Source organism: Pongo pygmaeus, chromosome X, assembly GCF_028885625.2.
Source record: "Pongo pygmaeus isolate AG05252 chromosome X, NHGRI_mPonPyg2-v2.0_pri, whole genome shotgun sequence".
NCBI classification, from domain to species: domain Eukaryota; kingdom Metazoa; phylum Chordata; class Mammalia; order Primates; family Hominidae; genus Pongo; species Pongo pygmaeus.
Genome location: NC_072396.2, coordinates 106203710 through 106264657, shown reverse-complemented (window position 1 = coordinate 106264657; position 60948 = coordinate 106203710). Strand labels below are relative to the sequence as shown.

Sequence of the window (60948 nt, the reverse complement as noted above, 5' to 3'; positions counted from 1 at the left end):
AGTTATTATTTTGACAAGTCTTGGAAGCTTACTTAGTCATGTGAACCAAACTTTCATTGTGGAGGTGTCCAAACTCTTTTCAATGACATTATCCATTCACAGTTAAATGAAGCAAGAGAATACCAGGAGGCACTCAAGTAGATCACCTGGTTTCATATGTATTCCTTTCTTACTCATTTTACTAAAGCAGCCCTACCCCTCCTACAGATCATAGTCAATTACTCCTGCCACATGTGGATTCCCCTTCTTGCGTGGCGGTTCCTGGATATCAGTAGTCCAATGCTTGTTCAAACCACTGCTGTGATCCTTGTGGGCCACTATGATGGGGAGTAGGCACACTCCTGCTTTCACCTCTTATTCCTAATCCCATTCTTCCAATTAGATCTAAAGCCTAACATATAGGTCTGTGATTTAATGTATATACTGCATCCTGGAGAACGGCACCCAATTTTTTCAGGGTTTACTTTTATTGGTGCTTTATCTTTGCCTTCAGAAGTGTTTTGTGAGGTCAGCTCCTTCTGGATGGTGCAGTATTTGATAATGATAAGTGGATCCTCTTGTTCTGGACCCATTTGTGCCCCTTCTTTACTATGAAGTGATTACCCTGTTCAGATGCTCTGTTGTGTGGGATTCCAAGACTATGGCTCAAGAACCCCCAAATCCCTCAGATGCTTAGTGAGGCTGTGCAGGCAGAAAAGGCAAATGCATACCCAGAATAGGTATATAGTTCTGTGAGCATGAACCACTGACTGTTCCAGGATAAAAAGCATCCAATATAGTCAATTCACTGCTAAGTGGTCTTTATAAATAGTGTCGTATTTGAGATAGAGCCTTGGTCGCTGTTGCTGCAGGTTGGATATTCATACAGGGAAGCAGCTAAATTGCCTTGGTACACAGGAGTCTGTGATATTGGGCCCATATATTACCTCCATTTCTTCTGCCATGGCTAGTTCTTTGAGATGCCTATTGGACCAGTCCTGAGAAGGCCAGAATGAATGCTGGTTAATGTCAATGGTCAAAGTCGCTTTGTCTACTTAGTTCTTCAGTTACTCTTTCACAATTGATGCTTTCATGTGAACAATAAAATAGGATTGATACAAAAATCTTCCTATATCGTGTCACTTCCAATATGTCTATCCACATGCCTCTACTCTAGACTTCCCTTTCTCTGATCTTTTCCTTTCAAGCTCCTGACCAGCTCACCAGACCTTTGGCTACTGTCCAATAATGCATATATATTACCACCTTGGACCACTTCTTTTTCCACAAAAAGTGTATAATCAGGTGCACTGCTTGCAGTCCTACCCACTTGGAAAATGTTTTCCCTCTCTGCTGCCTTTCAGGACCACCTCTAAATGTGGCTGTAATACAGTCACCACGTATTTTGACTTACGTTCACGTACCAAGCTGATCCTGTAAACCAAGCTTGAGCTTTCCTTCAACTGGTTATATGGGACCACATACTTTAATATGGCTATAGGTTCAAACCAAAGGAGAGGCACTGGTGCAACTGTGGTGGATAGCCTGGGGATCTGGGCTATCTGCTCATATACCTAACCTGTGTCCTCTGGTTTTCCTTGGACTTAACCTAGGATATTCTGTTTCCACCGTATTATGGGCTACTGCTGGATTCATCTTACTTTATGACTTAGAGGGTATAAAATGTGTTGCTTCAAAAACCCAAAGAGGCCTGCCAGATGCTGTGCTTCCTTCTTTGTGGGAGATGATACAAGATGCAGTAACTTGTCTAACACTGCAGGAGATATCCTGGCATTCTTACAACCACTGAACCTGTTATAATTTCTGTAAAGTAATGGGCTTATCTTCCACAATCTAGAGCCCATGTGTCTTACAAAGGCCTCTAGTGTAATAACCATATATTGCTCTTCCTGTCCAATCAGCATATCATGGATATAATGGGTCAATGTGAAGCCCTGTGGGAGTGTATATTTTGTTTGCCCTGAGGCAAAACTATAAATGAATATGTTATCTCCATGTGAAAGTAAATGTTCTGATCCTTTTTTTAAGTAAATGCAAAAGAATACATTCACCACATCAAAAGCTACATACCACATACTTAGGCTTTGTTAATCTACTCTGGCAATGCTACCACATCCAGTACAGCAGCTTTTATCAAGGATACTCCATGGCTGGACTTGTGGTAGTATGCTGTTATTCTCCAGGATCCAATTACGTTCTGCAAAAGCAAGACTGGCAAAGCAAGTGAAAATATGATAGAGACCACAGCTCCTGTATCTATTATGTCTTTAACAGTGACAGTAATTTCTTTCTCCACCTTGAGAATGCTATATTATTTGTGATTTATTGCCTTGCCCAGAAGTAAGGGCATCACCATAAGTTTCCACTTAACCTTTCCCACTATGAGATTTCACGTCCCACAGGACAATAATTCAATACAGTAGTTATTCCAAATGCCAAGTACATAAATCCTAATTATACAATCAGGATGTGAGGGAAAAGAATATAGAAGCTGTAGATCCACAGTGAGCCAGACTTTACACAGAAATTTGTTTGTTACCTGGCCTCTGTAAACTCCCACTATAATAGTCAGGCCATCATGATGCCTTGGGTCTCTAGGTATCAATGTCAAACTCAGGCACTGTGTTCAATAGTTGTTGAAATGTCTGGGTATTCTTATTCCCCTTGTATACAGTCATCTAATGAATGGCTATAATTCCCTTTGTGGAAGGACTGAAAGAATTATAGTAACGCAAACTTACTGAGATGCTACAAGGTTCTTTTTTCTAGAGATCTGGCTCCTCCTTTAATAAATGTGTTCTGGATCTAAAAATTAGCTTGGATTCAGCAACTGAACAAGGGTCATGACTTCTTATTGAGGAAACCTCTCTCAGCCTCCTAGTCTTACACTCTTGTCTTTTTCGGCTTGTATATGTTGAGCAACACCCATGTTGGCTGACCATCAAGGGCTGGTGATAGCTGTGAAACACTATCCTTGGCTGGGTTTTCTGGTGTTCCATAATATAGTCATTCTAGGCTGCCCTGGAACTTTGTATTTCTTCCTCTATGGGATGCCAGGGTACTTCAGTCATTTCTACTTCACTCAGCAGGGGCCATTGCTTTCTCCAGGCTTTGAAGAACCACACTAGCAGCAAGTTTACTTCACTTCCTAGGGTCCTTGCTAGAGTGTTAAATCCCATGTTCCCAGAAAGTGCTTTCAACTCAATTATTATTGCTTATCCAGTATATTCTGGTTACCTCGATCAAGTATCATTAAAACCTGATATCAAGGCTATTTCCCTGGCTCCTACCAGTACATGCTATGTAATTCTTACATACAGCAACTTCAATATATAATCTCATTCCTTCCTTATCAGGCTCAGAATGAACTTGGCTGCATCATGCTGTCATTTAGCCCTAATTAATTGTCTGGTAACCTTTACAAGGAAGTAAGGGCAGTTTCTGACAGTGGCACTTGTTGCATTGCTGGGTGAGGCCTCTGTAACATGAGGAAAGTGTTTATTCTTATGAGACAATCACGGACCATCTCTGCAACTTCTGAGGGCTCAGAGTAATCTGTGGAACCAACATTCTCAGGACCATCTATCCAGAATGTCCACACCTGCTATGGTTTGGATATTTTGTCCCCTTCAAATCTCAGGTTGAAATGTTATCTCCAAAGTTGGAGTTGGGGTCTGGTGGGAGATGTTTGAATCATGGGGGTGAATCTCTCATGAATGGCTTTGTGCCATCCTTGTGATAATTAGTGAATTCTCCTTCTATGAGTTAACATAAGATCTAGTTGTTTAAAAGAGCCTGGAACTCCCTCCTCTGTCTCTTCCTCCCACTTTCATTGTGTGATATGCCTGCTTGCCCTTCACCTTCCACTATGATTGTAAGCTTCCTGAGGCCCTCACCAGAAGCAGATGCCAGCACCCTGCTTCCTGTACAGTCTTCAGAATTGTGAGCCAAAGTAAACATCTTTTTTAACAAATTACTCAGTTTCAGGTGTTCCTTTACGGCAACATAAATGGCCTAATACAGAAAATTGGTACTGTGGAGTAGAGCATTGCTATAAAGTGTGGAAGTCACCTTGGAAATATGTCACAGGCAGGGGTTGGAAGAGTTTGGAGGGCTTAGAAGAAGACAGGAAGATGAGGGAAAGTTTGGAACTTCTTAGAGACTAGTTAATTGGTTGTGACCAAAATGTTGATAGAAATATGGACAGTGAAGGCCAGGATGATAAGGTCTGAGATGAACATGAGGAAGTTATTGAGTACTGGAGCAAAGATCACCCTTGTTACATGGTAGCAAAAACTTGGCTGCATTGTGCTTATGCCATGGGGATTGGTGGAAGGTTGAACTTAAGAGTGATGACTTAGGGTATCTGGTGGAAGAAATTTCTAAGCAGCAAAGTGTTCAAGATGTGGCATGGCTGCTTCTAACAGCCTGTGATTTTATTCCAGAGCAAATAAATGACTTAAATTTGGAACTTATATTTAAAACGAATGCAGAGTGTAAAAATTTGGAAAATTTGCAGCCTGGATATGTGGTAGAGAAGGAAAGAGTATACTCAGGAGAGGAATCCAAGCAGGCTGCTATGGAGCAACCACTTGCTAGATAGATTTACATGACTAAAAGGGAGCCAGGTGCTAATACTGGGGAAAAGGGCTAAAAGCCATTTCAGAAGTTTTTGGGACAGTCCCTCCCATCACAAACCTAGAGGCCTAGGATGAAAGAATGGTCTCAGGGGCCGAGCCCAGTGCCCAACTGCCCCACACAGCCTCAGGACACTGCTCCCTGCATCCAGGACCCTCTGGCTCCAGCCTTGGCTCAAAGCCTCCAGGTACAGCTCAGTCCATTGCTCCAGAGGGCAAAAGTCATAAGCCTTGGTGATTCCTATGTGGTGTTTACCATACAGGTGCATAGAATGTGAGAGTGAAGGAGCCTTTGGAGCTTCTACCTAGATTTCAGAGGATGTATAGGAAAGCCTGGGTGCCCAGGCAGAAGTCTGCTGCAGCAGTGGAGCCCCTGCAGAGAGACTCTACTAGGGCAATGCAGAGGGGAAATGTGGGATTGGAGCTCCCACACAAAGTCTCCACCTAGGAACTGCCTACAGGAGCTTTAGGAAGGGGGTTGCCACCCTCCATACCTGAGAATGATAGAGCCACTGGCAGCATGCCTGTTGAGCCTAGAAAAGCCATAGGCACTCAACTTCAAACCATGAGAACAGCCATGGAGGCTACACCGTGCAAAGCCAGGGGAAGGGTTGCACAAGCCCTTGGGAGCCCACCCCTTGCACCAGTGTGCCCAGGATGTAGGACATGGAATCAAGGAATATTTTTGGAAATCTGAGGTTAAATGTCCCCTGCTGGGTTTCAGACTTACATGGGACCTGTTACTCCTTTCTTTTGGCCAATTTCTCCCTTTGGGAGTGGGAATGTCTACTCAATACCTGTACCACCATTGTACCTTGGGAATAAATAACTTGTATTGATTTCACAGGCTCATAGGCTAAAGGAACTTGCCTTGAGTTTCAGATGAGAATTTGGACTTTGTACTTTGAGTTAATGCTAGAATGAACTAAGACATTTAGGGACTACTGGAGAGGAGTGATTGTATTTTGCAATGTGAAAAGGATATGGTATTTGTGGGGCCAGGGGTGAAATGATTTGGATGTTTTCTCCCCTCCAAATCTCATGTTGAAATGTGATCCCAGTGTTAGAAGTTGGGCCTGGTGGGAGATGTTTGAATAATGGGGGTGGATCGCTCATGAATGACTTTGTGCCATTCTTGCAGTAATGTGTGAGTTTTCAGTCTATTAATTAATGCAAGATTTAGTTTTTTAAAAGAGCCTGGAACTTCCTCCTCCTTCTCTTTCTCCTACTCTCATCATGTGATATGCCTGCTCCCCCTTTACCTTCCACTATGAATGTAAGCTTCCTGAGGCCCTTACAGAAGCAGATGCCAGCACCGTATTTCCTGTACAATCTGCAGAATTGTGAGCCAAAATAAACCTCTTTTCTTTATAAATTAACGAGTCTCAAGTATTCCTTTATAGCAATGCAAATGGACTAATACACCATCCCATGTTTCTGGATCCCAGATTTTTTCGACCTAGGTCATAACATGAATATAACATACCTGTCTTGACTCAGTATTTAAATATCTCTGAAGCTCTGAAACTGTCCCAAGTCTGCTGTTCAACTGTTTCTGCTTTTCCACTGCAGGAAGTACGAGCCTCTTTATAAGCTACCAGAAAGACTCTTAGATTTTAATACTTAGCTTTAGTTGCTTGGTGATGAGCCTCAGTTTTTTGTTTTTGTTTTGTTTTTGTTTGAGAGAGTCTTTCTGTGTCACCCAGGCTGGAGCGCAGTTGTGCAATCTTGGATCACAGCAACCACCACCTCCCAGGTTCAAGTGATTCTCCTGCCTCAGCCTCCCAAGTAGCTGGGACTACAGGTGCCTGCCACCACACCTGGCTTATTATTATTAGTATTATTTTGTATTTTTAGTAGAGACGGAGTTTCACTATGTTAGCCAGGCTGATCTTGAACTCCTGACCTCGTGATCTGCCCACCTCAGCTTCCCAAAGTGCTGGGATTACAGACGTGAGCCACTGCGCCCAGCCCAACCTTCAGTTTTTCATTATATCTCTTCAGAGTAGCAATAAAAATTATCCAACTATTAGCTAGCCTACTTGGCTGCCTGACAGGCATTATTTCTCTCTTATTTTTCAAATGCCTGAATGCTAGCAAGGGTGTTCTCCATCTAAAGGATATGTTTCCAGGTCAGGACTGGTGAAATTTTTAGCTATTTGATCACTATCTTGTGCCAGGAACTCTCTGTGTCCACATACCACTCAAGATATTGTTTTATTTGCCCAGTGGGTAGCGAGTGAGTCAGATCCCAAACTCCACTGTATCATAATTTTTCTTGGACATCTCCTGTCACCACTTATGTTAGCTCTTATCCTCTTAGAAGTAACAACCCAAATGGGAATAGATGAGCAAGAGTTTAATTGGGGACAACACCTGTGAAGGATAAAGGAGAAGGAGTCGGAGAAGGTGGAGAGAGTGTTCAGATGGTAATGCAGATCTGACATTGGTGAAGGAGAGCAGGGAAAGGAGGAAGATTTGACAGGAAGAGCCCTAGACTGTCACATAATCCTAAGGTTTCAGTTAGGCTGAAGGGGAGCTGTGGAGCCAAAGACTTCAATCAGAGAAGCCCTGTAACTTACAGAAATGCAACTGAAGTGCTAGTTATTGGCAAGGATCAGCCCATGGGATTCATGACCTCAGCATGAATGTGCTGGTGGATTCAGTGGGTCAGCAACTAGAACCATCAATCAACAATACTCCCCACAGCAGGAGATATAAGTGGTACATTTTCATGGCTGCCAGATTATCTTATAAATTTTTAACTGAGCTAAAAATTCCTGTTGTGGATTTTTTTATCACAACAGGAATCACAAATGGCTGCTCCACCATTTGTGATTACTTTAGTTTTTTCAGTTTATGTTAATTAATGATATAATAATATGGACTCAATTGCACTAAATATTTTTAAATGACCATTTAGTCTTCAACTGATTTTCAAATGCTTCAGAAAAAATAATAATGTATTCTTCTATATGAAGGAAGAATGAGAAAGCAAATGTAGCAAAACTCTGAGAACTGGGAAATGCAGTGAAGGGCATGTGGGGTTTTTCTCAAAAACATTCTATAAGTTTGAAATTATTTCATAACAATTTTTTTTAAAAAAGATCACTTACATAATGATGGGAGATTCTTTTTTCTTTGTTTCGTTTTGGTTTTTGCCTGTGACAGGGTTTCCCAACTCCATCTGCTATTAAAAATTATGTCAAAGGAGCTTCTTAAATGCAGGTTTTCACACCTGACTCCAATCTATTAAACTAGGCTCTTTAGAGAAAGAGCCTAAAAATCTTAACCCCAAGTGCTTCTTATGATGTGTCAAGTTTAGAAAACATTACCTGGTGACCCTGAGAAGTGTATTTAAATAAAAAATTAAACAAAAGAAAAAATAAAATACAATAATAGTTTAAAAATAAACCAGGTGATATGGTTTGGCTGTGTCCCCACCCAAATCTCATCTTGAATTGTAACTCCCACAGTTCCCATGTGGAACCCAGTGGGAGGCGATTGAATTACGGGGGTGGGTCTTTTCTGCGCTGTTCTCATCATAGGGAATGAGAATCATGAGATATGATGGTTTTAAAAATGAGAGTTCTCTGCACAAGCTCTCTCTTTGCCTGCCACCATCCGTGTAAGACGTGACTTGCTTCTCCTTGCCTTTCATCTTCCACAATGATTGCAAGGCCTCCCCAGCCCCATGAAAGTAAGTCCAATAAATCTCTTTCTTTGTAAATTGACCAGTTTCAGGTATGTCTTTATCAGCAGTGTGAAAATGATTAATACACCAGGCAATATTAAGCATTGGCAGACATGAAAAAGCAGGAATGCTCATACATTATAGATACCAAATTTGGACATTTTTCAGGATTGACTTCTATGACAATGAAAAATATCCACATGTATATAGAAACGACAGTTCTAGAAATTTCAAAATATGATATTAGTATGAAAATTTTATGTACACAGAAGTTCAATCAACATGAACACTACAAACAACCCAAACATCTATAAATATGAAAATGAATATGTGTGTACAATAGCAAAGACTTGGGACCAACCCAATCCCCATCAATGATAGACTGGATAAAGAAAATGTGGCACATATACACCATGGAATACTACGCAGCTATATAAAAGAATGAGTTCATGTCCTTTGCAGGGACATGGATGAAGCTGGAAACCATCATTCTCAGCAAACTAACACAGGAACAGAAAACCAAACACCACATGTTCTCACTCATAAGTGGGAGTTGAACAATGAGAACATATGGGCACAGAGAGGGGAACATCACACACTGGGGCCTGTCTGGGGGTGGAGGGCAAGGGGAGGGATAGAATTAGGAGAAATACCTAATGTAGATGATGAGTTGATGGGTGCAGCAAATCACTCCATGGCACATGCATACCTATGTAACAAACCTGCACATTCTGCGCATGTATCCCAGAACTTAAAGTATAATAATAATAATAATAATAGTAATAAGAAGAAGAAGAAGAAGAAGAAGAAAATGAATATGTGTGTATTATCTTTGTTTTAGAAGGGAGATATTTGGACTGATTTAGAGTAAAATGTGAATAGTATATTTCCTGTAGTGGGGATAAAACTGATATTATCCTTCTACCTTACCTGTGTTTTCTAATTTTGCTGAGGGCTTTTTCTGGTACCTTGGGAACTTGCTCAGCCCAGGTGTAGGACAACTTAAAAGTGCCAGAGATTTTAACATCCTCAGGGTGACATCCACCAATAGAGGGCCAAGTCTGTAGAAAAATACCCCAACTTCTCATCACTAGTTAGGATAATTCTGAGGAGCACTCTAAGTCATTTCTGAGACTTGGAGGGTCCCCAGCAGATTTGAGCCAATTGCCTTTTTGTCTTGTCAGGATCTGGTGCTATATTTTAAAATAACTTTTCCATTCTAAGATTATATTAAAAATAACATGCTAAGTTCTATTTTTAATGGTTTAATGTCTTTTATGCAAACATTTAGTGTCTATTTTTAAGTGTATGAGAATGATAAGGCACTTCATCGTTTTTGGAAATAGTCAATTATCCCAACACAATTTCTTCAATCTAACCTTTCCCCACTGATTCAAAATATTTCAATGCATTTACTAGCATTTTTTCCATATTTGGATTTGATAATCGAATTTCTTTTCTGGTTCATTTGTTCTAAATTTATTCTGGTACACTATTATCTTAACATTGTAATTTCACAATACTTTTTAAACTTTTAAGTTCAGGAATACATGTGCAGCTTTGTTATATAGGTAAACTGATCCTCTCCCTCCTCCCACCCTCCACCCTCCTGTAGGCCCCAGTGTTGTTCCCCTCTATGTGTCCATCACAATACATTTTCATCTGTCGGGGTAGCTTCCCCAAATTATTGTCCTGAATCGTCAGGGCTAGGTGTTATTGTAAATTGTGGTTACACTAACACAATTTAGAGGAGATCATCAGTTTGTCACAGGTTCTCAAGACATGAAAATCCACCAGCGAGGCTCTATTAGACTCAATGCATCATTTCATGGAAGGACATGAAGATAGAGATCCTTCACAAGAAAATCACTTCTTTCCTTCTTTTCTTCCTTTCTTTTCTTTTCTTTTTCCTTCCTTCCTTCCTTCCTTCCTTCTTTCTTTCTTGACAGAGTCTCACTCTATCGCCCAGGCTTGGTATGCAATGGCGCTACCTCGGCTCACTACAACCTCTGCCACCCAGGTTCAAGCAATTCTCCTGCCTCAGCCTCCCGAGTAGCTGGGATTACAGGCACCTGCCACCACGCCCAGCTACTTTTTGTATTTTTAGTAGAGACGGGGTTTCATCATCTTGGCCAGGCTGGTCTTGAACTACTGATCTCGTGATCCACCCACCTCGGCCTCCCAAAGTGCTAGGATTACAGGCGCGAGCCACCGCGCCTGGCCTTATTTCAAAGTCCTTAAAGGAGGCAGGGGAGTGCTTTCTGGAAGGTTTATATTTATAATATGATTCAGCAGGAGAAACAGATTGCCATGTTTTTACAACTCGAATCCTGTTTTTTCAACTGAAAATAACTGTATTGTCTAGTTATAAAAACAACAAAATGAATGCATGCTGATGAAAAATAAAAGGAACCCCCTTCCCAAATAAACAAACAAAAAGGAAAGTAGTTGAAGTGAAAAAAAAAATTGAATACCACTTCCTGCCTATTTTCCAGACTTCCTAGCCTCTCGCTCCCCACCCCTTCTCCGGGTTCCAATCTGGGACCAAGCCCTACAAGACTGTTAGGGCTTTACTTGCTGGACGTGAAGGGGAGAGAAGTGTGCGTTTAGGGATATAGAAGAGGAAGAAGCGATTTTTTAAAAGCTCCATCAGAAACCAGAGCAAGCCAAATACAAAATACTATGACCCGTTTGGTCATGGGGATCGCTAAATAAAAAAATAGAGGGGTGGGTAGTAGCCTGTGGTAGCGATGGAGAAAGCAGGAATGAAGAGAAAGGTGGCCCCGCCCACAGTCCCGCCCCCACCCTCCTGCCGCACTGCGGGTGTGAATGTTAATTGGAAATCTGAGCTCACAGTGACGTGGCCCTTAGGAGACCCAGAGCCAATGCGTGGATTAGTCCCTCCTCCTGGTTGCAATCTGGTAGTCGTCGCTGGCCGTGCGACGGCTCGCTGTTGCCCTGAAGGCAGGCGAGCCAGCTGCCCAGGAAAGGTGGAAAGTGGTAGAAGCTGACCCCTGAGCCCTGGCAGGTTGGTGGGCGCTGACCGGTGTGGGAGCGGCAGAGGGCAAAGACCAGAGCGGGTCTAGGACTGGATACACACCCTTTAAAGATACACACCCATTTAGTGTGAGAAATGGAGCGGTTGGGGAGAGGATCTCCCGAGGAGGCCGGATTGAGAATGGATACCATTTGAGATCTCCTAGGAGGCCGGCCATCGGGCAATGTCTGATGGAGTCCAGCGGGTGGAGGAGACTGAAAGGAAACAGCCTGCTTCCTGCAGGTCCGCGGGAGGGAGGTGCAGCCGGCAACCAAGGGGTGGGTAGGGCGGACCCTGCCAAGGTTTTAGGCCTGCCTTCTAGGTATCTTTTCTTCACCGTCTACCCATTTAGAGCTGGAAATGATAGGCTGCAGGGGCCGAGGAGAGGAATTGCTGCAGAGGAGGGGAACAGAGATTAGGTCTGGAAAGCAGGTCCCTATTGTGGCAGTTGAGCGGGCGAGCTTCTGACTGAGGGACAGAGGCGAGGAGCGAGAAACTGTTTTTGGTCTCAGCAGGTCGGTCGGTGTAAGCGTGGGCGCTACCTGTAGATCCTGGAGTGAGAATGACAAAGCGCAGAGACCGCAGCAGGTCCTAGTTTGCAGTGCCCACATACCTCTTCACTCATCGTCCATCTTGATGCATAAAATGGTGGGCATGGGAGTGGGGATTGAGTGGAGAGAGGGCCTGATGGATACCTAGATTGAAATTTTTTGTGAATAAACTACGTATTCATTCAGCAAGCTCTTCTAACTCCCCCGCCAGGCAAGTTGCCTGCATTCCAGAAAGGGTAACTAGATGACAGGTAGGAGGAAACAGTAGAGATGGGCGCCTAAAGAAGAGGTTAAAACGTTTTGGAAATAATCATCTTTGATGCCCATTTCTGGAAGGTGGGATAGCCTGTCACAGGGTGGGAAAAGAAGCCGTGAGACAGGATGGAGGAGAAACAGAAGGTGCTAATACTAGGAGAACCCTAAATCAACTCCCATTACCGGTCCTTTGATTAAAAGATCAGTCCTGGTAATTGTCGCATTTGTCTGCAGGTCTTTAAGTGCGTTTGTGCAGCCGATTTCAAGGCTAAGAGAGAAAGACTGCCTCTGATCCCTGAAGGTAGGAGGTTGCCTGGGGCCCTCTGGTGTAGGGGTATCAAGGATCAGAGCAGAATCTGGGTGACTCACAGCCCTTCCTGCCCGAGTTGAGTGCAGGAGAAACTTAGGAGAGTCTTCATAAAATGACAGCCCTGTGTCTGATGAGGGAAGAAGGGAGTAGAGGGGAGAGATCTGGGGCGCTCCTGGAGAGCTTATTAGGATCCCAGGGAGGTGAAGTCTGGTCTCTCTATGATTGTCCCCCTCCGCCAAGTCGTCCTGCATTTTGGCGGTAGGAGTGGCCTGGGGAAGGGATTTTCAGGGAAAATGATGGGCTTTGGGGCAGCGCTGGGTCTGGGGCGCCCCCTACAGGGTTCACAAAGTTTCTCAGTTGGGAAAACCTTTGCCAAACAGAACTCTGAATCCTATCAAGCATTCATTCCCTCTTCTTGCTTTTTATCTTCTAGGAAGAAAAAAAAAAAAAAAAAAAAAAACGGGAAAAAAACTCAACATGGAAAATGTCCCCAAGGAAAACAAAGTTGTGGAGAAGGCCCCAGTGCAGAATGAAGCCCCCGCTTTAGGAGGTGGTGAATACCAGGAGCTTGGAGGAAATGTTAGAGGAGTTTGGGCTCCACCTGCCCAGGGTTTTGGAGAGGATGTGCCCAATAGGCTTGTCGATAACATTGATATGATAGATGGAGATGGAGATGATATGGAACGGTTCATGGAGGAGATGAGAGAGCTAAGGAGGAAAATTAGGGAACTTCAGTTGAGGTACAGTCTGCGCATTCTTATAGGGGACCCCCCTCACCATGGTCATCATGATGAGTTTTGCCTTATGCCTTGAATCTTGAGGTTAATACTCATAAAATCCCTGCTTTCTAAATTCGCATTTTTCCTGGTGTACCTTTAATGTGAACCTTTTGGCATTCTTCTGCAATTTTCTGATTGGAGATTGCATTTTGACCTAGTCTGTGAGTTTTTCTGTCAGAAGAGGACTTTCATCAACTTTCATGGAAAGATGTTTATTGCACACTGTAAAGTTAATAAAGAAATTTAAAAGCAGTCTATAGATAGACTATTTCATTTAGATGTGTATGTATGCACACTATATATTATATATGAAATATATATGAAATATATATATGAAATATATATGAAATATATATATGAAATATATATGAAATATATATATGAAATATATATATGAAATATATATGAAATATATATATGAAATATATATGAAATATATATGAAATATATATATGAAATATATATGTGAAATATATATGAAATATATATGTGAAATATATATGTGAAATATATATGTGAAATATATATGTGAAATATATATGTGAAATATATATGTGAAATATATATATGAAATATATATATGTATATGAATGAATGAAAACCAGAATGTGCTTTTTCTATGTTGTATAGTTACTGGTACTTTTAAATTTCTTTATTTTTTTCTTAGTTATCTGCTTTTTCTCACTTTTCCAAAATGAATACATGTGTTTCCTATGTTTCAGGAAAAAAAAAAGTAAGAAGCAAGGAACTTACCAATCAACTTATATAGGAAATGGGGGCAATTAATAAACACTTGAAACACAGTTTAAAGACATATAAATCTTACATTACCTATGGATCTCTCATTTAGAAACATGTACCTGATAATTACAGATACGTTACATTATAAATGTCTTAGACGGCTGCTGTGGGAATCAAATGAGGTAATGACTGAGCTCTGTGTCCCGCTCTATTTATACATGCAAGGCTCCAGCCCTCCAGGTGCCCTTCATTTTTAGGGAAGATTCCAAGGAGAGTGCCTATCAGCAAGTCCAGTTGATTTCCAGGTGAGTACAGGTTCAAAATCCATTATCTGAAATGCTTGGGACTAGAAGTATTTCAGATTTCTGGGTTGTTTTTTTTTTTCAGTTTTTGAAGTATTTGCATGTACATAATGAGCTATCTTGAGGATGAAACCCAACTCTAAACATGAAATTTATTTAATTTTATATACACCTCAAACACATAGCCTGAAGGTAATTTTATACAATATTTTAAATAATTTTGCGTGTGAAGCAAAGTTTGTGTATATGAAGTCAGGTGTGGAATTTTCCATTTGTAGCATCATGTCATGTTCAAAAAGCCTTGGATTTTGGAGCACTTCGATTTTGGATTTTTGGATTAGGGATGCTCAACTGTAAATGCTTTTCTGTTCATCTGCTACTCTGGCTTTCTTTTCTGCATAATGCCATAACTATTAGGCACATCTTCCTCTTCTCTTGCGTTTTGCTTCCTCCACTGGCTTCTACCACTGCAGATGTACTGGACTCCTAAAGATGACAAAGACCCACCGATTTCTCTGGAACCTTCAGTAATCTGAATCCCCATTTTTCCTTTTCAAAAATGTATAGAGTGTCCCTCCCTGCTTTAGAGTTATACTTAAACCAGGCAGATACTTCACCAACACTGCTTATAAATGCAAACAGCCCTTTATGGTTTTCTCCCACTTCCTTCCTCATCCCCTTCTCCCAGACAAATTTGAGTGACACTCATGATAGTGTGTTCAGAATTGGACTATCTCTTCCATCCTCTGATGAATATAGCTTAGTCTCCTTGACTATCAATTTTCTGTGCAGACACTGCTACAGGTTTCATTCTGCACATACATAGGAGTTGTAGGGATAATTTTATGTTCCCAAGACTGTTCTGGTTCACACCACCCTGACCTCAGGAGTCCCCAGTAGTCTACACTAACTTACACGGATCCAGATACGTTTCCCTCTTCCTTTGCTTTGAGATTTGCTGTGCCAAATAAACCGTAATTACAGATTGATGGGAAATAATGGCAGGAACCGGGGATCTGGTAGGTGAATCCCAATTTTAAAACATTGTTCACAGTCATCACTGTTCCCCACTAAACTGTGCCCTTCTCACAGTAAATATTTTGTCTGATTTATACTGGTACCCTTAGTGTTTAGTACAGGGCCTGATAAGTTGTAGGGCACAACAGTTAATTATAGCTGAGTTGAATCCTGCAATCTGGACCCAGGGTTGCTTCTGATTATTTATGGGCAAGTGCTTCTTTTCCCTACAGACTGTAGCTTGCAATTAAAAAGGAACACAGCAGAAGAAACATTGTACGCCAATTTCCAAAAAAAATGCACTTATCATAACATTATATATGTCAGTGTTTATCAGCATGTGCTATATAGACCAGATGCATCAAAATTGCCTGAAAAACTGGCTAAAAATTCAGAAAAAAATGTGTTTCAGTCCATACTCACTGTACCCTAGTTAATCAGACATCTCTGGACTTACATAAATTAAAGTGGAGGCCCCAGCTTTAGTCAATCTCAGACACCCCTCTCCCCACCTTATATTTTATAGAAATGGGTGGTTGGTTGATTGGTAGATCTGAGACCTGTGAAAACACTACATAGAATTTAATTAATCTATATACATCAGGCATTATTTCCCCATCAGACGGTGCCCTTCTTAAAGAGACAACTACTTTTATTTTTTAATGCTATTGTCTTTAGTGCATACGTTCTCAATCCTTGCTTCAGATTTGAAATACCTGAGGATACTTTAAAGTGGAGCTCAGTACCCAATTCCAACCAGCTGAGTCAGACTCATTAAAAGTGAGACCAACAGATCCTTAGTGTGAAAGATCCCGTGGTGATTCTGATGTAGAGTAGAGTTGAGAAGTGAGTGAAAGTTGTGGCTAAAATATCTTTGGCTTATTTTCTCTGTACTATCCCTGATTGTGTTACCCTAAGCAGGTTAATTTGTTTATGTAGAATTTATATCTTGTGAAAGAAATACCCTAGGGGAGGAATTATACCCCCAAATCACAAAAACATCCTTTTAAGAAAATATTTGCCAGTGTTCGTCCAGCTTTGCTAGCCTATCAAATACTTCAGAATTCCACTTGGAGCTTGTTTAAAATACATAATTCTGGCACCATCCAAAATCCACTCTTTGGCAATGGTGCTCAGGTAGCTACATTGTTAACAATCTTTAGGTGATTCTGATGCACATTAGAGTTTGTGGACCACTTGTGCATACATTTTATCCAGATTATGTTAAAAAACAAACCAATAAAATAACTAAAATAAAATATAAATGTTTGCCCAAATTCAGGGAAAGGAGCAGCAAGGAGAAGATGTATATGGGCACAAAAAATAATTTAAAAAACTAAAATAAAAATTTTAAAACATTAAATCATAAAGGGAAAGATTGACATTCACCATGTAAAAAATATTAAATCTTCTGCAAAGTAAAGCAAGACTGTAAATAAAGTTCAAGGAACTTCAAGGAATTTCAGTTAGAAAGGAATATGTTCACTAAATCAGTTATACCATGGTGACTATAGTTAATAACATAATATTGTCTACTTGAAATTGCTAGGAGAGTAGACTTTAAGTGTTCTCACCACAAAAATTGATTAGTATGTGAGTTAATGCATGTGTTATATTGCTTAATTCAGTACTTCCACAATGTATAAATGTATCAAAACATCATTTTGTGCACCATAAATATATACAATTTTTACTTCTCAACTAAAAACGTAAATTAAAATAGAAGATGAGACGAAGAGCAAAGGCAGCCATCAGCAAGCCAAAAAGAAAGGCCTCAGGAGAAACCAAGCCTGCTGACACCATGATCTTGAACTTCCAGCCTCCAGAGCTGTGAAAAATAAACTTCTACTATTTAAACCACCCAGTCTGTGGCATTTTGTTATAGCAGTGCTAGTAGACTGATAGAAAATATAACACATATTGGTGGTTATCAAGGACTAGGGGAGACAGTAACGATCAAAAACTGCTTTGTGGGTGAGGGGTTTTACTTTGGGGTGATGGAAATGGTTTGGAACTAGATAGAGGTGGTAGTTGCACAACACTGTGAATGTGGTAAATGTCATTGCATTGTTCACTTTAAAATAGTTAAGTTTTTAGATATTTTTAATTGTGGAAAAATATACATAATATAAAGTTTACACCTTAGCCATTTGTAAATGTACAATTTATTGGTATTAAGTACATTCATTCTGTTTTAGAATCATCACCGGCATTCATCTCCAGAAATTTTGTGTCATTACAAACTGAAACCCTGTACTCATAAACAATAACTTCCTAGTCCCCATTTTCCTCTCCCTGTGTCCCCTGGTAACCACTGTTCTACTTTCTGTCTATATGAATTTGACTTTTCTAGGTATCTCATATAAATGGAATCATACAGTATGTGCCCTTTGATGTCCAGCTTCTTTCACCTAGTATAATGTTTTTAAGGTTCACTAATTTTTTAGCATGTAGCAGAATTTTATTCCTTTCTAAAGCTGACTAATATTCTTTTGTATGTACATATAACATATTGTTTATCTATTCATCTCTTGATGTACACTTGACTTACTTCCACCTTTAGCTACTGTTGATAATACTGCTAGGAACACGGGTGTATAAATACCTGTTCCAGAGCCTGCTTTCTATTATTTTTGGCATATACCCAGAAATGAAATATAGTGATTTTATGTTAATTTTTTGAAGAAAGGCCATAATGTTTTCCCTGGTGGCTGTATAATTTTACATTCCCACCAGCAGTGTGTGAGGGTTCTAATTTCTCCACACCCTACTTGCCTTAGTCCATTTTGTGTTGCTAAAACAGAATACCTGAGGATGGGTAATTTATAAAGAAAAGAGGTTTATTTAGCTCGTGGTTCTGTGGGCTGGGAAATATAAGAAGCATGGCACCCACATCTGCTCTTCCTCTATTGCAAGCCATGAATTAGATCAAAACATTGCAGAGAAGTTCAAAGGGAAAGCAGAGATGTGCAAAGAGATAAAACACAAGGGGTGTCCTGGCTTTACAACAACCCACTTTCCAGGGAACTAACCCATTCCAGTGATAACTAATCCAGTCTCATCAGAGTGTAAACTCACTAACTACCTCCAGAGCAGCACCAAGCCATTCATGAGTGATCCATCCCCATGATCCAGACATCTACCATTAGGCCTCATGTCCCAACACCACCACAATGGGGATGAAATATCAACATATATTTTGGTGGGAACAAACTTAGACCGTAGCACTCACCAACGCTTATTTTTTTTTGATAACAATGATCCTAATGGGCATGAAGTGGTATCTCACTGGGTTTCTGATTTACATTTCCTTAATGATTAGTGATGTTGGGCATCTTTTCATGTGCTTATTGGCCACTTGTATATCTTTGGAGAAATGTTGATTCAATTTATTTCCCCATTCTTAAATTGGGTTCTATGTGGTTTTTTGTTGTGGTCACTGACTTATGAAAGTTTTAAAATATGTTCTGGATTTTAATCCCTCTTCAGATATAGACCTGCAAATATTTCCTTTTGTCCTGTAAGTTGCATTTTCATTTTCTTGACACTGTCCTGTGATGCACAAAAGTGTTAAATATTGATCAATTTCTGTTTTTTGTTGCCTATACTTTGTGTGTCATATTGAAGAAGCAACAGCCAAGACCAATGTCATCAAGCTTTCTCCTATTTTTCTCTAAGGTTTTCATAGTTTTAGATTTTACATTAAGGTCTTTGATCAACTTTTAGTTAATTTTTATAAATGATATGAGATAATAGTACAACTTCATTCTTTTGCATGAGAATATCCAACTTTTCCAGTACCATTTGTGGAAAAGACTACCTTTTCTCCATTGAGCAGAAAACAACTGTAATGAAAAACTTGTTAGAGCAGCTCAATAATGGGTTTGAAGTGAACGAAGAAAGAATCAGTGAGCTTGAGGATAGGTAAATGAAGATTATGAGTATAAGGAACAAAAAAACAAAGAAAAATGGAGAAAAATATAGAGATATTAGAGAACCATGGTACACCATCAAGCATACAAGCATAGGCATGAAGGGAATTCCATAAAGAGGGGAAAAAGAAAAGTTTCAGGAAAATGTATTTGAAGAAATAATGACAAAATACTTTTTGAACTTGATGGAAAACATGAATCTACAGCTGACTTTTTATCAGAAATCATGGAGGCCAGAAGACAGTAAGATGACATTTTCAGAAAGTTGAAGGAAAAAGACTTAACTAACACTTCTTAGTCTGGAAACTCTCCTTAAAACTTCAAGGATAAATTAAGACACTCTCAAATAACAAACAGTGAGTAATTTTTAACCAGCAGCACTGTCCTACAATAAATACCAATGAGTCCTTCATGCTGAAATTAGAAAACACTAGATGGTAACATGAATCCACATGAAGAAATAAAGAACACTAGTAAGGTAACTAAATAGGTAAATATAAAAGACAGTGTGGTAGACAGAATAGTGGGTTTCCAAAAGTTATGCAGGTCCAAACCCCTGGAACCTGTGAATGTTACCTTTTATGCCAAAAAGAGACTTTGAAGATGTTATTATGTATCTTGAGATGTTATTAAGTGTCTTAATTGTCCTGAATTATCTAGGTGGGCCCTAAATGCAATCACAAGTGTTCTTATAAGGAGACACAGGGAAATTTGACACAAAGGAGAAAGAAAGGTATGTGATGATGGAAGCAGAGAGACATTTGAAGATATTATGCTGCTGGCTTTTAAGATGAATGAAGGGGACGTAAGCCAAGGAATACAAGAAATTCAGCTCCAGAAGTTGAAAAAAATAAGGCAGTGGATATCTGCTGACTCTGGTTAAAACCCCATGAAGGCATTTTAATTTCTTACTTCTAGCATTGTAAAAGAATAAGTTTTTCCTATTTTAAGCTACTAAGTTTGTGGTAATTGTTACAGCAACAATAGGAAATAAATACAAATAGTTATAAACGTATATTTGTCTGTAACTCATTTCCCTCTTATTAGATTAGAAAGAAAACTTGATGAAACAATAATTACAAAACAGATATAATGGCTAAGATGTAATTTCTATGACACTCTTCCTAAATCACAAAGGAGGAAAGAGGAAATGGAGATAAAGTTTTTCATCCCATTAAAATTAAGTCAGAATTGATACAAATTCACTTGTTTTAAATTAATATACTAATTTTAATCCCTAGGCCAACTACACTAAGAAAATTATTCAAAAAGTTTGTACAAGAAAAAGGAGAATTAAAATGGTAGGCCAAAAAATATCCTTTTAAAAGTAATTCAATAGTGGCGAAATAGAGGAACAAAAATACACAACAAATGGAAAACAAATAGCAAAACGGCAGATGTAAAATTACCTTATCATTATTGCATTAAATATAAGTTGATTAAACACTTCAGTCAAAAGGCAGAAAGTAGCAGAATGGGTAAAAAAAAAGCATGATCCAACTATACACTATCTAAAAGAGAATATATTTAAATAAGCAAATAAAATTAATGTGAAAGGACGGAAAATATATGCTATGCAAAGAATAACCAAAAGAGTCAGATGAAAAAGACATTAAGACAAAAAATGTTATTGTAGAATAAAAACGTGTTATATAACAAGTCCTATCCATCAGGACTACACAAAAATTATAAACATATATGAACATAAAACAGATTTCCAAAATACATAAAGCAAAAACTTACAGAATAGAAGGAAAAAATTAGAAGAAAATAAAGACAATTTAACAATAGTAATTGGAGACTTCAAAACCACACATTCAAAAATAAATGAAACAAATAAGAATATCAACAAGGAAAAAGAAGACTTAAACAAAACTACAAAACCAACTGGAATAACAGACTTGTATAGAACACTCCAAACAGCATAAGCATACACATTCTTGTCAAGCACCCATGGACCATTTTCCTGGAAAGACTACATAATAAACAATAAAATCCTATATACACTTAAAAGTATAGAAATTATAAAAATAATATTCCATGATCATAATGGAATTAAATTTGTAATCAACAACATAAAGAAATTCAAAAACCCTGCAAATATGTGGAAATTAAACAATATACTTCAATTCAACCTGAAATATCATGAGAGAAATTGGAAAATACTTTTAAAAACAACAAAAAAAACCAGAACACATCAAAAGTTATGGAATATAGTTAAGCAGCATTTAGATGGAAACGTGTAACTGTAAATGTTTACTTTGAAAAGATAAAAATCCCATATCAGTAAACTTTCATCTTAAAAAGCTACAGAAAGAAGAGCAACTTAAATCAAAGAAATCAGAAGGAAGGGAATAGTAACCACTAGAGTGGAAATAAATGAATTACAGAATAGAACATCAACGAAACTAAAAGTTTGTTCTTTGAAAATATATATAAAAACAACCTGACAAAACTTTAGCTACACTCACCAATAAAAAAATGAAGACTGAAACTATCAAAATCAGGAATAAAAAAGGCATCATCATTAGCAACTCTACAGATATATAAAAAAAGATTATAAGATAATACTATTAACAACGCATGACAATAAAATGAGACAAGGTAGATGAACAGGACGAATTCCAAAAAAGACACAACCTACCCAATTGACTTAAAAATAAATAGAAACACAAGTAACATCATTAAAAATGGTAGTGTATGGAACTCTGGAACTCCATAATGAGCAATTAGTGAGCTGGCAAAAACTGTCATCAGCTTTCTCAGAACTCTGGAATCCAGTCAAAAAATTATAACAATGAGAGGAAAATTTGGTGAAGAATAAAAGCTGCTAATTTGTTGTAAGAAAGAAATTTTCAATTGCCTATCTACCATTCTCTGTGCCCCAGATTGGCAGTGATCTGTTGATGATAGCCCACTATCCTGGTTTAGATAGCTAGTACCAGTGGTAGGAATTCGGACCGTATTCTCATAGACGTGTGGTATGGCTATCAGCCTGCCTGGCAGCACTTTCATCACTGAGGCTTCTTTCATCACACCAGACTGGGAGGACTCCCAGGGCTTGGGCTGCATTGGCTCTCCAGTTGGCTTTTGCCAGAAGCATTTAAAATCACAGTTATTGGCCAAAGAAGTCTGGAGCAAAGGACAACACTCAGAACAAGCAATGAACAGACCGAGAAGCCTGAGAAGGAAGAGTTTGGGAAACAAGATATGTGGAAGAACAAGCATTTAAAAAAACGTTTTATATATACTGGAAAATCAAGAAGGCCATGTGTATGCCAAGGGTGGGACACATACTCAGAAAAGACTAGAGAAAATGCAAGCATTCAACTTCATTGAATTTGAGCTTCAGGCTCTGCATAAGAAAAATGTAAAGCATTAAAAAAGTACTCCAACTCAGAGTTCATCTGCAAAGACTGGGAAAGTTTTTTTTTTTTTTTTTTTGAGATGGAGCCTCACTCTCTAGCCCAAGCTGGAGTACAGTGGCACGATATCGGCTCACTGCAACCTTCACCTCTGGGGCTCAAGTGATTCTCCTGTCTCAGCCTCCCAAGTAGCTGGGACTAGAGGCGTGTGCCACCACACCTGGTTAATTTTTTTGTATTTTTAGTAGAGACGGGGTTTCACCATGTTGCCCTGGGTGGTCTTGAACTCCTGAGCCCAGGTGATCCACCTGCCTCGGCCTCCCCAGCTGCTGGGATTACAGGTGTGAGCCACTGCACAAGGCCAGGAAAGTATTTTTTTATTTATTGTTTTTCTTTTGTTGGCTTTAGATACTTAGAGTAACGGCATTCAAACACCAGCTGATTAATAAGCTAATAAAACACAGACTTTAGTGGCTACACATGACAAAGAATACATAATTTGCTAAAATAGTTTAAAAAGTCACTAAATAAGTAAACAATAACCCACAAGAGAGTAACAACAAAACCCAAGGAAGAGGGAGAATCTAATTTCCAGAGTCAACATATTAGAATCAAAATATACAGATTTCAACAAAACTTTGTGAGGCATATAAGGAAATAATAAAACATAGCCCATACACAGGAAAGAAATAATTAGATACTATCATGAAGAAGCCCATGTATTAGAATAACTAGAAAATATTTTTAATCAACTGTCTTATATATGCTCGAAAAACTAAAGGAAATCATAAACAAAGGACTAAAGAAAAAGAGAAGAATGTCTCAGCAAATACACAATATCAGTAAAGATGTAAAAATACAAAGAGATGTAGAAATTATAAAATAAATAGAAATTCTGTATTTGAAAAGTACAATAACTAAAAGTCACTAGAGGGGTACAACAGTAGGTTTGAGCAGGCAAAAGAATCAGTGAACTTAAAATAGGTCAATTGAGATTATTCAGTCCGAGGAGCAGAAAAATAAAAGTAATGTGAAAAATGAACAGAGTACACTTATGCATGATGGGGGTTCAACAAGAAGAGAAATAGAATAGGGAAGAAAGAATTTTCAAAAGAAAAATGACTGCAAATTACTCAAACTTGAGGAAAGACACCAATCTATGTATCCAAGAAGTTCAATACACTCCAAACAGGATAATCTGAAAGAGATCCAAACAAAAACATGTTATAAACATCTTGTCAAAACCCAAATATATGACACTACACTGTAGTGAGAAGAATATTAGCAATTTTCTAGTTCTTTGGGTTCAGTGGTGGTTTCACAAATGTGAAAGAGAAAAACAATGGAAGGAAAGTAAACAGTTATTAGCAATTTTCTAGTTCTTTGGGTTTAGTGGTGGTTTCACAAATGTGAAAGAGAAAAACAATGGAATGAAAGTAAACAGTGGGGGGAAAGAGGGGAAAGCAGGGGAGGGAGCAGTGGTCAGTGAGAAGAGCATGTTGTGAACCAAGGGTTATGATGAATTTGTGGATCTACAGTTCATATTAAAAACGTTTGAATGCTTTCTTTCCTAGCTGTCTGACATTCTCTTTCTATGAAAACTGGTCAACTGTTCGAAGGTAACTTTCAAGTGTGGAGAAAGGCCAATGGAGATTATAAGAAGGAAGTTGGTAAATCAATCTGGGGTACATGGGCTTTTGAAATCAATTTGTGGTACAGGGTTTTTACGTACCGTGTCCCTCAGGGATACTCAGGCGGTGATGTCCAATAAACAGTTGGCAAAGCTGATATGAGACACGGAGAAGGGAACAGCCTGGAGATGTAGATCTGGGGGTCATCGGTGTTTACTGGAAATGAATGAGATCACACAGGGAGAGACAACTTGAGGACTGAGGAGAGAGGAGGCCCAGGACACAACCCCAGGAACACTGCCACTCAAGGTATTGAAAGCGGGCTGTGGAGTTCTGGGGCTAAGCGCTCTTGGCAAAGTCGGGTACCCTCTCTGATCAGCTGTCACACCTGGCGATAATGGGCATTAGAGAGAGATACCTTGCGAGGATGCTGTGAGCTGCGCCAGGTAAAGCACCTGGGATCAGAAAGCCACCCCTCCTCCTCTTCTTCTTGATGACCCCCATTCCTTTGTTACACACACCCTCTCCCACCTTCAGCAACCTCCCGGTCCCTCGGGGATGGATGGTGAGGTGGGCGGGAAGGGGGTGGTCGTGGCCTAGCTCCCGTGACGCGGTGCTCACGTGAGTGACCAGGCGCCTACGTGGGCACCAGCCCCCGCGCCCGCCCGCCCGCCCTGCGGTCCGGTCCAGGCGCCCGCGCAGAATCAGCTGTCTGAGCTGCCCAGGCGGCGGGGGAGCAGCAAGCGGGCTTCCGCGAGCCGGAGGAGGCACAGGCCTGTCCTGGGTACCCGCAGGTCAGTGTGAAGGCGTGCGATGCCGGCGGACCCTGGGACAGGGGTGGAGGGGGCTGGCAATAGGATTGGGGAGGGGGCGGAGAAGGGATCCGGTAGATTGGGGAGGCGGGGGATGCGGAGCGGGCCGGTGCGGGGGCAGGGGAGGGAGCACCCCGAAGAGAACCTGGCCCGCCTTCTCGACGCCCCTTGCACTGAGCCCTCCATCCATTTTAGTGCTGGAAATGGGGGGGTGGGGGTAGCGACCCTGCAGTGCGACTGTGAAACATAGACTTATTCTGGAAATAACCCCCTCTCACAATCCGCTCCCATGGAAACATCTGACCTCCGCAAAAACGGGGTGGCGCCGAGACAGGTTGCCTCCGGGAGAAGGGCACAAAGAGACAAACGCAGTTTGGAAAGCATCCTGGTTTGGTGCCCGAGGCCTGGAAAGAAATGGCGGCTGGGGTGCGGGGGAGGTAGGGGAGGAAAACATTGGGTGAGCAGGGCCTGGACTCAGAAAAGGAAACGGAGTTCCTGTGAGCCCGAGGAGCACGCAGCCCCTACCCCTGTCTCCTGTCTGTCCGCAGGTCTGCGCGTCTGTTGTTCCCAGCGCTCTTGGAGGCCTGCAAAGGAAGATCAACCTGTCCAGAATCCCCGCAGGTCTGTGAAAGCAGGGGGCTGCATGGACAGGGGCCCACAAGGGTTGAGAGTGTGGAGGGCCTGGCCAAGGCCAAATTGGGACCCCTGCACATACCCCCACCCACGTGAACACACACCTTACCAGGCTGAATCAGTTCAGAGAAGGTGGCAGGGTCTGCCAGGGTATGGCTGGCTCACGTGTGTGGGAGGAGTGGTGGGCTACGTGGTGGGCAAAAGGCCCTCTTGGAGGCCCGGCCAGCTTAGGGGAACCCTCACCAGGAGATGCAATTACTATCCAGACCTGCATTCCACCCCAGGCCCTCAGTCTCCCATGTCTCCTCTTTGTCTCCTCTTCCCTCCACTGTCATCCCCCAGGACAGGAAAAAGAGAAATCTCGACATGGAAAAACCCTACAATAAAAATGAAGGAAACCTGGAAAACGAGGGAAAGCCAGAAGATGAAATAGAGCCTGATGATGAAGGAAAGTCAGACGAGGAAGAAAAGCCAGACGCGGAGGGGAAGACAGAATGCGAGGGAAAGCGAAAGGATAAGGGAGAGCCAGGTGATGAGGGACAACTGGAAGATGAGGGAAGCCAGGAAAAGCAGGGCAGGTCCGAAGGTGAGGGCAAGCCACAAGGCGAGGGCAAGCCAGCCTCCCAGGCAAAGCCAGAGAGCCAGCCACGGGCCGCCGAAAAGCGCCCGGCTGGAGATTATGTGCCCCGGAAAGCAAAAAGAAAAACAGACAGGGGGACCGACGATTCCCCCAAGGACACTCAGGAGGACTTACAGGAAAGGCATCTGAGCAGTGAGGAGATGATGAGAGAATGTGGAGATGTGTCAAGGGCTCAGGAGGAGCTAAGGAAAAAACAGAAAATGGGTGGTTTTCATTGGATGCAAAGAGATGTACAGGATCCATTCGCCCCCAGGGGACAACGGGGTGTCAGGGGAGTGAGGGGTGGAGGTAGGGGCCAAAGAGGCTTACACGATATCCCATACCTTTAATGCCTTTGGCCTTCCATTCTGACTTCTCTGATGAGATTATTGTCAACCCTGCTTTCCCTGGTAGATATTTGCCAGGCCCAATGCTTTAACCTTAAGCTGATATTTTTGCTTTAGATGTCAATCTCGTTACCAGCAGCCTTTTGACCCAACTACAGCGCTCTATATTTTAGTAGAGAATTTTCACCCATGTGCATGGAAAAGATGTTCATGACACATTGTAAAAAATGAATAAATAAAGAACAGTTTGCAGAACCGCATATACAGTATCAGCCAATTTTTATAAAAATGTAAATGTTTGTATAATACATCTCTGCGCAAAGAAAACTCTGAAAGCATGTACACTAAAAAGCAGGCAATGGTTATTCCTGAAGGGTAGCCAAGAATAGGTCTCACCTGTATTCAAAAATGAGTCCTACCACCTCTTGTATGTACCTCCATGACATTCCTCTGCTGCTGTGCACATCCTTATGTCTTCCCTAGGTCTAGCCAGGTCAGTGGGCACTGTTGCTGGGTCCTCTATCATGTTCCTGGGTCCTCTAACATGAGTGCTGGGTCTGCATACTCAGACTCATACTAAAATATAATACTAAATATTTGTCATGCTAAAAAATGAATAAAAGCTGAAAACAATACATACTAAGAAATTGAACTGTTCAGTGAGCTTACGAAGGCAATAAAGACACTTAGAATTCCTGTTATCAGAACATAAGATGACAGGTAAAATTCATATTATCTCTGGGACTAAAAGCTAAAGGAATCAACCTGGAAATTCTAACAGATCTATTGCTGTAAGAGTCAATCTTGTCATTTGTAAAATAAGGATAATACTTGCCTCACAGGACTGCGTGGTGGATCAGATGAGATATTAAGTATGTGAGCTGTGTTGTGACCTGGTCCCCACCAGGCACTCAGGGGAGGAATGGCTCCTAAACTATTCCCATACAGTGGCAGGAAAGTCGATGGAATCAGACACACGGAGGAGGGATGAGGGAGTTCTCACCATGTCTAGGAGTATTTTCAGGCAGCTAAGAAGTAGACGCCACTCTCTCCTGGATACTGCCATATCTGCTGGGCACTATGCCCTTTTTCCTGGGTCCTGCACCCTTTACTGATAGAGGATTTATGGTGTCAAAGCCCTGTCATTTTCTCTGGAGTCACTGGTGAGCAATGTCCACCAACCCATGACCCCCGTAGAAGTGGATAAAGCCCTCTCTCCACTTTATAGTTACAGTAACCAGGTACACATGGATATCACCTTGGTGCTGCTTGGGCCTCTCATTAATATCTTCCAAATTCTTTTTTGCCAAAATGATCATTTATGTGTATTCCTTATTTGTTTGTTTTGCATACATAAATATTGTCCTCACAAAACTCAGATATTGCAGGCTAGGCCAGGAAAAAATACCTGCATGATAGTGGTTGTGCTGTTCTTGTGGGTTAATATCTTGTCTGCAGATGCTCTTTTCTCTGCTGAGTTCACTCTCAGGAAACTTGTCAGGTAACACTTTAGCAGGTCAGCACACCCATCAGTACATTTCAGTTTTAAATCCTTTGTAATGAACGTGTTGTGGTCCATGAACAAGCTGCATAGTCATCACCTGGGGAACTAATTAGAAATGCAGAATTTCAGGTCTTGCCTCAGACCTAATGAGTTAGCATCTTCATTTTAACAAGATCCCAAGAAGATTCCTATGCACATTGAAGTTTGAGAAACACCTAGAAAGAGCCCCTTCAGGCTCCCCACTGCCAACTTTACATAAAATATGTGCCTAAAAATATAAATATATGTGCTATATAAGACTCACATCACAGATTATTAAACAAGCCCATGTTTTTCAAAATGAAGTTGTCCTTCCCCCATGAAAAGTAGATCTTGAAATCAATTCAATGGGTCAAGATAGGTAATTTTTAAAAAATGAAATAGGATAGAATAGAATTGAATACAGCCAAACAGAAAATATCAAATAGCATTGTAACTACAGTGAATATTTTTTGCGAAATTTGTGTTTCAGTTATGTATGTATGTATGTATGTATGTATGTGTGTGCACCATGAGTTATGATGAAAATAAATTTCTGACTGTGGGCTGCAGCAAAAAAATTGAGAAAGACTGCACTGGATTCTGCATCTCAAAGCGTGGCATGTCCATTTTATATTTGTATTTCTAGTGCCCAACACAAGTAACTGACAAGTAGTAAGCACTTAATAAAAATGTAAATAATAATGACTGAGACTTCAAGTTTAGCCCGTGTCTACCTAAATAACTTTGGAGAAATAACTTAAATTGTCTAACAGGATTTACTTACATTCTCCAAAGTACTGAGGAGTAATGGGCCTTACAGGCTGTATAGGACCTTCTATATATAACAGAATATCAGCAGAGATATTAGTTCACTATATATAGTTCACAGTAAAAGCTTCACTTACTAAAGAACACGTATTCAGCAGCACCAAGGAGAGCTCCCGCACTGTAAGGGGTGAAACTTCTTAGCCCCTGGAAGACAGGCTCTGCAAAGTGAAACTAAACAACTGTGGAATCTGTGCTATAAAAAGACCCAGGGCTGGGTGAAGTGGCTCATGCCTGTAATCCCAGCACTTTCAGAGGCCGAGGCGGGTGAATCACCTGAGGTCAGGAGTCTGAGACCAGCTTGGCCAACATAGTGAAACCCCGTCTCTATTAAAAATACAAAAAAAAAAAAAAATAGCTGTGTGTGGTGGTGGGTGCCCATAATCCCAGCTACTTTGGAGGCTGAGGCAGGAGAATTGCTTGAACCCGGGAGGTGGAGGTTGCAGTGAGCTGAGATCGTGCCATTTAAAACAAAACAAAACAAAAACAAACAAACAAACAAACAAAAAACCCAGTGGAGGGTTCTGTATATGCCACAGGAGCACAGCCTCACAAAGGAACAGAAGAAATGCCATAGTGGGAAATCATGGGTGGTAAGCTGCCCTAGATGGGTAGCAGTTAAGCACATACCTGCAGATGATCTTACTATACTTAGCTTGAAGGAATTAAGATCTTAGATTTTAGAGACAATATGTATCATACTGATTTTGTTCTTGGACTCCATATGGTTTCCAGTTTTAAGTGGTATGCAGAGCAAGAAAAAGATCTACAGTAGTTCCAGACTGTAGTGCGAGCTTCTCTGACACTTCAGCCTCATGACCCTGCAGATCCAATTGTATTGTGTCCACGCTAGAAAGAGAGGTTCCATGGAGTTTTAGAAAGCCCCAGTAGTAGAATTAAAATATATGCCTCTAGGGTTTTTTAAGCAAAATCATTCCCTCTTTTCTTGGCAACTAGTCTACATTTGAGAATCTGCTCCTGGCTTGCTATCAAACCCAGTAGAGACTTAACACCTGACCATGAGGTATTAATTTTCCATACTAACAAGCTACTCTTAATGAATGTGTTGCTGTCTACTCTGTTGAATAATAAAGTTTTGTGTGGACATCAGCTTTCAACCATTAATTGCAAATGGCTTTACAAGATCAGACCTGAGTAAACAAAGAAGGCACAAGTAAATTTCATGTGCAGTTTGATCAGACTCATTGCCTCTCTCTCAACCAACATGTATCATATATGGCATCTTGGTGAATTCTTCATCCTTGTGACCAGTTAGAAAAAGAGATATGAAACAATGTATCTGTTCCTGGTTGTATCTTCCTGGTATATTGATAGTAGGTACAAGTGGATGGCTGCCTTATTATAGTCCCACTCAGGGATAACCCAGAATAGTAGAAAAAAGACATGCTGGGATTTGGGGTACGATTTTGAGTGAATCATATGATTGTCCATTTTGTATAGAACTCTTAATGGTTGGAGGTATGGATCTACCCTGCCTCATGAGCAATGACTAAAACCAGCAATCGGCTGGTCAGGGACTTGAAGAGAATTATTTGGACAATTAATGATGGGGACGATTTTAGAGGTCCTGGATGTCTTGAGGAAGATTCAAAATTTCAGCCAGACTGAGTTCTCATTGGAGGTTCTGGGGGGAAATATACATCCAAGTTCTTTCATGTTGTTTTCAGAATTTGCTTCCTTGCAGCTGTAGGACTGTGGTCCCAGTTTTTTTTTTTTTTTTTTTTTTTTTTTTTTTTTTTTTTCCTGGCTGTCAGGCAAGCCATTTTCAGCTCCTAGAGGCTATTTGCATTCCTTATGATGTGAACCCCTCCAATCTTCACTGTGTAACTGCACATTGATTCTTTCTAAAGCTCCTAACCTGTGACTTTTCTGTCTCTGACTCTAGACCCTTATCTAAAGGGATGATGTGATTAGGTTAGGCTCACCCAGATTGTCTCCCTATGTTATGATCAACTGATCTGGGAACCTAATTATATCTGTTCACAGCAACACATAGATTAGCATTGGATTGAGTAACTGGAAGAAGATATGTATAATACACTGTGGCCTGGTAACTTGTGGGAACCATCTTAGAATTCTGCCTACCATAGTCTGTCTTCAGGTACCCCAAATTTATTTCCCTATCAAATGTAAAAATACTGTCAACTTCTCCCAAGATTCGCCAAAATCTCATCCCATTACAGCATGAGCTCAAAAATAAACATGTCATCATCTAAATTATATAAACCAGATGTGGATGAGGATCTTGGGCATAATCCATTAAGTAAAGCTCCTGAAGACATTTCATCCCATCTGCGGATCTTTAAAACTGAGGAGACAAATTATTTGCCCATAAAATTCCCAACCTATGATGATGTGACAAGCACAGGATAACAGTTATAGACAAAAGCGGGTAAAATGGAAGATAAAAAGAGGTCACTGGCTCAGAAAAATTCTTTATTAGGTTTTAAGGCCTGGGAAAAATCCTTTGTGGCACTCAGCTTCACTCTCTGTGCTCTTGGATGTGTCCTCTGGACTGTCAGGTCTGTGCTCTGAGCTCTTGGTTCTGCGATCTGAGTAATTTTTCATTAGATGCAGCATGTGTTCTCAGCTGAGTAGTTTTATCAGACCATTTCTTATGAAGAGAATTTTGGGGATCTCACAACCTTCTCGCATGTTGTACTCCATCACTTTCATTTAGAGTTGGCAGTGTTTCTACTGATATAATTTTCTTTAAAATCTTGTGAGGTGAGTCTTACATAAATTACAGTAGGTTTTACTCCATTGAAGAAAATTCACATTGACAGATATTTTTGAAATCATCTTTCTCTATTTTTGTCTCTTGCTGAGGTAGCTGAGCGTGGCTGGTTTCAGCTCCTAAAGGCTACGTTCATTCCTTGCCACATGGTACCCTCCAGCTTTAAGGCAGCAGCAGCACATTGAATCCTTCTTATGCTTTGAATCTCTGATTTCTCTGCCTCTGACCTCTAGACTTGGCCCGTCTAGTTTGATTGAGAGCATATTTGAGTCATACTTTCAATCTCTTGAAAATGACCTTTGTGTGACTGAGTGCTCTGACTTTCTTATTTTTCTAAGGTTTCAGAGACAGACTGTAACAACTACATCCTCAGCTTTTTCTCTGTGTCATACTTTCAGAAGCAATCTCTTAATTTTGTGTATTTTTCCATTTGGGTAGGGTGGGTATTTCCCAGTCCTCAAGTTTTAGTTCCTTTTTGTTTAACAGCTATTCTATCAATATATCTTTCTCGTCACCTTTTGCTATAAGCAGCAGGAAGAAACCAGGCTACACTTCAAAACATTGCTTGGAAATCACCACAGCTAAATGTCCCAGTGCATCACTTGCAAGTTCGGCTTTCCACATATCTGTTGGAGACTATTTCTCTGATTTCCATGCCACTAAATATAAAGATGTTTTTCCTCCAATTTCTAGCAACTCGCTCCTCACATACTACTGGCCCCTCACCAGCAGAATCTTTAAGGTATATGTTTTTACTGACAGTTGGATAAACATCATCGTGTTCCTCAAAATTCTCCCAGCCTCCATCAACTGCCGGTTTCCCCAGCCACTCTCATATATTTAGGCATTCACTACTTTCAGTACCAAAATTTTTATTAATATTCTGTTACTGTGTGACACATCACTTCAAATGTAGCAGCTTAAAATAACACCTACTTATTATCTGACAGTTCTATAGGTCAGAACTTTGGAATTCACAGCTGAATTCCTTAATCAGTGTCTCACAAAGCTAAAATCAAGGTGTCAGCTAAACTGAGTTCGTATCTGGGGATCTTGACAAAAAATAATGTGTTACCAAGCTAAGTCCTCTTGGCAAAATTTAGTTTCTTGTATTGTAAACTAAAAATAAAATCTCAAGCCCCCCACCGACTGAACAGACCACTTCTTGGCCAAGGGGACTCCAGAGAAACCTTAAAAACTGAGTTCCTGGCTGTGAGAGGATGCTAGGTCAGACACGCCTCATTATACCCCCTCCCTTTTACAATTTAGACAAAACAACTGACCATCATTAATGTAAAAATATATATCATTAATGCTAATAGAATGGACTCTTTGTGGCAATAAGATACAAAATTATAAACAGGACCTAAGGCCATGGCAGGTAAGGGTTAAGTCATTCATGTCTGGACTTAAAGAATAAACTATGTTTTAACGGCTACAAGATTTTTCTTTTTGTCTAACAGCTACACAAACACTGGCCTTCAGATAAGCAATATTAAAACAATTGTAGCTCACTACCAGACACAGAGTAACTGACTCCCTGTTCCACAAGCCATAACTACAGCTTTGATTGGACAAGAGACTGATTTCAGTAACTTTCTCAGTGGTCTCCTGATAAGAAGACCACTGACCATGGACTGGTTCTAGGCCAGTTTACAGAGGCCAGAACTTGAGTGCCTTCATGTCCCTGCTTTACCTTTTGACTTACAGAGACTAATTGTAATACATTTAAATGTTAAGTTTCCACCCCAACATGAACGGGGTTCATATATAACATGGATGTTCATTCAATAGACATGCATTAGGACTCACTGAATTACATTCATATCTCCTCCTATAACCTGTTGAATATGTATGCTTAGCCAACCTATCCAGCATAAATTCCTGTCTTACCCCTTTCTCCCTCGAAGTGCCTGTTTCCGGGTTCTGCCAGAGGCTATGCTTCCCAGACTGTCAGAATGACCACCTTGAAGGCTGTAACTCTTTATACAAAATAAAATCTCCTTTCTAAATTTACAAATTTTGTCATTTTTAAGTCAACATACTGTAGGTCTGAGGTCCCCAGTTAGGACAGAAACAGTTCATCTTAATTCAAGTTGGGACTGACCTTATTTAAAGCTAGGCTTTAGATATTGTGAAAACAGGTTTATTTTCCATTTACCTTTATTTCTAGAGCATAACGTTACCTGGTACCAACTGAAATTCAAGGACGTATACCAGGACCCTTCCTCCCTTGGAACCTGAACTTCAATTTCTGTGTCCCAGCCTTTTAAAACTGCTGAAAACTTCACTGCTTCTCAGCCTAATATCCTTAACTTTCCTATCAACAAATGTCTCAAAGCAAAAAAGTTCTACCAAGTCTAGGTTTCATGTCTGTGGAATTATTTTCTCTTTAAAATTTTGGTCACACAAGTCTTCAGTGCTTTGTTTTCTCCCCAGTGTCTTCAAACAGATTGTTTGTTTTCTGTTCGGCTTTTCCAGTAGTTCTTCATGGAAGGGTTTGCTCTGAAACAAGGTGATCTACCATTTCTAAAAACGTTATTTTTTTTGTCCTCCTAATTATTAAGAACTTCTTCCATAATAGATGCCCTCTGGTGATGATTTAATTGAGAAACAAATATTTTGGCACTCTGTTTACCTTGTGAACAGTTCATGAACATACTTCTCCACTAAACCTCCTCATCACTAGTTTTCCAAGTTTGTTCTTTCCAAGTCCCTGAAAAGCCAGCCAACTCACGTGCTATTGCTCATGAATCAGGCTGTCTCTCTTTCCATGCCAAGTGAGCAAATTTATGTCATTGAAATTTCTGCCCATTAGTAAGATTTCCCTCTGCTGCTGTCTTTCCTGAGTGAGATTGTAGTACAGCAGCCTTTCTCTTCCAGTGGGTTCCAGCATGCCATGCACATTCATCTATAAAACAGACCTATACTTTTCTATTCTCTAGTTACAGGGAAAGTTCCATTAGGCCACAAATGTGGGTTGATAGGGAGGTGGCCAAGCAGTAGGAGACAGTACCTTGAGAGTCTGAACTTCTTGCTTATGTAGTTTTCTTGTGCCTTTTAGTTATGTTTAAATTCAGTCAGTTATGTATAATTCTCATCTTAAAACAGAATTCTGCTGTGCATTTCTAGTTATGTGGTTCGATGAATTAAACAGTGGCTAGTTCATGATAACATTTCTAGGTGCATAGTTACTTGGAATAACATAGTCAGATGTTGGGTACCAGCCAGCACCCAGGAGTTACTTTCCAAATATAGAGCAGTTATTGGCTTATTTCCTCTACAAAGCATCTCACAGGCTCCCCAATCTGATTATTTGTTATGATACAGTTTGAGGTCTCCAGAAATTAGCCTCAATCCTGAGCCTTTAGCTAATAACTCCCAGAAGATTTTGGTATTTTATTTTCCTTAGTGCAAAGTCACTCTGAAAAGTGTCTGTAGGTCCCACTGGGAAAGGTTTGATGTAAGAGTCACAGTATACACCAGTGGCTGCAAGATCATACCTTGGAGGTACCCTTCCTTCCCCTCAGTTGCGTAAGAAGTTTAGAAAACATGCTACGGCATCTTGAGTTAGACTTTCTTTTTTTTTTTTTTTTTTTTTTCTTTTATTATTATTATTATTATTATAATACTTTAGGTTTTATGGTACATGTGCGCAATGTGCAGGTAAGTTACATATGTATACATGTGCCATGCTGGTGCGCTGCACCCACCAACTCGTCATCTAGCATTAGGTATATCTCCCAATGCTATCCCTCCCCCCTCCCCCCACCCCACAACAGTCCCCAGAGTGTGATGTTCCCCTTCCTGTGTCCATGTGTTCTCATTGTTCAATTCCCACCTATGAGTGACAATATGCGGTGTTTGGTTTTTTGTTCTTGCGATAGTTTACTGAGAATGATGATTTCCAATTTCATCCATGTCCCTACAAAGGACGTGAACTCATCATTTTTTATGGCTGCATAGTATTCCATGGTGTATATGTGCCACATTTTCTTAATCCAGTCTATCATTGTTGGACATTTGGGTTGGTTCCAAGTCTTTGCTATTGTGAATAATGCCGCAATAAACATACGTGTGCATGTGTCTTTATAGCAGCATGATTTATAGTCCTTTGGGTATATACCCAGTAATGGGATAGCTGGGTCGAATGGAATTTCTAGTTCTAGATCCCTGAGGAATCGCCACATCGACTTCCACAAGGGTTGAACTAGTTTACAGTCCCACCAACAGTGTAAAAGTGTTCCTATTTCTCCACATCCTCTCCAGCACCTGTTGTTTCCTGACTTTTTAATGATTGCCATTCTAACTGGTGTGAGATGGTATCTCATTGTGGTTTTGATTTGCATTTCTCTGATGGCCAGTGATGGTGAGCATTTTTTCATGTGTTTTTTGGCTGCATAAATGTCTTCTTTTGAGAAGTGTCTGTTCATGTCCTTCGCCCGCTTTTTGATGGGGTTGTTTGTTTTTTTCTTGTAAATTTGTTGGAGTTCATTGTAGATTCTGGATATTAGCCCTTTGTCAGATGAGTAGGTTGCGAAAATTTTCTCCCATTTTGTAGGTTGCCTGTTCACTCTGATGGTAGTTTCTTTTGCTGTGCAGAAGCTCTTTAGTTTAATTAGATCCCATTTGTCAATTTTGGCTTTTGTTGCCATTGCTTTTGGTGTTTTAGACATGAAGTCCTTGCCCATGCCTATGTCCTGAATGGTAATGCCTAGGTTTTCTTCTAGGGTTTTTATGGTTTTAGGTCTAACATTTAAGTCTTTAATCCATCTTGAATTGATTTTTGTATAAGGTGTAAGGAAGGGATCCAGTTTCAGCTTTCTATGTATGGCTAGCCAGTTTTCCCAGCACCATTTATTAAATAGGGAATCCTTTCCCCATTTCTTGTTTTTGTCAGGTTTGTCAAAGATCAGATACTTGTAGATGTGTGGCATTGTTTCTGACGGCTCTGTTCTGTTCCATTGATCTATATCTCTGTTTTGGTACCAGTACCATGCTGTTTTGGTTACTGTAGCCTTGTAGTATAGTTTGAAGTCAGGTAGTGTGATGCCTCCAGCTTTGTTCTTTTGGCTTAGGATTGACTTGGCAATGCGGGCTCTTTTTTGGTTCCATATGAACTTTAAAGTAGTTTTTTCCAATTCTGTGAAGAAAGTCATTGGTAGCTTGATGGGGATGGCATTGAATCTGTAAATTACCTTGGGAAGGATGGCCATTTTCATGATATTGATTCTTCCTACCCATGAGCATGGAATGTTCTTCCATTTGTTTGTATCCTCTTTTATTTCCTTGAGCAGTGGTTTGTAGTTCTCCTTGAAGAGGTCTTTCACATCCCTTGTAAGTTGGATTCCTAGGTATTTTATTCTCTTTGAAGCAATTGTGAATGGGAGTTCACTCATGATTTGGCTCTCTGTTTGTCTGTTATTGATGTATAAGAATGCTTGTGATTTTTGCACATTGATTTTGTATCCTGAGACTTTGCTGAAGTTGCTTATCAGCTTAAGGAGATTTTGGGCTGAGACAATGGGGTTTTCTAGATATACTATCAAGAGCAAACACATTCAAAAGCTAGCAGAAGGCAAGAAATAACTAAAATCAGAGCAGAACTGAAGGAAATAGAGACACAAAAAACCCTTCAAAAAATCAATGAATCCAGGAGCTGGTTTTTTGAAAGGATCAACAAAATTGATAGACCGCTAGCAAGATTAATAAAGAAAAAAAGAGAGAAGAATCAAATAGATGCAATAAAAAATGATAAAGGGGATATCACCACCGATCCCACAGAAATACAAACTACCATCAGAGAATATTACAAACACCTCTATGCAAATAAACTAGAAAATCTAGAAGAAATGGATAAATTCCTCAACACATACACCCTCCCAAGACTAAACCAGGAAGAAGTTGAATCTCTGAATAGACCAATAACAGGAGCTGAAATTGTGGCAATAATCAATAGCTTACCAACCAAAAAAAGTCCAGGTCCAGATGGATTCACAGCCGAATTCTACCAGAGGTACAAGGAGGAGCTGGTACCATTCCTTCTGAAACTATTCCAATCAATAGAAAAAGAGGGAATCCTCCCTAACTCATTTTATGAGGCCAGCATCATCCTGATACCAAAGCCTGGCAGAGACACAACAAAAAAAGAGAATTTTAGACCAATATCCTTGATAAACATTGATGCAAAAATCCTCAATAAAATACTGGCAAACAGAATCCAGCAGCACATCAAAAACCTTATCCACCATGATCAAGTGGGCTTCATCCCTGGGATGCAAGGCTGGTTCAATATACGCAAATCAATAAATGTAATCCAGCATATAAACAGAACCAAAGACAAAAACCACATGATTATCTCAATAGATGCAGAAAAGGCCTTTGACAAAATTCAACAACCCTTCATGCTAAAAACTCTCAATAAATTAGGAATTGATGGGATGTATCTCAAAATAATAAGAGCTATTTATGACAAACCCACAGCCAATATCATACTGAATGGGCAAAAACTGGAAGCATTCCCTTTGAAAACTGGCACAAGACAGGGATGCCCTCTCTCACCACTTCTATTCAACATAGTGTTGGAAGTTCTGGCCAGGGCAATTAGGCAGGAGAAGGAAATCAAGGGTATTCAATTAGGAAAAGAGGAAATCAAATTGTCCCTGTTTGAGTTAGACTTTCTTGCAGACCTAGAAATTTTTTTCTGCCTGAATATGTCAAGCAGCATCCAATAGGCTGCCCAATTATTTCATTTTAAAGAATGCTCTGATTAGCTATCACCACAAATCCCTGTGGGCCAAAAACTCACTAATTACCATTCAATTCCTGTGGCTTATTGTGGTAGTTCCACTCACCTTGTCTCAGATAATTAAGCCCTGTCACCTGCTTCCACCGCTCTGGGATTCCATAATTCATATTAAGACGAGGTAGGACAATTCTACTGTAGCATTCTCCACCATCATCTCCAGCCTACAAAGCACAGGCCCACAGAAATCTTCAAAGATGCTCTTGACCCTCTCACAAATGCATTTCTTAATGCCTCAGAGTACGTCTGCACAAATGTCCCTATCCCATATATCACAGTTGTATTCCTTCTGTACTAGTGTCCTTACTTTATTGTAAAAGCAACTGCATTTAGAACATTTAATTGGCAGCAGAACCACAACACCATGAGGACCTAGCCTTGGTTCACAGCTATATCTACGCTAAGATGAGGGACTCCTTCAACACTGCCTTAGAGGCTTTCTGGTGCTGTACATATGTTCTCTGCTGTATTTTTGTAGCTTCCAATGTCCTCTTTTTTCTATGCATACTCTCTAGGGTTGTCAGATGAACACAGATAACTCCAGAAACTTCTTGGTAATTATTTTTGTTTTAGTACTTAAGTAACATAACCACTTGATTTCTCAAACCTTTGGATTCCACTCGCACTTCATTCCATGCCACCAGTGGTGTATGAGTTATCATCATACTACTACATACCATGTACCTGTGAACCTCTCCTAACATCTTCCCCCTACTGTTCTCAACCCTATGGTCAGTAGGTTATATTTTTCCCTCAAATTTACAAGGAACCCAATTCCTGTATCTTATCCTTCCTGTATCTGTTGCTGTACCTGAAAAGTGCATTGCAGGAAATAGGGGGTACGTTTGCAGTGGAAAATTTGAGGGCAGTTCTTAATAAAGGAGAATAGACAAAGGGATGGGAAGGGTATTAGAGAACCAAAATGAGTAGTGCAATACACCATGGCTACTAAAGGTGAGATTACCAGAGGTAGGCCTGAGGGACAGAGGCAAAGAGAGGTAACTAAAAGTTGGAGGTGCAGAGCCTATGTGGAGAAGGCCACCTTCTACGAACCTTGGGAGAAGGGACTCCACCAGCATCTGACAACACTGCAGGGAACAAGTTGGGAAACAAATTTCTTGGCTGCACTCACCACTGCTGGCTCCCAGAGGATGAGGGAGCCCTTTGATGTGGTCGATATAGGTCAGAGTACTTTGGGAGACAGAGCAGGGTAAAGAAGAATGTAGAGTGAATTGGGATGGGAAGATGGGGAGATATCCACAAATTAGTGAGGGCCATGTTAATAGTACTCATTAGGAATTGTGCCTGCAGCTTTCTGCATATCATAAGGAGGAGGATGAAAAGCATATTATTTTGTGAAAGTGAACTCCAGCAGGGCTGAGATTTGCCTGAGCTTTTATCAAAATAAGAAATGTGCCTGCATGGCATTGACCCATGGTAAAGGCACAAAACATATTGATTAAGAGTGCTGTTTGATAATCATGGGTCTGAGGAATTTGGGATGATTTTTACCAGCCTGTTAGCTTTATTGATAACAGTGAGATTGATCATTTAAATCTAGTCTCAGTGAACCTCATTGCCAAGGGCTCTGCAGTTGAGACTGGCTACATAGCAAGAATATGCTTACATAACCAGCAATGTACCAGAAACCTTGACTGAGACTCTATTTTGCGTTCTCTGGTTTCAAAGTATTCTATGCATACATTAATGGTTCCTTATCTGAAAAGAGAAGTGCAACCTGCCAGGGCTGTTATAAAGAGGGAAGATAATCAAAGCTCATACCTGGCCACTCCAGATCCCTTACTATTAGACAGCTTTTGACTATGATGTTTCTCCCTAATGCTGTTGCTATGTTGCATCCATTTTTTTCTCCAACAAACTGTAGATTTGCAATCATGACCATTTGGGGTCCCAAGAGTCTTCTTTAGCAGTGGAACTATTCAGCTGCCACAGTTATCATGGCATCTGGAGGAGGAAATACACTATACTATGATATGCTTTGACTTTGCCTTTGTTTATAAGTGTGGTTTGCTCTAAAGATACTTTCGGGTTCTATGCAATAAATATATTAAACCTTGACTTTATGGATTTTTACTTTTAACCTTTGTTTTAGAACTTAGAAAAGACTTCACCTTCCCCACCGAAAAAGAGACACTGTAATTCTTTTTTTCTGCTTACCTTATGGTTTACAGTTAATACGATAGAGATCATAATGAATATATAAATCAGTGGTGATTAGCCTTTATTATGAATCAGAATCACCCAGGCAGCCTGTTTAAGATGGAAATTATAGAGCTCCACCTAGTGGATCTGACATGGGGATTATAAGTTCACATTTTTTATGAAGTCTTATGGTGATTCTGACATGTGACAAACTAGGACACTTTAAAAATGCATTAATAAATGAGATAAGGTTAAATTCATGGTACAAACCCTTCTCCATGGTGTTTCTTTTGGAATTGCAAGTAAATGCTGCTAGAGATATAGAGTCCACAGTTATTTATGTAGACAGGGAATGATCTTGGACAAGAATTCTTGACTCAGGTATTATTATTTACAAATTCATCAAGAACCTATTACTTATCAGGCACTGTGCTAGGTATTAGGGGTACCAGGATAAAGAACAGGTTGTGCTTTGACAAGCAAAGTCCAATGTTCCTCAGTTTTAAAAAACCTCACCCCACAGTCAGAAACATATTGTTCAAATATACATAACTGAAATACACATTTCAGAAAATAATATTAATCCTACCTACCTGCCATATAATCTGATGTTTACTATCTGGTTCTGGTTGAATCTACTATATCCTATTTCATTTAAAAATATTGCAGGTCTTGACCTGCTGAATTTGTTTTAAACTCTGCAAATATAGGAAGGTGAAACTTCAGTTTGACAAACACAGGTCTATTTAAAAATCTGTGATGTGCATCCTATGAAGCACATGTATTTATCCTTCTAGGCACATATATCATGAGAAGGTGGAATTGGGGAGGCTAAGAATTTCCTCATTAACCTTGCTTCTCAAACTTTAAGGTGTATAGGAATCACCTGCAGATCTTGTTAAAACTAGAAAAGATTCTTATTCAGTAGGTGTGGGGTGAGGATGTGACATTCTACATTTCTAACTATCTTTCAGTTGATGCTGATGCAGCTAGTCCATGAACCACCATTTGAGTAGCATTGCTCTAAAAATTACAAATGTGGGTAGGGGTGTTAAACTGGTAAGGTGGGACCTGGAAGGACTTTCCTAGAAGAGCATTTACTCTAAGGAAAGATGAGTCAAGCATACAAGTCACTGACAGATGAGAACAGATGAGTGTATGCCACTCAAATTTTACCCCAGCCTCTATCTCTGAATTTGGTGGAGAGATGGCTGTATGCAAACACTTACAAACCAACAAGCATAGAAATAATTGTTTTACTAAAAATCTGAAATCCCCCAAGGGCTGAAGCATCACTGAGGTGTTACCCTATTGGGCGAGTATAACTCTAAAGTGAGGAAAGGGACTTTATCCACATTTTCATAGTTGTTGTGGAATGGGGTCAGTAGGCTTGGCTCACTGGGGACTCCAGGGAAATCAGCTGGACCTTGTTACCTTGAGAACTTCAGCCCATCGGTATCAATGGGAGCTTTAGGAGGGTGCAAGATTTATGAGAAGGAGCACAGTGCCCAGTGGGCATGACATTGTCTAAGAGAGGATGACACCCACCTTTCAGTTTCCTAGACTTATTCCTGGATACAGGTAAGATTTACCCTAGCCCACTTCCAAGTGTCTGAGGGGGTATTTTTTTCTGCTAGAGCAGGGGAGAAGGTAGATGCCAACCCAACAAATATATTCTCTACCTCGTCCAACCCACTTAGCAGTTCTGAAAAGCAAGGTATTATCTCCATTTGACAAATGACAAGACTGTCCGTTAGAGCAGTGGATCTGTAATAACCCCAGACTGACTTCTCCAGATGAGTCCCACAGGTAGGTAATGTGAATTTTACCTATCATTTTAAGTTCTGACAACAAGAACTTTAAGTGTCTCTACTGAACTTCATAAGTTCACTGGACAGTTATTCTCTTTGCTTTTTACATACTGTTCTGATCTTTTTAAATATTTTATTATTTTTGTGAGAAAAGTAATTTGTGTTCTCTGGGAAAAGAAAGATTAGTAGAAAGAAAGAAAACAAAGAAATGAAATCACCTGCTAGCTCACAACTCAGAAAACCACTGTTAACCTTTCATGTATTTAACAAAAACAGACAGATTCTGTAGATGATATTAGAAGCTGCTTTATTTTTCCACGAATCATGACGTCTCTGCAATGCACATGTGTGAAAATCTGCTACTGAAACATAGAGCAAGCAAACACTGGCAGGTGGGTCAAAAGGCTACTGGTAGCAGGAGGAATGACTAAAGCAAAGTATTACCATAAGGTTAAAACATATGGCCTGACAAATGCCTGCCAGGGACACTACACATAAGGAATGTCTTCAGTGTCCCTTCGTGGGGCCCTGCAGCCACCCCTGAATTCCCTTGGACCCCTAGGATAGAAGGGGTCCTGTAAATTTCTTTGCATCCACAAAAACGCCCCCAATTTCTGTTTGCTTTTTCTCCTTTTATCCTCCACCCTAGCCATGTTGTCAAATTCTCTTATCATGTCCTCATTGCTGAAATTCATATCATGTATGGCTTCCTTATATTGCTTGAGGTACTGAGCCAGCCCCTTGTTGGTTTTTCTTTTGGCTTTCCTGGGTATATCATCCTCAGCTGGGCGCTTTCCTGCAGCCCTTGTTTCACTTTCTGGCTCTCCCTCACTCTCTGGCTCTCTTTCACTGTCTGGCTCTCCTTCACCCTCTGCCCTTCCCCCTCTCTCTGGCTTTCCCTCTCTCTCTGATCCTCCCTCCATCTGTGACTTTCCCTTCCTCTCTGACTTTCCTTCTCCTTTTGCCTTTCCCGCACTCTCTGGCTTTTCTTTATCCTTTAACGGTTCCTCATCTCTCTTGCCCTTGTTTTCTGTCTTTCCCTCGTTTTCTAACTTCTTGTCTTCCAGAGTACAAGCTACTTCTGGCTTTCCCTCGTCCGGTGGCTGTTCTTCATTTTCTATCTTTCCTTGGTTCGAAGGCATTCCTTCATTTTCATTGAAGAGTTTTTCCATTTCGAGATTTCCCCTCCTTTTCCTTTCCTGGGGGATGCGGGTGGAGGGAAGAGGAGACAAAGAGGAGACATGGGAGACTGAGGGCATGGGGTGGAATGCAGGTCTGGATAGTACTTGCATCTCACCCCTGGTGAAGGTTCCCCTAAGCTGGCCGGGCCTCCAAGAGGGCCTTCTGCCCACCACGTAGCCCGCCACTCCTCCCACACACGTGAGCCAGCCATTACCTGGCAGGCTCTGCCACTTTCTCTGCACTGGTTCAGCCTGGTAAGGTGTGTGTTCATGTGGGTAAGGGGATGGGCAGGGGCCCCAATTCGGCCCTGACTGTGCCCTTCACACTCTCAAGCCTTGTGGGCCCCTGTCCATGCCGCCCCCTGCTTTCACGGACCTGCGGGGATTCTGGACAGGTTGCTCCTCCTTTTCAGGCCTCTCAGAGCGCTGGGAACAACAGACGCACAGACCTGCGGACAGACAGGAGACAGGGGCAGGGGCTGCGCGTTTAGCGGGCTCACAGGGACTCGGTTCCCTTTCCTGAGTCCAGGCCCTGTTCACCCACCGTTTTCCTCCCCTACCTCCCCCGCACCCCAGCCGCCATTTCTTTCCAGGCCTCGGGCACCAAACCAGGATGCTTTCCAAACTGCGTTTGTCTCTGTGTCCCCCTCCCCCGGAGGCAACCTGCCCCAGCGCCACCTCATTTTTGCGGAGATCAAGTGTTTCCATGGGCGTAGATTGTGAGAAGGGGTTATTTCCAGAATATGTCTACGTTTCACTGTCGCACTGCGGGGTCGCTACCCCCACCCCCCATTACCAGCACTAAAATGGATGGAGGACTCAGTGCAAGGGGGCGTCGAAAAGGTGAGCCAGGCTTGCTTCGGGGGTTCTCCCTCCGCTGCCCCCGCCCCCGCCGACTCCGCATCCCCCTCCTCACCAATCTAACGGAACCCTTCTCCGCCCCCTCCCCAATCCTACTGCCAGCCCCCTCCATCCCTGTCCCAGGGTCCGCCGGCAGCGCCCGCCTTCACACTGACCTGCGGGGACCCAGGACAGGCCTGTGCCTTCTCCGGCTCGCGGAAGCCCGCTCGCTGCTCCCCCGCCGCCTGGGCAGCTCAGACAGCTGATTCTGCGCGGGCGCCGGGACCCGACAGCTGGGCGGGCTGGCGGGCGGGCGCGGGGGCTGGTGCCCACGTAGGCGCCGGGCGGGTCACGTGAGCACCGCGTCACCGGAGCTCGGCCCCCGCTCTTGCCTGACACACCTCACCTTGGAGCTCGGCCCCCCCCTTGCCTGACATACCTCACCTTCTATCCCTGAGGGACCGAAGGCTGGGGACGGTCGGAGTCTCGGTGCGTTTGTGTAGCAAAACGGGGTCGCGGAGTAGAGGAGAGGTGGCTTTCTGACCCCAGGTGCTTTACCTGACGCAGCTCACAGCATCCTCGCAAGGCATCTCTCTCTGATGCCCATTATCGCCAGGTGTGACAGCTGATCAGTGAGGGTACCGGACTTTGCCAAGAGCGCTCAGCCCCAGAACTCCACAGCCCACTTTCAATATCGGCTCTGCCTGACTCCAGAGCCCGGGGGAAAGTGGTGCCTGCCAGGAAGCTGAGCTGCCACCTTGAGTGGCAGTGTTCCTGGGGTTGTGTCCTGGGCCTCCTCTCTCCTCAGTCCTCAAGTTGTTTCTCCCTGTGTGATCTCATTCATTTCCAGTAAACACCGATGACTCCCAGATCTACATCTCCAGGCTGTTCCCTTCTCCGTGTCTCATATCAGCTTTGCCAACTGTCTATTGGACATCACCACCTGAGTGTCCCTGACGGACCCCAAAGCCCGTGTACCCCAAATTGATTTCACCAACTTCCTTCTTGCCATCTCCCTTGGCCTCTCTCCACACTTGAAACTTACCTTCCAACATTTGATCAGTTTTCATAGAGAGAGAATGTCAGACAGGTAGAAAAGAAAGCATTAAAACATTTTAAAGATGAGTTTCAGATGCACAAATTCATCATAGTCCTTGGTTTACAACACACCCTTATCATCAATCCCTGTTTGTCCCTCTTCCTTCCCTTTTCTTTCCTGTCTTATTATTTCCTCCCCTTCCCATCCTTTGTCTTTTTTTTTCCTTTTCTTTCACATTCGTGAAGCCACCACCCACAAAAACTAAAAATCAACAATATTTTAGCTTCTACAGTGTAGTGACATGTATATGTATATATACACATATGGTTATTTATACACACATATATGTATAGATGTATATGTGTGTACATATGTGTATATATACACATATGGTTATTTATACACACATATATGTATAGATGTATATGTGTGTACATATGTGGGTGTATGTCTTGTGTATATCTGGGCAACAACTATTTTTATTTTGATTTGCAAAATACCTTATCATGATTACACGATTATGAATTATGTGTGTTACATAAGCAATTCTGATTATACTTCTGCTACACATCTTTCTTCATTTAGTAAAACCTTGATCTTCCTACAATATTTTGCTCTATCAATATGTGTATTCGTCATTATCACCACATCACCAATAATTCTGTCCTCAATGTTGAATTTTTTTCCTGAATTATCGAGGCTAGGTGTTTCAATTTCATCAGTATAAACTTTCATAAAGTTATTATAATTATTCAAGAATTTGATGAAAATAATATCAAATCAGTTGAAAAGAACTGATTTTCTGTTTTAATCATCTAATTATAGTGATTTTAAGCTGTCTTCAGTAACTATTTGCTGTTATTTTGCTAATGGAGCCAAAGTATTAACAACTATTTCTCCTCTTTTAAAACACATACACAAAAATATGGAATTCAAAATTAGTATCATTAAATTTGAAGAAATGCCATTTTATCTAAATTAAAAGATCTGTTCACAGAATGAGAAGTCAACACAACTTTTGCATTTGCATGTAATAAATTGACACATTGTTCCTCAAGTAATTACTACCTTTGGAAGAAGATATAATGACAGTTCTCTTGATGCATAGTATATGTTGATTAAACATATTTTAAGTTAAATGTTTGTTATCCACTTTCTTAGAAAAGTAACCATTACTGAACATACCATTCACTAGAGACCTTTTGTTTCTTATTGCAGAATAAAAGTATCATTCGCATCAGTAAAATAAATATAGACATATATTAACATTATAAAATCACTAAGTGATACCAACACCTGGCAGAGACACACACACAAAAAGGAAACTTCAGGCCAATATCCTTAATTAACATGGATGCAAAAATCCTCAACAAAATAGTGGCAAACTGAATATAGTAGCATGTCAAAAAATGTATCCACCATGATCAAGTAGGATCCATCTCCAGGATGCAAGTTTGCCTCAATATACACAAATCAATAAGTGTGATTCATCACATAAACAGAACTAAAGACAAAAGCCACATGATCATCTCAATAGATGCAGAAAAGGCTATGGATAAAATTCAACATCCCTTCATGTTAAAAACTCTCCATAAACTAGGTATTGAAGGAATGTACCTCAAAATAACAAGAGCCGTATGTAACAAATCCACAGCCAACATTATACTGAATGGGCAGAAGCTGGAAGCATTCCCTTTGAGAACCAGAACAAGACAAGGATGTCTCACACACTACCAGACAAAAACAATGCAAAAATGGAAGTAAAAAGTGGAGATGTGTGGTAGGCTTAATAATTGCCTTCAAAGATATCCAGGTCTTAATGCCTGGAACCTGTGAATTTTACCTTATATGGCAAAAGGGGACTTTGCAAATGTCATTAAGGATCTTGAGATAGGAAGATTACCAAGGATTATCCAGGAAGACCCTAAATGTAATAACAAGTATTCTTATAAAAGGGAAACAGAGAGAGATTTTACTACGGAAGAAGAAGGCAATGTGAAAACTGAAACAAGATTCTACACTACAGACTTAGAAGATGAAGGAAAAGGCCATGAGCCAAGCAAGAAAGGCAAGGAATGCAAACTCCTGATGATGGAAATGTAAGAAAATAGTCTCCTTTAGAACCTCCAGAGGAAGCAAAGCTCTGCCAATATCTTTACTTCAGTCCAGTAAAACTAATTTTGGACTTTGGACTTCCACAACTGTAAGAGAATTAACGTGTATCATCTTAAGCTAACAAAATTGTTATTTGTCACAGCAGCCCTAAGAACTAAAGGTTTCCTAAACCCATTCTGGCTTATTTTAACATAAATATCAGTAATAAGAGTACATTTTTAAAAATGACAAATTTTGGAAAACGTTAAGCTAGATGGGATCCTAGGTCAACAGGTAAAAATAATTAGGACTGTTCAGGGAAAGCCAGGAGATACTTTTATCCTAGAGGTAATTTATGTAAAGTCACTGGCACAGTGACTGGAACATAGCAAGAGTACAATTGGGTGAGTTTTCTTAGCTCCCTGGACAAGAATGCGATGCATTTTTAAAAACTTTTTTACATAATTGTAGATTTATTTGTAATTATAAGGAATGATAGAGATTTCTCTTATTCTTTTACCTGTTTTCCTCCAATGGCAACATCTTTTATAACTACAGTAGAGTATCAACAGAAAATTAATATTGATATAATCTAACAACCTTTTTCATATTTCACCGTTTAACACACATCTATTTGTGTGAGAGTGTGCATATTAGTTATATGCAATTTTATCACATATGTTTTCCCAGATGGAATCTCAATAACCTCCACATAGATATGAAAGGTGTTATAAAAAATGGTTAGCACAGGAGAAATGACCTATCCAAGCCCTATGATGTAACTGGCTCTCAACGTTCTTTTGCAATGCTCTTCTGAAAAGCCTCTTCTTGCAATGCTCTTCTGAAAAGCCTCTTCTTTTGGGGTCAATTGCACGTATTTTTCTTGAGAATTTAACATAAAATATACCAAATGAATGATGAAGTATATGAAATAAAGTGAAATGAAGTGATGGTTTTCTTTTACAAATTCAATGGAACTGGTCCAGTGATTGTTCTTTTTCTAATTACTTTTATTTTAGGTTCAGTGGTATATGTACAGGTATGTTTTAAGGGTAATTTGCATGCTGCATGTAATTTGCATGTTGTGGTGTGCAGATTATTTCATCACCCAGGTAATAAGCATAGTAGCTGATAGGTAATTTTTTAGTCCTCACCATCCACCTTCAAGTAGGCCCTGGTGTCTGTTGTTCCCTTATTTGCGTCTGTATATACTCAATGTTTAGCATGCACTTATGTGAGAACATGTGATATTTTGTTTTCTGTTCCTGTGTGAGTTCACTTAGGATAATGACCTCCAGCTTCATCCATGTTGCTGCAAAGGACACGATCTCATTCTTTTTTATGGCTATATAGTATTCCATGGTGTATATGTACCACATTTTCTTTATCCAGTCTACCATTGATAGGCATTTAGGTTGGTTCCATATATTTGCTATTGTGAATAATGCTGCAGTGAATGTACACCTGCATGTATCTTTATGGTAGAATAATTTATATTCCTTTGGGTATGTACTCAGTAATGGGACTGCTGAATTGAATGGTAATTCTGTTTTAAGTTATTTGAGAACTTGCCAAATTTCTTTCCACAGTGGTTGAACTAATTTACATTCACACCAGCAGTGTATAAGTGTTCCTGTTTCTCCACAAACTCACCAGCATCTGTTACTTTTCAACTTTTTAATAATAGCCATTCTGATCGATGTGAGATGGTATCTCACTGTGGTTTTGATTTCCATTTTTCTTATGATTAGTGATGTTGAAAATTTTTTTCATATGCTTTTTGGTTGCCTGTATGTCTTCTTTTGAAAGTGTCTGCTCATGTCCTTTGCCAATTTTTAATGAGATTTTTTTCCTGGAAATATGTTTAAGTTCCTTATAGATTCTGGATATTACATCTTTGTCAGATGCATTGTTTGCAAAAATTTTCTCTCATTCTGGAGGTTGTCTGTTTATTCTGTTGATAGTTTCTTTTGCTGTGCAAAAGCTGTTTGGTTTAATTAGGTCTCATTTGTCTGTTTTTGGTTTTGTTGTAATCGCTTTTGGTGTCTTCATTGTGAAATCTTTGCCAGGTCCTATGCACAAAATGCTATTACCTAGGTTATATTCCAGGGTGTTTATACTTTCAGGTTTTACACTTAAGACTTTAGTCTGTCTTGAGTTGATTTTTGTATGGTGAAAGGAAGGGATCCAGTTTCAGTCTTCTGCATATGGCTAGCCACCTATCCCAGCACCATTTATTGAATAGGGGGTCCTTTCCCCATTGCTTGTTTTTGCTGACTTTGTCAAAGATCATATGGTTGTAGATGCATGGCATTATTTCTGCTCTCTATTCTGCTCCATTGGACTATGTGTCTGTTTTTGTACCAATATCATGCTATTTTGGTTACTGTAGCCCTGTAGTATAGTTTGAAATCAGGTAACATGACACCTGCAGCTTTGTTCTTTTTGCTTAGCACTGCTTTGGCTATTCAGGCCTTTTTTGGTTTCATATAAAATTTAAAATAGATTGTTCTAATTCTGTGAAGAATGTCGTTGCTAGTTTAATAGAAATAATATTGAATCTATAAATTACTTTGGATAGTATGGCCATTTTAACAATACTGATTCTTCCTATTCATGAGGATGGAATGTTTTTCCATTTGTTTGTGTCATCTCTGATTACTTTGATCAGTCTTTTATAATTCTCTTTGTAGAGATCTTTTACCTCAGTACTTACCTGTATTTCTGGGTATTTTATTCTTTTTGTGACAATTGTGAAGGGGATTGCATCCTTGATTTGGCACTCAGCTTGGATGATGTTGGTGTATAGGGATACTACTGATTCTTGTACATTGATTTGTATCCTGAAACCTTGCTGAAGTTGTTTATCAAATCAAGGCACTTTTGGGCAGATCCTATGGGGTTTTCTAGGTGTAGAATCATTTCATCTGCAAAGACAGGTAGTTTGAATTCCTTTTTTCCTATTTGGATGGATTTTATTTCTTTTACTTGCCTGATTGTTCTGGACACGACATCCAGTACTATGTTGAATAACAGTGATGAGAGCAGGCATCCTAACCTTGTTTTGGTTTTGAAAGGGAATGCTTCCAGCTTCTGCCCATTCAATATGATGATGGCTGTGGTGTTTTCGTAGATGGTTGTTATTATTTTGAAGTATGTTCTTTTGATGTCTACTTCGTTGAGGGTTTTTAACATGCAGGGCTGTTGAATTTCATTGAAAGTCTTTTCTGCATATATCAAGATGATCATGTCAGTTTTGTTTTTAATTCTCTTTATGTGATGAATCATATATATTGATTTGTATATGTTGAACCAATTTTGCATCCCAGGCATAAAAACAACTTGATTGTGGCGGATCAGCATTTTGATAAGCTGCTGGATTCAGATTGCTAGTATTGTGTTGGGGATTTTTGTATCTATGTTCTTCAAGGATATTAGCCTGAAGTTTTCTTCTTTTGTTGTACTTCTGCCAGGTTTTTGGTGTCAGGATGATACTGGCCTCATAGAATGAGTTAGAGAAGAGTTCCTCCATCTCAATTTTTGGGAATACTTTTGGTAGAATGGTACCAACTCTTGTTGATATTTCTGCTAGAATTCAGCTGTGAATCTATCTGGTCCAGGGCTTTTTCTTGTTGATAGGCTTTTTATTATTAATTCAATTTTGGAACTTGTTACTCATCTGTTCAGGAATTTGGTTTCTTCCTGGCTCAATTTTGGGAGGTTTTATGTTTCCAGAAATCTATCCATTTCTTCTAGGTTTTCTAGTTTGTGTGCAGAAAGGTGTTCACAGTAGTCTCTGACGGATTTTTTCTTTTAAATTTCTGTGGGGTAACTGGTGATGTCTCCTTTCTCATTCCTGATTGTACTATTTGAATCTTCTCTCTTTTTTCTTCATTAGTCTAGCTAGGAACCTGTCAGTCTTATTTATTCTTTCAAAGAACTAACTGCTAATTTTGTTGATCTTTTGTATGATTTTTTTCATGTCTTAATTTCCTTCAGTTCCACTCTGATTTTGGTTATTTATATTCTTCTTCTAGCTTTGGGGTTAGTATGCTTTTGTTTATATAGTTTCTCTAGTTGTGATGTCAGGTTGCTAATTTGCAATCTTTCTAACTTTTTGATGTGGGCATTTAATGCTATAAACTTTCCTCTTAACCATGCTTTAGCAGTATCACAGAGATTACAGTATGTTGTATCTTGTTTTCATTAGTTTCAAAGAATTTCTTGATTTCTGCCTTACTTTAACTGTTTACCCAAAGGTCATTTAGAAGAAGGTTAATTTTCATATGATTTTATAGTTTTGAGCAATTTTCTCAGTATTGATTTCTATTTTTATTGCAATGTGGTTCGAGAGTGTGTTTGGTATGATTTCAGTTGTTTTTTTTTTTTTTTTTTTTTTTTTTTTTGAGACAGAGTCTCGCTCTGTTGCCCAGACTGGAGTGCAGTGGCATGATCTCAGCTCACTGCAAGCTCCACCTCCCGGGTTAATGCCATTCTCCTGCCTCAGCCTCCCGAGTAGCTGGGACCACAAGCACCCGCCACCACGCCCGGCTAATTTTTTGTATTTTTAGTAGAGACGGGGTTTCGCCGTGTTAGCCAGGTTGGTCTTGATCTCCTGACCTCATGATCCACCCACCTCGGCCTCCCAAAGTTCTGGGATTACAGGCATGAGCCACCGTGCCCGGCCGATTTCAGTTTTTTAAAAATTTGCTGAGTATTGCTTTATGGCCAATTGTGTGGTTGATTTTAAGAGTCTGTGCCATGTGCAGATGAGACAAATTTATGTTCTGTTGTTGTTGGGCAGAGTGTTCTGTAGATGTTTTTTAGGTCCTTTTGGTCAAGTGTCATGTTTAGGTCTCAAATATCTTTGTTAGTTTCCTGCCTTGATGACCTGTCTAATACTGTCAGTGGGGTATTAAAGTCTCCCACTCTTACTGTGTGGTTATCTAAGTCTCTTTTTAGATTTCTAAGAACTTGCTTTATGAATCTGAATGCTCCAGTGTTGGGTGCATATATATTTAGAATAGTTAGGTCTTCTTTTTGAATTGAACTCTTTACTATTATTTAGTGCCCTTCTTTGTCTTTCTTTATCGTTGTCAAGTTAAAGTCTGTTTTGTCTGAAATTAGAATAGCAACCCCTGATTTTTTTCTATCTTCTCTTTGCTTGGTACATTTTTCTCCACCCCCTTACTTTGAGTCTATGGGTGTCATTGCATGTGAGATAGTTCTCTTGAAGACAGAAAACTGTGGAGTCTTATTTCTTTATCTAACTTGCCATTATGTGCCTTTTAATTAGGGCATTTAGCCCATTTACATTCAAGGTTAATATTGATATGTGCAGATTTGATCTTGCCATCATGTTGTTAGGTGATTATTACGGAAAAGTGATTGTGTCTTTTCTGTATAATGTCAATGGTCCATGTACTTAAATATGTTCTTGTGGTGACTGGTAATTGTTTTTCCTTTTCATATTTAGCATTTCCTTTAAAACCTCTTATAAGGCAGGTCTAGTGGTAACAAAGTCCCTTAGCATTTGCTTGTTTGAAAAGGATCTTATTTCTCCTTCACTAATGAAGCTTAGTTTGGCTGGATATAAAATTCTTGGTTGAAATTTCTTTCCTTTAAGAATGCTGAGTATAGGCCCCTAATATCTTCTGGTTTCTAGGGTTTCTGCTGAAAGGTCCACTGTTAGCCTGGTGGGGTTTCCTTTGTAGATGACCTGCCCATTCTCTCTAGCTGCCCTTAACATTTTTTATTTTATTTCAACCTTGGAGAAACTGATGACTATGTGTCTTGCAAATAATCATCTTGTATAGTCTCTCACAGGGGTTCTCTGCATTTCCTGAATTTGAATGCTGGCCTCTCTAGTGAAGTCGGGAAAATTTTTGTGGTTGATATCCTCAAATATGTTTTCCAAGTTGCTTGCTTTCTCTCCCTCTCTTTCATGGATACCAATGATTTATATATTTGTTCTCTTAACATAATTCCATATTTCGTGGAGGCTTTGTTCATTCTTCATTATTGCTTTTTCTTTCTTTTTGCTTGACTGAGTTTTTTGGAGAACCAGCCTTAAAGCTCTGAGATTCTTTCCTCAGCTTGGTCAATTCTGCTGTTAACACTGATGATTGTATTACACAGTTTTTGAAGTGAGTTTTTCAGCCCTATAAGTTTAGTTTGGTTCTTTCTTAAAATGGCCATTTCATCTTTTATCTCCTGTATTGTTTTATTGTGTTCCTTATATTCCTTGGATTGAGTTTTGACTTTCCACTGAATGTCAGTGATCTTCATTGCTATTCATATGCCAGAACTCTATTTCTGACATTTTAGTATTTCATTCTGGTTAATAACCATTGCTAGGGTACTAGTGGGGTCATTTGGAGTAAGAAGAACTAGCTTTTTGAGTTGCCAGAATTCTTGTGCTGGTTCTTTCTCGTCTGTGTGGGCTGATGTTCCTCCAATTTTTGGAGTTGTTGTCCTTTGGAATTTTTTTTTTTTTTTGCTTTTATCTTCTTTGATGCCCTTGAGGTTTTGATTGTGGTATAAGGTAGGTTCAGTCAACTGGCTTCAATTCTAGTCCACTCCTGGGTCTTGCAGGAACCCTTTCTGATTACTCTCTTTGTGCCCCTGTTTCCTCTGTTGGGTGTTCCGGTCTAGGCAGGGGCTGCAGTTAGCAGACAGGCCATGTACTTGCTGGTTCAGCTATAACTTGCTGCCTGAGTGCTTCCCAGGGGACATGGGATTGCACCTGCTTGCAGAGTTCAGGCAGAAGCAAAAGCACTGGACTTGAAATTTCTAGCAGGCATTGCTAGAAAGTGGTGGCGGGTAGGGTGGGGTCACCTGGCTGCAGTCCAGGTGCTTCCTGGGGCAACAGGAGGCTGCACCTGCTGGCTGAGTTCCCACAGAAGTGGACCACTGGGCCAGAAGTTCTAGCAGGCTTTGTCTGCCTGGCTACCAGTGGTGGGGATGGGTGGGGTCACCTACCCTGTCATCCAGGTGCCTCCTGGTACAACAGGAAGCTGCACTCACCAGCCGAGTTCAGGCAGAAGTGGGACTGCTAGGCTGGAAACTCTAGCAGGCATTGCCCACCTGGATACCAGCAGCATGGGTGAGCAGGGTTTCCCCAGGACAACAAGAGACTGTGTTGTTCCCAGGACAACAAGAGACTGTGCCTGGTGGCTGAGTTCAGACAGAAGCAGGGTCACTGAGCAAGAAACTTTAGCAAGTGTTGCCTGCCTGACTACTAATGGTGGAGGTGGGTGGGGTCACAAACCCTGCCATTTGGAGCTTTCCTGGGAAACAGGAGGCTGCACCATCTGGCTGGGTTCACACGGATGCAGGACTGCTGTGCCAGAGACTCTAGCAAGAGTTGCCTGCTGGTTGCTTCATTTTTTTCTAAATTATCTGAGAAATTACTTCAGCACATAGAAATGACAAAGAAATGACAAATACGTATTGAAAACTTGTACATTTCCTTTTTATTAAACATTTTAATTTAGGCCAGATGCAGTGGCTCATGCCTGTAATCCCAACAATTTGGGAGGCTGAGGTGGGAGAATAGCTTGAGTCTATGAGCTTGAGACCAGCCTGGGCAGCATGGTGAAACCCTATATCTACAAAATTTACCTAGGCATGGTGGTGTGCACCTGTAGTTCCAGTTACTCAGGAGGCTGAGGTGAGAGCATCACTTGAGCCCCTGTGATCGAGGTTGCAGTGAGCCATGATTGCACCACTGCACTCCAGCTTAGCAACAGAATGAGACCCTGTCTCAAAAAAAAATCCATTTGACCTTCTAAAATAGGGACAAATGTTTTTGAACTATGTATGATGTTCTTGATAATTCATCCATGTATGGATGATTATCAATACTTTTCTTTATCCAAGTGGACATTTCCAGTAAATATAAGCATCTAGATCCCAAAAGAAAGATCTAGGATATAGATGTTAGCTGGAGTGTCTGGAAAATAATGTACACCCAATAAATATCTGTTGAAATAATTGATCTATCAATCAGTGAAAGGTATTAGCCTTAATGCATTAAGAGCCCCTATAACAAAATGGGAAAAAGGACAAAATTTGTAAACAGTGCATAAAGGAAGAAATGCAAATAGATAATTATCAGGAAAATATTCTAGCTCATTAATAATTTAAAAATTGAAAATCAAAGCCTCTAAATAGTTTTAATTATTTATCACCTATGACAAAATTTAAGTATAGAAGTAACTCAATAACATGGGAAAAAAATTGCAGAAGAAAAAATTTAAAATTGGTTCTGTGTGTGGAGAGTGTGTGAAAGAGAGACAAAGAGAGAAAAGCCGAACTTCAATATCAATCAAGGAAATAATAACATGCCTATCAGTTAGAAATAAATTTTAATGTGATGATTCCAGATATACAGGTAGTATGAAGAAATAAGAATTCTTATACACTTTTTGAGGAAGTTTAAATTATTGAGATCAAGTCCTAAGGAATATATGTTTAAGAATGTAATGTAGGAAAATTTTCTCACATATACATAAGAAGACAGGTAAGAAGACATTGACTGCTGTATTGCCTGAAATAAAAAGCAGAAAAATAAAGCAATTTATCCAAATATCCATCAATACACAAACAAATTTGTGAGTAAAGATTAACAAAACTGTTTCTGCTTCTCTGGGAAAATGATCTCTGGTTTACCTTCTTTTAGCACACTTTTCTTGGAAACTTGGTAAAGGTGAAATATCAACTATGTAACTGGATAAGATTTCTTATGGTAAAAATGACCACTGATCAGTGAAGACTTGTGTCATTGAGCGTGCCCTCTACTGCTAGGATCACCATAAATGACACTCATGGATTTATAAAATATATTGACACTTTTCAAACATGGGCTTGCAATCAGGGGGCTCCCACACCCTATATGGCCTCTGACTTATACCTGAGCACTCACTTGTGGAGACGGGGGATGCCAATAATAATTCTTAGACAGCTCTAAGGCCTCCTCCTGCTGAAAAGACATTTGTATCTGACAATGTTCTCCAGTGTATCCTATTACAAAGCCAAGTGTGCGTATACGAGTTGGAGCTGGTTGAGTCATGTTTGATTGTCAATCTGAATCCAAGTTCATTGATGTGGGAGTTACAAACTATAACAAAAATACTATGTCAATGCAATGGAATGCTATGCTGCCATTAAAATGAATTAATTATATTTACATGTATTAAAATGGATAAATCTCTAAAAAAAGTTAAATGAGAGCAATTCAAGTGCCAACATTATGAAATCAGTACAGTATCACTTACATGGTTACCAGAGGCTGGGAATGGTAGTTGGGGGCTGTAGGGGAGTTGGGGATGGTTAGTAGGTACTAACAAAACTAGAAAGAATGAATAAGACCTACTATCTGATAGCACAAAAGGGTGACAATGGTCAATAATAACTTAATTGTACATTTTAAAATAACTTAAAGAGTTTAATTGGATTGTTTGTACCACAAAAAATAAATGCTTAAAGGGATGTATACTCTATTCTCCATGATGTGCTTATTTTACATTGCATGCCTGTATCAAAACATCTCACATACCTCATAAATATATACACCTACTATGTACCCACAAATATTAAAAATAAAAATAAAGAATACCACTTACAAAGTAGAATCTTATAGATACAAAATGATATGTTACATTCTTTATAATACACTATTATAAGATAAATGTAGCAATAACTAAATGGAAAGTATACATATCATGCTTATCTCTAGGGAACTAGGGAAAATAATGAGATTATGAGCCTCTGGAATATCTGTAATATAGTTCTTTAAAAATATGTTTAAATCAAATATGGCAAAATATTAATATGGGTTAAATATATATGATGAACACACAGATATCTGCTAGAATATTTCCTTTCCTATGTTTAAGATATTTTTTGTAAAACAAGATGGATAATATTCCATGTTGGTGACACTCTTAACAAATGTCCTTGTGAAAGTAAAAATTGCTAAAACCCTTTAAAAAAGTGTGTATATATATATATATATATATATATATATATATATAACCTTTTAAGGTCAATATTCCTGACTTATAATAGAGAGCCCAGGTTTAATTCTTGGATCTCAACACCTTCCTAACTTCTCTCACTTGAGAAATAATTTTGTGAAAATTTTCTCCCATTTTGTAGGTTGCCTGTTCACTTTGATGGTAGTTTCTTTTGCTGTGCAGAAGCTCTTGAGTTTAATTAGATCCCATTTGTCAATTTTGGCTTTTGTTGCCATTGCTTTTGGTGTTTTAGACATGAAGTCCTTGCCCATGCCTATGTCCTGAATGGTAATGCCTAGGTTTTCTTCTAGGGTTTTTATGGTTTCAGGTCAAACATTTAAGTCTTTAATCCATCTCGAATTGATTTTTGTATAAGGTGTAAGGAAGGGATCCAGTTTCAGCTTTCTACATATGGCTAGCCAGTTTTCCCAGCACCATTTATTAAATAGGGAATCCTTTCCCCATTTCTTGTTTTTGTCAGGTTTGTCAAAGATCAGATACTTGTAGATATGTGGCATTATTTCTGACGGCTCTGTTCTGTTCCATTGATCTATATCTCTGTTTTGGTACCAGTACCATGCTGTTTTGGTTACTGTAGCCTTGTAGTATAGTTTGAAGTCAGGTAGTGTGATGCCTCCAGCTTTGTTCTTTTGGCTTAGGATTGACTTGGCGATGCGGGCTCTTTTTTGGTTCCATATGAACTTTAAAGTAGTTTTTTCCAATTCTGTGAAGAAAGTCATTGGTAGCTTGATGGGGATGGCATTGAATCTGTAAATTACCTTGGGAAGGATGGCCAAGGAAAATTGGTAGCTTGATGGGGATGGCATTGAATCTGTAAATTACCTTGGGAAGGATGGCCAAGGGAAAATTTTCGCAACCTACTCATCTGACAAAGGGCTAATATCCAGAATCTACAATGAACTCAAACAAATTTACAAGAAAAAAACAAACAACCCCATCAAAAAGTGGGCGAAGGACATGAACAGACACTTCTCAAAAGAAGACATTTATGCAGCCAAAAATGACATGAAAAATTGCTCACCATCACTGGCCATCAGAGAAATGCAAATCAAAACCACAATGAGATACCATCTCACACCAGTTAGAATGGCAATCATTAAAAAGTCAGGAAACAACAGGTGCTGGAGAGGATGTGGAGAAATAGGAACACTTTTACACTGTTGGTGGGATTGTAAACTAGTTCAACCCTTGTGGAAGTCAGTGTGGCGATTCCTCAGGGATCTAGAACTAGAAATTCCATTCGACCCAGCCATCCCATTACTGGGTATATACCCAAAGGACTATAAATCATGCTGCTATAAAGACACATGCACACGTATGTTTATTGCCACATTATTCACAATAGCAAAGACTTGGAACCAACCCAAATGTCCAACAATGATAGACTGGATTAAGAAAATGTGGCACATATACACCATGGAATACTATGCAGCCATAAAAAATGATGAGTTCATGTCCTTTGTAGGGACATGGATGAAATTGGAAATCATCATTCTCAGTAAACTATCGCAAGAACAAAAAACCAAACACCGCATATTCTCACTCATAGGTGGGAATTGAACAATGAGAACACATGGACACAGGAAGGGGAACATCACACTTCGGGGACTGTTGTGGGGTGGGGGGAGGGGGGAGGGATAGCACTGAGAGATATACCTAATGCTAGATGACGAGTTGGTGGGTGCAGCGCACTAGCATGGCACATGTATACATATGTAACTTACCTGCACATTGCACACATGTACCATAAAACCTAAAGTATAATAATAATAATAAAAAAAAAAGATAAAAAAAAAAAAAAAGAAATAATTTTGTGAAACTGCGTGCTCCTTTATTGGGTGCATATATATCAGAATGGTTAGCTCTTCTTGTTGAATTGTTCCCTTTACCATTATGTAATGTCCTTGTTTTTTTTTAATTAATTAATTTACTTATTTATTATTATTATACTTTAGGTTTTAGGGTACATGTGCACAATGTGCAGGTTAGTTACATATGTATACATGTGCCATGCTAGTGCGCTGCACCCACTAACTCATCATCTAGCATTAGGTATATCTCCCAATGCTATCCCTCCCCCCTACCCCTACCCCACAACAGTCCCCAGAGTATGATGTTCCCCTTCCTGTGTCCATGTGTTCTCATTGTTCAATTCCCACCTATGAGTGAGAATATGCGGTGTTTGCTTTTTTGTTCTTGCGATAGTTTACTGAGAATGATGATTTCCAGTTTCATCCATGTCCCTACAAAGGACATGAACTCATCATTTTTTATGGCTGCATAGTATTCCATGGTGTATATGTGCCACATTTTCTTAATCCAGTCTATCATTGTTGGACATTTGGGTTGGTTCCAAGTCTTTGCTATTGTGAATACTGCCACAATAAACATGCGTGTGCATGTGTCTTTATAGCAGCATGATTTATAGTCCTTTGGGTATATACCCAGTAATGGGATGGCTGGTCAAATGGAATTTCTAGTTCTAGATCCCTGAGGAATCACCACACCGACTTCCACAAGGGTTGAACTAGTTTACAGTCCCACCAACAGTGTAAAAGTGTTCCTATTTCTCCACATCCTCTCCAGCACCTGTTGTTTCCTGATTTTTTAATGATTGCCATTCTAACTGGTGTGAGATGGTATCTCATTGTGGTTTTGATTTGCATTTCTCTGATGGCCAGTGATGGTGAGCATTTTTTCATGTGTTTTTTGGCTGCATAAATGTCTTCTTTTGAGAAGTGTCTGTTCATGTCCTTCACCCACTTTTTGATGGGGTTATTTTTTTTTTTCTTGTAAATTTGTTGGAGTTCATTGTAGGTTCTGGATATTAGCCCTTTGTGAGATGAGTAGGTTGTGAAAATTTTCTCCCATTTTGTAGGTTGCCTGTTCACTCTGATGGTAGTTTCTTTTGCTGTGCAGAAGCTCTTTAGTTTAATTAGATCCCATTTGTCAGTTTTGGCTTTTGTTGCCATTGCTTTTGGTGTTTTCGACATGAAGTCCTTGCCCATGCCTATGTCCTGAATCGTAATCCTAGGTTTTCTTCTAGGGTTTTTATGGTATTAGGTTTAACGTTTAAGTCTTTAATCCATCTTGAATTGATTTTTGCATAAGGTGTAAGGAAGGGATCCAGTTTCAGCTTTCTACATATGGCTAGCCAGTTTTCCCAGCACCATTTATTAAATAGGGAATCCTTTCCCCATTTCTT

At 40.0% G+C, this 60948-nt stretch overlaps 3 protein-coding genes and 1 long non-coding RNA gene across 5 annotated transcripts; 2 read left to right on the top strand and 2 right to left on the bottom strand.

The window, feature by feature from the left end:
- The first annotated feature begins 11220 nt into the window (after positions 1-11220).
- On the top strand, positions 11221-13545 carry BEX5 (brain expressed X-linked 5). Of its 2 annotated transcripts, none has more exons than XM_054471735.2 (3): positions 11221-11359; positions 12409-12475; positions 12918-13545. In XM_054471735.2, exon 3 carries the CDS (start codon positions 12962-12964, stop codon positions 13295-13297), a length of 336 nt encoding a protein of 111 aa, XP_054327710.1. In that variant the 5' UTR covers positions 11221-11359; positions 12409-12475; positions 12918-12961; the 3' UTR covers positions 13298-13545. The 2 variants fall into 2 exon arrangements, with proteins under 2 accessions (XP_054327710.1, XP_054327711.1); XM_054471736.2 differs by lacking the exon at positions 11221-11359 and adding an exon at positions 11457-11611.
- A 9435-nt stretch (positions 13546-22980) lies between these two features.
- On the bottom strand, positions 22981-24869 carry LOC129025184 (uncharacterized). Its single transcript, XR_008497187.2, has 3 exons — positions 24670-24869; positions 24353-24467; positions 22981-23818 (listed from the first exon to the last, which is right to left on the bottom strand). It is a non-coding gene; the product is annotated as an uncharacterized LOC129025184 (long non-coding RNA).
- Positions 24870-24891: 22 nt separating this feature from the next.
- TCEAL6 (transcription elongation factor A like 6) lies at positions 24892-26747 on the top strand. The gene is given in 4 exon segments (XM_054472804.2): positions 24892-25045; positions 25612-25684; positions 26039-26584; positions 26586-26747. Coding segments are annotated over 2 exon segments (552 nt in total). The 5' UTR covers positions 24892-25045; positions 25612-25684; positions 26039-26062; the 3' UTR covers positions 26616-26747.
- A 16092-nt stretch (positions 26748-42839) lies between these two features.
- On the bottom strand, positions 42840-44916 carry TCEAL2 (transcription elongation factor A like 2). The gene is made up of 3 exons (XM_054472803.1): positions 44747-44916; positions 44107-44179; positions 42840-43748 (listed from the first exon to the last, which is right to left on the bottom strand). Exon 3 carries the CDS (start codon positions 43719-43721, stop codon positions 43038-43040), a length of 684 nt encoding a protein of 227 aa, XP_054328778.1. The 5' UTR covers positions 43722-43748; positions 44107-44179; positions 44747-44916; the 3' UTR covers positions 42840-43037.
- Between the last annotated feature and the right edge of the window lie 16032 nt (positions 44917-60948).

Excerpts from the sequence above, each read along its gene's own strand:
- BEX5 (XM_054471735.2), top strand. The coding sequence starts at position 12,962 with ATGGAAAATGTCCCCAAGGAAAACAAAGTTGTGGAGAAGGCCCCAGTG.
- TCEAL2 (XM_054472803.1), bottom strand. The coding sequence starts at position 43,721 with ATGGAAAAACTCTTCAATGAAAATGAAGGAATGCCTTCGAACCAAGGA.